The sequence below is a fragment of the Saccopteryx leptura genome, chromosome 6 (assembly GCF_036850995.1).
Source record: "Saccopteryx leptura isolate mSacLep1 chromosome 6, mSacLep1_pri_phased_curated, whole genome shotgun sequence".
NCBI classification, from domain to species: domain Eukaryota; kingdom Metazoa; phylum Chordata; class Mammalia; order Chiroptera; family Emballonuridae; genus Saccopteryx; species Saccopteryx leptura.
Window position 1 is genome coordinate 10,829,871 of NC_089508.1, and position 60,948 is coordinate 10,890,818.

The 60,948-nt window shown below is 55.6% G+C and overlaps 1 protein-coding gene across 3 annotated transcripts; it reads left to right on the forward strand.

Moving 5' to 3' along the window:
* Positions 1 to 3,851: 3,851 nt before the first annotated feature.
* On the forward strand, positions 3,852 to 60,506 carry PRIMA1 (proline rich membrane anchor 1). Of its 3 annotated transcripts, none has more exons than XM_066343311.1 (5): positions 3,852 to 4,296; positions 5,143 to 5,266; positions 12,072 to 12,207; positions 49,104 to 49,233; positions 57,645 to 60,506. In XM_066343311.1, exons 2-5 carry the CDS (start codon positions 5,174 to 5,176, stop codon positions 57,745 to 57,747), a joined length of 462 nt encoding a protein of 153 aa, XP_066199408.1. In that variant the 5' UTR covers positions 3,852 to 4,296; positions 5,143 to 5,173; the 3' UTR covers positions 57,748 to 60,506. The 3 variants fall into 3 exon arrangements, with proteins under 3 accessions (XP_066199408.1, XP_066199409.1, XP_066199410.1); XM_066343312.1 differs by lacking the exon at positions 3,852 to 4,296 and adding an exon at positions 4,394 to 4,459; XM_066343313.1 differs by lacking the exon at positions 3,852 to 4,296 and adding an exon at positions 4,396 to 4,480.
* Positions 60,507 to 60,948: the final 442 nt, after the last annotated feature.

Here is a 60,948-nt window from a genome sequence, read left to right on the forward strand (position 1 = left end):
CCTCCCCCCACTTCCCTCCTCCCAACGCTGCCTGCGTGATCTTTACAAACCACAAATATGCAATGCCATAAGCAATCTTGCTTAAAGCCATTCAGTGTTTGCTCTCTGTCCCCAGAATGCATCCCAAATGTCTCAGCACGACTCCCAAGGCCCACCACGGCCGAGTGGGGTCTTGCCCACCACACCCTGCTCTCTCCTCTCCCACACTCTCCTCCAGCCACACCCAGGGACGCAGAGCCAGTGAAGAGCAGTGCTGAGATTCAAACCCAGCTTGGTTTGAGTGCAGTTGATACATTATTCCCTTAAATCACAAGCTCCACCTCCATTACTCTTTACCCACACAAGAGGGTAAAAAGGACAGCTGTACAAGTCCCTATAATTCAGAGAGTACAAACGAAGACAGGATGAGCTTGGTGGGGTGTTGGAATAGGGGAGAGGGTGTTTACTGGGAAAAGTGATGTGTGCTGGGATTTGAAGGTTGACTAGGACTCAGCCAGAAAGACAAAGGGAAAACACTCCAGGTAGAGGAAACCGCATGTGCAAAGGCAGGGAGGTGTGAACAGCAAACTGGTGCTGAAGACCACAGCTTGGTCAAGCTAGGGCAGAAAGTACAATTGTGCCAAGATAATGAAAACACTGGGTTCTTCGTGCAAGTTTGCAGCTGGTGCTCACTCTGTCACTGCGCCCCCAGCGTACCTATAATCACCTCTTCCTCTCTGTCTCCCCCACCAGCCCCAGAGCTCCTGGAGGGAGGCAGGCGGCTCTGGTCCCCAGTGGTCACGTTTGGTACACAGTCTGCATTCTGTACGTGTTTGTCGAGTGCCTAATGTGCGTGGATTGTCTCCACCACATTTCAGGTGCTATCAGACCAAACTAATCCTTCTATATTACACTCTGAGATAGGCGTGCTCTTTAAAAAGTTATAACAAACAGCTGAGTGCTGGAATGGCCAACACGGGCGTTAGCAAGAGAGTCCCAAGCTCCTGGATGCTTCTGACATTTCTGACAAAAGTAAATGGCAAAATCCTCATTCCCTGAAAAATCTACAAAGCTCAAAGACAGACACGTTTCCAGGCAGAAGTCATACCATGAAAATCCCAGTGTAAACAAGAAAAAAAAACCATAGTTCAGCAAGTTCTCACGATGATAAAAAGTCACCCAAACATCTCATCATAAGGCAAGATGCAAAATGTAAAACTTCGTAAATTGTCTTCCTTTCTGTTCATTCATTCAACGATGTACCAGGCCAGCATAGGCCAAGCGCCTTTCGAGGCTCTGAAATATGGTGGTCTCTTAGCTAGGATTCTCCCAAAAGCAGAGCATAAGACAAGGACTCATGCAGGTGATCTGTTTGCGAGGTGAGCCCAGAGGAGCAGGGAAGAGCCAGTTGAGGCTGAGTTAAGGTGCCAGTTCCTGCTGTGGACCAGTGGGTCTCAGTCCCCTGGGGGCCCCCAGGGAGCTGTAAGGAATTAGTCTCAGACCTGTCCTCGAAGGAAGAGAGTCTGAGGTATGTGTCCACAACCCTGCCCTCGTGTTCAGGTTGCTCTGGAGGCCTCAACCCCCTGCACTTCTGGTTTCTGCTTGCTAGGTGGGCTTTCTGAGCTCTCAGGCAGAAAAGCAGAGAGATGCTATCGCTTGGTAGGGAGGCAACAGGAGGAGGAGGAGGGTCCCAGTGCACAGAGGGACTGTCCATCACAGCTGTGCTGAAACCAGAGCTGGGCGGGAGGGGATGAGGGGCAGGACATGCAAAGTGCCTGCTCCCCACCATGTACAAAGGAGCCCAAGTCCCATCCTTATGGACCTTACATTCTAGTGAGAGGAGACACATAGCAACCAAAGGAAACACGTGAAATAAAATGGGCTTACAGACAGTGGCCGTGGCTTCACAGAACCTTTCCTCTGAGGAGGGGGCTGGGCAACTCTGATCTCTCTCTTCTTAGAAGGACACCAATACTATTGGATTAGGGCCCCACCCTTATGCATTTATTTAACCTTAATTTCCTCCTACAAAGCTTATCCAAAAATACAGTCATATTAGGGGTTAAAGCTTTAACATAGGAATTGGAGCAAGAGAAACACAATTCGGTCCATTGCTCCAGCCATCCTCTTCCCTGTGGCACTGTGTGACAGCAAGCCTCAATCATGCGAGGTGAGCTCAGTCACCTCGCTTCAAGGACGATCATCACACCAGGAGAGCATCTCTTCTCTCCGACTGCTGGTCTATGGCACGCAGAGCCCACGGTGCCCAGGTAGTAGCTGCAGCTTACAGTTTAATGGAATCCTACTATATTCACTGAGAGAAGCTTCACCCTACAGTAGTCAGAGCCTCTAGCCCTTGAGAGTCTAACTTTGCAGAACCGAGAAGCACAGTCTTCAGGTATCTCACTGGTAAGTGGGCTCAGAGGATCCAATCCTACTTCCACGCCCTGGTCCCCAGATTTGTGTATTCTATTGACTGGAGACACACCTATTGACTCACACATCCAGGAGGACAAGGCCTCAACCCCACAAGCTGTTGTCTCCAAGATGATCCACAGCTGAGATGTGGCAGACCAAGCCATGGATCGGGAAGCACTAAGGTGGCCGGAGAGAGGCTGGTTGTCGTCTGCCGAGGGCTTATCCTGCCCAACTATTTACTGAGAAAAAGCATTGCCAGTTGCTAATTCATGCCCATTGGATATCTCCTGACAGGCCAAACGGAACCAATGCAATCCATATGCCCGGCCACTCCCTTCTCTTGTTTTTCACTGGTTACAACTTGCCCTGAGGTTTAACTCCCTACATTTCTGAGTTGAGTTTCTTGGTCCCTGTAGATTCCAAGTTTCCTGGTGTGAGCTGCCAAATGAGAAGGGGTGCGAGAAGCCAGAGCCTTCCGAGGTCCTGCTGTGGCATGAGGGGGCCTCAATCATGCTTGTCCCCAACAACTTGCTGGTTCAGATGTGTCTCTGCAGGGCTTGTTTGGAGAAGAGCCTTAGGAAAATGGTCTGAGAGCTGATTAGCAGATCAAACAGTTTACACTTAGATTATGCATTTATAGGGGTGATTTAAAGGTGCCCACAGAGACTGGGGAAAGGAAGGAAGACCATGTTTACTCAGTGACTGAGCTATGGTGTCAGACACTCCACTCTCTGTCCTGAGCCCCTGGGACCTTCCCCAGACCTCAAAATGGGGCAGTCCATGCCTCAGGGACCCTTCTGGAAGGTGACTCCATCAGTCAAAGAGCTTGCCACGCGCTTCCACGGATAAGCATACAGGCTTCACAAACCTGTGTGGCTGGGGCAACTTGTTTGAAAGAAACGTGCTGGGCTAGCTTGTGACGACTTGTTGATAATGTTGCCTCAAACAAAGAAGTTTGAGATGGTTGAGGAATAGCAGCGGTGGTGAGATCTGCCCCAGCCCTTCCAACTCCTTCCAAGATGTAGCCTTGTGTTTGGAGAGGTCACTGTACCAGGACTACGGAAGGGGAAACACGCGCTGGACCCCTGCACCTGGAGCTCCTGCACCCGGGGCAGCTTCTGCCCCCTCTGAACCGGGCGGGGAGGGGAACGCGTTCTGAAGGGCAGAGCGCAAAAGGGGGTCCCCGCGTATCAGCCCTTCCCACCACCTCGGAGAAACTCGGGGAGGGGTGAGCAAGGAGAAAGTCCCCCAGAAACTGGGAATCCTTTTCCTCGCGGGTGAATTAATAAATGATTAAGCGCCCAATACACAATAGCCTCGCTAGATGGAGACGAGGAATCACTGCAGCGGCACTGGCCGCCGCGGCGGGGAGCGCGGGCGGGCGCACAGCCCGGGCGGGAGGCGGGCGAGGCTCTGGCGAGGCTCACGTCTGTTTTCCTCTTTCGTGCATTATTTATTTCGCCTCCGCCCGCGGCCCTGCTGCCGGAGCAGGAGCTCCCAGCCAGCGCCTCTCGCCGCTGCCTCTCGCGGACCGGCGTGACGGACGAGGAGAGCTCCGGCACCCCCGCGCTCCGGGAAGCCGCGCGGCGCCACCGGGAAGGGGGCGACCCGGGGAGGGCACTCGCTGCCTGCTCCAGGCGGCTTGGAGGAGACTTTCTCCGCCCTCTCCTCCGCCTCGGCAGCCCGCCCCGGCCCTGGGCGCGGGGTGCCGCCCCTCCCGCCCCGCGCGCGACCAGGCTCAACCGGGAGCCACCGCGCCCTGCGCCCGGTGCAAGCGCGCGGCGCCCGGGACCCGAGCTCAGCGGCCCGGGAGGCCCAAGCCGCGCGCAAACTTTTGCTCCAGTGCCCGGCGCTCCTCCCCGGCACTTGAAGCCCCCAGGCGCCCGCTCAGTAGCCAGGGTGAGGACCGAGGCCCCGCCTAGAGGGCGGGGGACTGGGGAGGCGGCCGGCTTTAAATGGGGGCCATCCCGCGGCTCGGGAACAGTCTGCCGCGGGGGCGGGGGGGAGTGCGACCTCCCTTCGCTGCTGCGCCGAAGATCGGCTGGGGCAGCCCCCAGGCAAGGTGGCGTGAGGCAGTGGAGAGGTGCGGGCGGAGGTGGAGACCTGGGGGAAGCTCACGCTCAGGGACGGGAGGCTGGGGCTTGGGAGAGTGCGCCAGGGTGAATGGGGTGCGCACGGAGGTGCATTTGTTGCAGTGTGCGCAGTGAGGGCCGGCGGGCCAAGGAAGGTGCACGCGGCGTGTGTTTTCATGGTGTTGTGCAGGCAGGGTCAGCGAGTGTGCCGGCATGAGTCGGTGGGTGTGCACGGCTGTTTCTGTGGGTGTGTACACAGGGTGAGCGGTGCCCGCCGGGTTTTGAAGTATGCTAACTGTGGGAGTGAGTTGAGCGTGGCTGTTTCTGGGGTGAGGCACGGGGCTTTGTATGTGTGCTTGGCCGTTGCTGGGAGTGTGCATGGGGCCAAGGTGTGCACGCAGGATTGTGGAGATGGGCACGGGGGGCAAGGTTTTCACGCAGGGTTGTGGGGGAATGCATCAGGATAGAATGAGAGTCCTGGGATGCCGGCTTCTGCGAGTGTGCACCAAGGGTCATCAAATGTGTAAGCCGGAATGAAGGGGCAAGCTGATTTACGAGGGTGCCTCGGGGCGCGGGCCGTGCCTGCCCAGCCGGGATTGCTACGTGTTCGGGTGCACGGCCGCGATGGTGTCCGCGAGGCACCCGTCTGACCCAGGTTTTGCTCCCCCGACAGCTCGCCCCGAGAGCGGGTGCCACGGGCCGAGATGCTGCTCCGGGACTTGGTGCTGCGCCGTGGCTGCTGCTGGCCTTCGCTGTTGCTGCACTGCGCGCTCCACCCGCTCTGGGGCTTCGTGCAGGTGAGCAGTGGCGCCCCTTGCGCGGGCTGCACGGGCTTGGAGACCTCCTGAACAGGAATGGGTGCCAGTGGGATATCACTTCTCCCTGCGACCCCCTACTTCCTGCAGCCGCTCCTCTGTTTGGTCCTGGGGAGAGTTGAAGTAAAGCAAAGATGCTGGGGCCTTCCCATACTCTGGCCCCGAAGAGATAAGAAACTCCAGAGGGAGGCTTCTGTTTTTGCCGGGCCTGCAGGGCAGGGCCTCGGAACAGAAAGGGCTTAGGTTAGGGAATGCCTTCTTGATGGTGACATTTTATTGCAGAAATGCCAGAAAAGAAACCTTAGATCTTTTCCAAACTTAAAAGGAAAAATGATCCCAAGAATATACATCTTTTATTTCCCACTATTAAACTTCAAATTAGTGTTCTTAAGCCGGACATCAACATGGGAGAAGCTGCATTTCTTGTAGGGATTGGAATTGGGAATATGGACAGATTGTCGGTGGTGGCCACTCGTGGGAATGTAAGAAATAACTGTCCATCTGTAAGAATTGCCTAAGAATGGAATTTTCACCCTAGGTCCCCTGCCCCCAGGGCAGAGGCCAGGTGGCCACCAATTGGAGTTATCTCTGTTAGAGTCAGAGAGAATCAGATGGGATGGTCCTTAGTACCTCCAGGAATGTACATGGTGAGCGGTACCAGGTACCACTGGTGAAGAAGTGGATTTTGCAGTTAGCTCTGTATTTTGAGCCCCAGCTCTGCTCTCACCAGCTGGGTAACTTTAGGCAATGCACTGAACCTCTCTGGTCTTTGGGTTTTTTTTTCTTGACTGTGCTCTTACAAGAACTTGATGACATAAAAAAAGTAAAAGTTACTTCGAACAGGTCCCAGACCATCATCAACACTAAACTGTAGCTGCTGCTGCCATTATTGGTATTAGTGAGAGTGATGCCGCTCTTCTATCTGCTGGCCAGGCGCTCTGTGGATCACTGCATAGTCTGGTCTACCTTCTTTGAACTGTTCATGGTTCAGCAGGTGCTGGAGGACATTTTAACTGTTTGGGCATTGAAATACCACACTCTGGGTATCTGCAACTTCATGTTCTCCTGATGGCATTTGGGGGCTGGGGGTTACTCAGATGGCTATTTGAATAGGGGGTGAGTAGGAGGGAGTTCAAAGAAAAAGGGATGGGTGGGACTGCTTCCAGTCTGCCATGGTCCACAAGCTGTCCTGGGTTACTGGGTCCTGCTTGGAACCAGCTCAGTCAGTCCTGCTTGGATGGTGGCTGAGTGACCACTGGGAGAGACCAGGGGCTCTAAAGCAGGATCCGGCATGGTGGCTGAGTGGGTGGGTTGACCGGGGTGTGTCCCCCACCCCCCGGCTTGCCTCTGCCTCGCTCACAATTGTTTTCCTTTCTGAGTTGACAGCTTTGTTTACTGTGTGGAACAGCCGCTATTAAACTCAGCTGTGAATAATCAGGCTACAGGATTTTGTCACTTTTAAACACTTGGGTAGTTGGGGGCCAGCTTCGCTTGTTCAACTTTTAGTTGAACCTCAGATATTAAGTTCACTTCATTTTTATTTTCATTTGCCTTCAGTTTTCTATAAGACATTTTAGCTAGTGTAGAGAGCAACACAATGGTGGTGTCTGTTTCCAAGACGAGCATTCTGATGGATAGAAACAGGAGACCCACCACCTCCCCACCAAAAGAAATCATTTTGTGAAAGCTACCCGGTTTTTAAACAGTGCCCGCACGTGTGTGTGTGTGTGTGTGTGTGTGTGTGTGTGTGTGTGTGTGTGTTTAGGATGTTGTTACTCAATACAAATCAATTTTTGTGCAAATCAATTAGAAAAGGAATCCTCTAGACAAGTAGAATGGATAACATCTTGGATGGAGGCTCTGGAAAAATTCATCTCTAAATGATAAGGACTGGGAAGCCAGAGGAAAAGGGCCTTGGAATGGGTGGATGTGATTTTTTAGTAAAAGAGCGGCATCTGGGGAACAGAGGGGAGAAGAGGAAACACTGGAGGTGCATGAGGCTGTGTGTTTCCCTTTAAATGGAGAGGTTAAAATCCATCAAATCATAGGAGTTTCTCGAACATAGAGAAAGAACTAAGAGCTATCTGGGCTTTCACGAGCTTCTTGCTAGAAGAGTCCCCGAAGTGGGAAGCAGTTGGAAGGGTGAGACCAACATAATAAAGTCTTCTAATTAATCGGATAATTGGTGAAGTGAGAGACCGCGGTGCCCAAGCACCAGGTTCCTACCCTGAAATCAGCCCGAAGCTTCTGGGTGCTGCCGAGAGGATGAGAAACGTAATCATTAAAATCAGATGACATTTAAATTGCCACAAGGTTGGTGTGGGGGCATCTGTGAGCCGCCCCCCTTTTCTCGCTCCTGTGTCTGGAATTGAGCTTTTGAGCTTTTGTGATTTAGGGTTCGTCTGAGTTCCAGATGATTCCTTTTCTTTCCTTTCTTTTTTTTTTTACAAGCGAAGAGGATGACAGGCTGGCAAATTTATTAGGTGTGACAGAAGTGTGTCTCATCAAGTTACTGTGGTGCTGGCCTGTCTCCATAAAAGATGCCAGAAGCCATCATCTTTGTGGGTGTCCTCCTAAAGCCATCGTCAGGGAGACAGGCTCTGATCTGAGCCTATGGGTCTCTGTGTGCTGACAAGGTGCCACCCCCAGACCCGAGCCATGCGACCTCCCCCTATGGTCAGTCACTACAGCTCTGCTTATGTATTCGGCAGCATTGACTGGGCACCTACTGTTGGCCAGGCCTTGTGTTAAGTGCAAAGGACCAGAGGTCCTTATGGCATCAACAGTCTGACACTGGAGAAATAATTAAACAAGCAATTACAGGCAAGATAGCTCAACAAGAGCACACAGCTTAGAGATGGAATGTGGTGGAAGAGACTGAAGTCTCACAGATGTGGCTTCAGCTGAGACAGGAACAAGGAGAAGTCAGGAGTCGGGGTGCAAGCATGAGTGAAGTGTGTGGACAGAGGGAACAGCCCCCGAGCCAGAGGAAAGAAGGGGAGGCCACTTGGACAGGCACCAAGTCCAGCTGTGAGCCACTACCATCGTATCTTACAGTCTGGACTTCATCCTGGGGGCTTCGGGGACTGTGCAAGCTTTTAAGTAAGAGATGACGCAGTCTCAGGTTTGCATTTTAGAAATCTCAGTCCAACTCCAGCAGGAAGGATGGATTTGGGGATAGAGCAAGGCAAGGGTCTCTAAAACATTGGTTTTTGTTTATCTAAAATGTAAGAGGGCGTCCTGTATTTCCCCTAGCCACCCTACATGAGAGTAGGGCTGCCCGGCAGAGATGGGGTGCTGTCCTGGTGTAGGGTGGTGGTGGGGAGATGTGGATGGGCCCGAGGACGGTTTAGGAGGCCACCTCCACGGGACCAGAGAGCTGCACTGAATGGCCCGGAGTGTGTCCCAGGGAGCACCCTGTCTCCTGGACCATAGTGACAGGTACCAAGGCCAGGCGACTGCAGGAGCTGCCTGTGCTCAGGATTCTGGCCCCAGGGGAACACTGCAGAGCAGGGGAGGAGAGGCAGGTCTTGGCAAAACTGGAACAAACCCTCGTCCCAGGACGTAATGATAACAGCTTTTGCGATGTAGGCTTTAGGCAAGCCACTGACCTCTCTGGGCCTCTGCTCCTTGGTCAGGTCCCGCTAAGGGTCGGCGACCTCAACAGCAAGTTTCTTCTCCTTGCTGGAGTCCTTAAGACGCAAGCCAACCAGGCCAGGTATTGAGACAAGCACCCGGTCCTGAGGTTCCCTCTCTACTTGTCCAAGTGCAATGCCACCAATCCACAGAACCCAAAGCGGACCCAGATTGGGGGACAGGATAGATCCCGTGTTTCTGCGCTGGTGGGCAGATCATCCCCCAACATGCCTTTCCACCAAGCCAACTGAATGCCGGGCCCTGTGGACCCTGGTAGATTACTTACCCTCCCTGAGCCTGCCGCCCCACCGCTAAGTGTGGACGATAAAGCTACGTCTCCCGGTTATCCCTGTGGTGAATTGACAGCCTGCTTCCCATAGCCGACACACAGTAGGGCTCAGGAAGGCACCCTTGGTCAGGATTCATAAAGCACCAGCCTCATCTACCTGCCAGCCTTCGGCGGCGGGAGCAAACATGAAAAAACAGTGGGAAAGATGCCTCAAATAGAAGAGCTTAGAAGGTGAAGAAGCTGCCCTGGGCATGTGGGTCTGATCTGGGGGTTCGTGGGGCTCGGGGTGGCTTGGCTGAGAAGGCTGTGCAGGAGCGGGCTTTGAAGGATGAATAGAAGTTGGTACATGGATAAAGGGTCTGAGTAACAAGCCGTCAGTGGCGAGAGGCTCAGCAGCTACAGGTTCGCGCTGGACCACATTCCAGTGAGGGGTCCTCATGGAGAAGGACAGCCAGCCCAGGCTGGATTCTTCCATGATGACCGTTGGTTAAGCAGTTGTGCCAACTCCCTTTCCAGTGGGGCCATTGTCCCAGACACCACTCCTTTCTAGAATGCTTCCTCCCCCATCAGCCTTCAGACTTGGCCCTGGTCTCCCTGCCTATCAATGCATCACATTAAACTCTCTTCGCCCTTAAGGCTCACACAGAAATAGTTTGCTGTGCTGGGCCAGGTTAGACCAACGCGCTGCTCTTGAACCTGCTTGTGTGTTGATTGCCCTTTGGAGAGCTGGGGAAGTACTTGCTTTGGCAGAGGCGTTCACTGCTAGAAGTTCACGCACTTGGTAGGGTTCAGCAGAGAAGCAACCCCAGGGGCCAGCCGCTGGGGGGATGGAGCTCTCGAAAAACTCCCGCTGTCCTAGAAGGTCGGAGTCCAGAGGACGGGTTCAGTGGGGATGGGAGAACCAACGGCCAGCCCCACTGGTGGGGAAGCCCTGGGACTGGCCACTGAGAGTTAATCATCTCCGCGAAATAGTAAATGCGAAAGGCTCCTCCTCTGAGGATAGACTCTCCCCAGCGCGGGATAGGATGGCCTTCCAGAGTTTGAACCACAGTCAGTGGTCCTTTAAAAACACCAAAAGGTGGTGAGCAGGAGCCGCTTGGCCTCGTGGGTGTTGCCAGGGCTGTAAATCAGCTCACCACCAGCTGTCATCCCAGTGCCTGTCCTCCTCTGCCGAATGCCGAGAGCGTCTGAGCCCTGCGGGCTCTGTCTGCCGGGCCTGCCACACAGGCAGCAGAGGGTCTGCATTGGCCCTAAAGGCAGCCATACGTGGCTGGTTGCAGGGAAACTGGGGTTCTAGGTTTCTACTCACTCATGACAGCCAGAGAAATGAGCCATGGGCATTTTTGAGGTGGGCGGGGTGACCACCAACTTTTTCCTTCACGTCTTTAAATCAGCTTGTCCCCTGAGTCAGGCACAAAGCGCCAGCCCTGTGGATTGATGGCACTGCCTCCAGGAAGGACGCCGGCAGCCAGTGTGTAGCATCCACTAGACGTTTAACCTGGGAGTGCAGACGAAATGCTGGTGCCTGGCGGCACCTGCAGGAACCCTGGTTCGGCTGATTGTGGGTCAGGCTCAGATGAAAGTGTTTGAAAGCTGCCCGGAGCTCCGATGTGCGGGCGGGGCTGGGAACCGGGGGTGAGCACAGCCCACTCTGCCCGTCTTCCCTGTTCACAGGCGAGGAAACGGACACCGCCGTCAAAAAGCGCCAGGCCAGGAGTCAAGTGGCGTGGATTCTTGTCCAGTTTTTAATATTGATTCATTGGTTCATTGGTTCATTTATTCATTCACCAAATGTTTACTGAAGGCCAGGCGTTCCCTCGGGTGCCAGGTTATGATATTGAGAGAAATGACAAAAGGCCAGGCTCCAGCCCCCATAGATCTATAGCCCAATGGTGTGGATGGATAGGAACCAGGTAATCACCCAATGTAGATTTCTGCCCCACAGAATGGAACCTGGGCCGGAAGAGCCTATAAAAAGGAGATCTGACCAGGTCAGGGAGGTCAGAGCTGCTTCCCTGTGGAGGTTGCAGCCAAGCTGGGTAACGGGCCAGCGGGAGAAGGCGTGGGAGACTGTTCTTGGCCACGGGAGCAGCATGTGAACAGGGAGGGAGTGTGGCCAGGGCCCAGAGAGTGGAGGAAGGGCGTGGAGGGCAAGCTGAGGGCGAGAGCACAGGGTGAGGTGGAGGCTGGAGACACTGGCAGGGGCCTCCCTCTGCAGGACCCTGGGTCACGGGGTCCCCTGAGCGGTGGGCAGGCGTGCAGGGGTGTTCTGAGGGATGCAGGTAGTCTGGTCAGGTGTGTTTCACACGAGACTACGTGGGATCCCCTGCATCATGTGGGTCACCAGAGCGGACACCTGGCTGAGTAAGGTCCCTCCCCTGAGACGGAGGGCCGTGGCCATCCCCAGCAGGCTGTCGGGAGCTGGGGCCAGAGAGAAGAGGAGGCTCAGCCTTGGACCGTAGTGAGAAAGACTGGAGAAGTGACTGTGTCTGCTTACTGAGGAGGGAAAACCAGTATTCTGATCCCACTTCTCCTGGGCCTCAGTTTCCTCATCTGTATGATGGGGAGATGCTAAGAGTTAACCCTCAAGTTCTTGTCTACCTCTAAATAATATTGGAGTCATTTGTGACAGTCCCATAGCTGGTCCCCGGCAGAGCTGGAGAGAAAACCTTCGTCTCCCTAAGCCAGCCTCCCACAACATTGTTTTCTCTGAGCCAGCCCAACTTCTGTCTGCTCTTCCTGCTGTGGCCCCGGGGGGGAGAACCTCAAGTTCCAGCCTGGCAGGGAGTGTGGGCGGTGGGCCCATTTCGGCTCCCATTTGCCTCATTGTCTTCTCTCGGGTCCATGTGCCCATTTCTGCAGGTGACACACGCTGAGCCCCAGAAGTCCTGCTCCAAGGTGACGGACAGCTGTCAGCACATCTGCCAGTGCCGGCCCCCGCCCCCGCTGCCGCCGCCGCCCCCGCCCCCGCCGCCGCCCAGACTCCTCTCGGCCCCAGGTGAGTGCAGCCTTGCTGTGTTTTCCGGGCCCAGGGAGAACCTGTGAGCAGAGCAGAGGGCAGCCTTGCCTCCTTTGTAATTTTCCACTGGCCGAGCAGGAGGGAAGCCAAGGCCCAACTTTTCTCTGCAGTCTGCAAAACGCCTTTCCCACAGAACGCTCCTGCGAGATGGAGAAGGACGCTGCTCCAGCGGTTAATCAGATAAAAGTCAATCTCCATTTGATGAGTGTCTCGGCCTGGACTGCTCTGAAGGCCAGGCCGTTAAGTGGGGGCAGGCCCTGGGCACTGGTCTTGTGTACCCCACCCACGCACATGATTTCAGTTTGCGACTTTAATTCAGGTTAAGGAGGCAATTAGTAGAGAACCAGAGTGGAGGCTCGGGAGCAGAGAGGCCTGGGTGCCTTTCAGCATTCGTCCTGACCTCTGCTGCCCCCGCCCCGCCCCCTCACTTGTTTGGCTTGGTTTCCTCTATGAACAATTTGACTTCCTGGTCATTCAAACAAAGGAGGGTTTCTTTAGCCAGAAATGGCCTCAGTCCTGACCTCCACGGGTTAAGTTCCCTGCCGACGATCCGCCGGTTGGTCGATAAGGTCTCTAACCAGAGAGTCTGTATTTTGGATTGATGGATCTCTCGCCTTACAGCCCGTGGATTGCCCGTGATCGTGTGTGGATCTCCCTCATTGAACGTGTCTCTGTGGAGTCGTTTGGGGTGTATTTTACATAACCTTGCCGATGCTTGCTTGCTCTCCCGTCAGCGGTGTGTCAGACTGGCGGTGTCCAGGCAGTGATGCAATGTCTGGGGCATCTTTGCAGTTCGTGTGCGTTTCTGCGTTCTGTCTGCTGAGCCCCAACCTGTCTCCGTTCTTACCCGGTACCCGTGGCCTGTGCTTCTCAAGAGTGGGGTCCTCGACATCGCCTGAAGCATTTTCTTAAATGTGCTGCTTCAGGGGTTCACTCCACACCCACCCGCCCAGAGTCACTGGGGTGGGGCTTAGGAGTGGCCTTAATACACATGCGGAGGTGGTTCCAATGCAGGTGAAAGTAGAGAACCTTGGCCTACCAAACCCTGTGCCCAGAGCCTCTGCAGGGTCCTTCCCCTCGGGATGCTCACTCCTCCTCTCTCCCACACGCATCCCCGGATCCCCGAGCTGTCCTGTGGGGCCCGGCCTCGGGCACCTGCCCCTGGAGACCACTCACCGCCCTTCCTGTAGAACTTCTGCTCCCACTGTCTGGGCTCCAGGCCTGTGCTGTCTCCAGGTGTGCTTGTTTGTGATAGATCTCCATCCCCGTTAAAGTGTCTTCAATTCATCTCGGCTAACTGCGCCTCTGTGCTGGACACAGAGGCGAGAGACCATCTGGCCTAGGGGATCTCTCAGCCTCAAGGGAAGGCCCTTCTGTCAGCAACCTACAAGAGGTGGCTGAGAAAGCACAGAAGTGGTTCCCCGGGGTCACTGGAAATCCTTGAGTCGCTGGGTCACAGTAAACGGTAACACTGACCAGGGTCTTAAAGAATAAATGGGATTGTTTTAGGTTGATAAGGAGGTTGTGGGAAAAGAGCATCAGGGCCGAAGGAACAGCATGGGCAAAGGCTTGGAGGATGACCGTGTGAGACTCGTCTTGGGAGTCACAGCCCTTCAGAGGTTTAAAGGAGTGGTCAAGGGGTGGACTGGGAGGGGCTCAGTGTGCGTGGCTGATTAGATCACATTTCATTCTGTGAACTGTTGTGTGCCAAGTGTCATTCACCACATCCAAGTACCTCCTGCTATTTGCCCTTTTTTAAAAAGATAAACTCACTCTTGTGTTTATGCAAACTCCTATCAATGAAAAACCAGTTAACACTTGCATAAATAGACGATGACCATAAAAATAAACTGCTCACAAAAATGAGGGGATATTTTATCACCTCATATTCATTTTGAGATATCCCCTCATCGTTGCGAATAATGGAAACAACGCATGAGGCAGCGAGACCTCAGAGCCACAGTAGCCCCGTGTGGACACTCTTCTAAATAAAGAAGTCAGGTTTGCAGGAGAATCGATGGGGCCTAATATCTTGCTCTATGTTTCACTGTGTTGGAGCACTGGGTCCCTGTACCATGAAAGCTGAGGGGACATGCACACCCCCCCCCCCATCCTTTAGGAAACAGCTGAGACACCGTGATCAGCTCCCGAAGGTGTCAAGCAGGAAAATAACGTGATTCTGTATATCTGTTTCAGACAATGTGGAGGCGGGGTTAGGGATGAGCTACCAGACGGGAGTTAAATGGGGGACTCCTGAGATAATTCAGTCCCCAGACCACCCACAAGGGCCCTCAGCCAGGCTGGGGCTGCAGAGAAGAGGAGGTGGACAGGGAGTGTCGTGAGAGGGGGCCGCAGCCTGAGGTTGAGCCTTGGGCCTGAGGGTGCTCTGGATGAGAAAGGGGAGAGCAGGCGATGTGTGGTCCTACGGCGGGACTTTCCTAGTTATGCACAGCAGGACCCATCTTGAAGCGGCTGAAGCAATTCATCAACAAGGGAGGGAGATACTCGTTTTTTTGGCTCATGTATCAGAATATTCCAGCAACAAGTCTTATTGGATGAGAGTATTGCATTTCTGTCTCTGTCCCTTTCTCTTCTGTTTTCTCCTGGATTGCCCTTGGTTCTCAGGCTGGCCTAGTTCCTGTGACTCCTGGCTCCGGGATCCCATCAACCTTAAATTGAGTAATTTCCCTACAAAGAGCGCTTCTTTTTCCCAAAAGGTCCATTAAACTTCTGAGACTGATTTTCATTGGACCAGCTTGGATCACATGTCCATCCTTGGACCAATCTTAGTGGCCTACAGGATGGAATACACTGATTGCTCAGGCCTAGGCCATGTGACTCCCCATGGAGTTGGGGTATAGGGACACAGACTAAGGGACTGGTGGCCTGCCAAGGTCATGGACATGAACCCTGGGCAGAAAGGACAGCGGATGCACCCATAGCCGTGAGGCAGCTGGCAGATTAGGCCAGTGGCAGAGAATGTGGTTTGTATGTTCTCTTAGTCCTCTTTGAGCTCGGCCCAGACCCTGCACACAAGCAGAGCCCAATAAAACGGCAGACAAAGCTATGGCCACGTCCGCCACTTCTGTCTGTTCTACGATTGCCAGGAATTAGCCTCTCTCCCAGAGGGCACAGCGCCTCCGTGCTGTGGAAACTCTGTTGTCGTTTAATAGGGTGCATGGAGCTCACCAGGTGCTGGGTTAGGAAGGCAGCAGTGAGCAGGAGAGGGGCAGCTCCTGCCCTCACGGGGCTCTCGGTCCAGTGGGCCGTCATTTGCAAAGTGTCCTTTCCTGCCATCTTCCTGGATTCCTTGGCTCCAGGCTCGTGTCAGCCTTTGCTCGTGTGTTCATCGGGTGTGCCTTGAATCTCTGCCACTCACAAGGGCCTCTCTTTCGCCAGGGGAACGTTAGCCGAGTGCCTGCTGTGTCCAGCCCCATTCTGGGGACACTGGAGGCACACTGAGACACTCAGGACTTGTCACCACTGGCAGGGGCCGGATAGTATAAAGACTGAGAACGCAACCTAGAACCTTTTTTTTTTTTCTTTTTTTTTTTTTTTGTATTTTTCTGAAGTTAGAAACGGGGAGAGACAGTCAGACAGACTCCCGCATGTGCCCGACCGGGATCCACCTGGCACGCCCACCAGGGGCGACACTCTGCCCACCAGGGGGCGATGCTCTGCCCCTCCGGGGCGTTGATCTGCCGCGACCAGAGCCACTCTAGCGCCTGGGGCAGAGGCCAAGGAGCCATCCCCAGCACCCGGGCCATCTTTGCTCCAATGGAGCCTCGGCTGCGGGAGGAGAAGAGAGACAGAGAGGAAGGAGAGGGGGAGGGGTGGAGAAGCAGATGGGCGCTTCTCTTGTGTGCCCTGGCCGGGAATCGAACCCGGGACTTCTGCACGCCAGGCCGACACTCCACCACTGAGCCAACCAGCCAGGGCCGCAACCTAGAGTCTTGATCCGTGAGCCTGGGTTGGCGCGCTAGCCCAGCCGCTGCCATGTGTTTAAGGGGTCCAGTAAGGCAGGCCTCAGCTTCGTCTTCTGTAAGCCACATTAGGGGATCGCCCCCACCCGAGGGGCTGACTTGAGGGTTCCTGTAAGAGAAAAGAACTTGAGAAAACTGGATAGTATCCGTCCACTGCTACCAGCCATCCTGTGAAAATCCTTCTGATGCACAGCAGCCTGTGAGCACAAGACCTGGGGACTGCAGGTGCTTTTGGGGACAGGATAATTCCAGGAGAGGCGGGCAGGGAGGGACTGGGAAGGCATAAACGAGTCTCCTGGTAGATCTGGGAGCAGAGGGAGGCCGTGGAGGGGGGGGACTGGCTACAGCAAAGGCCCCGAGTTAGGGGCTCAGGGAGCCGGCGGGGGACTCCTGCTGACAGAATTGGACCTGCAGAAGCCTGTGTTTCCGTGCTCGCGTCTGGGACAGAGGGGGACAGAGGGGGACAGAGGGGGACAGAGGGGGACAGAGGAACGGGGAGCTCTACATGTATTCAAGCAGACCTGTAAAGTCTCCCAGGGGAATAACTGCCAGAAACGTTTGCCCAGATTGTTGAGTGTCCTCCACATGGCCAGGCAGGCCTCCTGTGCCCCATACAGCACCCCGCTGCTCAGGGTGACCAGCTGGCGCCCCGAAAGTCCTGCCTCCCAAACACCCTTCAGTCCCAGGCAGACCGGGACAGTTGGTCACCCTCCCCCCGGGCCGCCCTTCTGACAAAGCAGTGTCGGGCTTTGTTTTTCGCTGTTCATTTCTGGCCTGTTCGTTTTGTTTTACCGTGAAACTTTCTAGAGCACTGGCCCCCAGCTCCACCTGGAACTCACTGCTCTTGGGTCAGCTCAACCCTGCATTCCCCCGTCACGGTTCGGCTCTGTGCCCGACTCCCGGCGGCCCAGGCAAGTCTGCTGAGACAGTCCCGCCCCGAGCCCTGCCTGCCACCAGGCAGGGGAATGGAGAAGGTGCTGGCGAGCTGCCACAGTCTTGAGCAGTGTCCCTACCTTCTGCCTTTGTTTCCCAAACTCGGCCCGTGACGCTTCGCACCGCAGCCGAGGGATTTCTGTAAGACTGGAGATTATATGGGCTGTTCTTGGCAGAAACCACGTTTGAAAGGCAGTGCTACAGTACGGAGCTCCCAGCTTGGCTCTCCTGCCCTCTATACCTGGGCTCAACCCTTGTTCATTAACTCAGTGATTAGGGCAAGGTATCCTTCCCTGCTCGGGGACCTCAGTTTCCACATCTGTAAAATGGGGCTAATTAATGACAATACCTGCCGCGCATGGGTGGTTGTGAGGACTCAGTGCCGCAACGTTTACACAACACCAGGTCTGGAACCTAGGTAACACTCATTAAGTGGCAGCTAATAAGTTAGCAGAATAACAGCTCAGGGACCTTCAGGTTTGGAGTTGCTTAATCGCGGCTCTGGCCCCTCTGCTGAGAAAGAAGGCTCTGGGTAGAAACTCAGAGATGAAGTGGGTCCTTTAAGGACAGGCAGGCTCCCCTAGGAATTCAACAGGAAAGAAAAAGTTTCCAGAGAGTTTCTCCCAGGGCCGTCCTCGCCAGGCTTGTGATTGTCCAAGTCAGCCAGAGCCCCCAGGTGGAGGGATTTCTGGAAGGTGCAGGCAGCAGTGAGCCCTGGCCCCAGGGCCCGACCAAGAGGCCCACGGCAGCCGCCAGTGCTCGGGGCCCACTGGGGCTCGCTTTGTAAACGTCAGCGATGGCCCGTGCTTCCTGCCTGTGACTCAGACGGCCCTCAAGGAAGGCACGTCCACCCGGCTCTGTGAGACCTGCTTCTGAGGCTGACAGGGCCAAAAATAGCCGGTTCAGAGCAGAGGGGTGAGCCTGCATTTCCACAGCGCCTATCTTGAAGTTCAAAGTACTGATAGAGATTTTATTTTTTGCGTTTATTGTATCCTTAGAAAAAACAAAAAAAGAAGTTAAGTGACTTCTCAAAGGTCACACAGCCATGGTGGAGCTAGGAATGGGTCGCCTGATTCATCTCTATGCGCCAAAGGCCAAGTTTTAACAGAGGAAAAAAAACTGGAAGCGTGGACATTCTAGAAGGCTTTTTTTTTTTTTTTTGCTCACCCAGAATGCTAGAAGGAAACTGGTATCTAGTTCCCAATACTGAGGTGGAAGCCCCTCTCTTCTCATGTCACTTACCCCTCAAACACTCCTTCGGAGCAGCTGGTCTTAGCTCCAATTTCTACGAGGAATTTAGGGCTCCGAGATGGTGCATTACTTGACCAGCTAAGGAGGGGAGGTAACGTGAGGCCAGCTGATTACTTCCTGTCGCATCCTCTGCCGAACTCCCGCTCCCTCGCTGGAGCCAGTTGCCGGGTCCCCTTCCCTGCCCCTCTTGGGCCTTGCTCCCCCCTCTCTCGGAGCCTTTGTGCATGATAGTTCTGTGTCTGCGAGGCTTCCCCCTAACGCGGTCGACCTTAACTCACGCCGCTCTGCACTCAAACCTCCGGGAAGCACCTGCCCTGACTTCCACGGAGGTCACGCCGTTCCCTGTTCTGACTTTCTACAGCTTTGGAATAAATCACTCCAAAACTCTTTGGTTATAAGACAACACAAATGTATTATTACCCTTTCCTCTCACGGTTATGGGGGTTCATGGAGCTTCCCCAGGAGGTCCTCGCTTGGGGTCTTTAATGTGATTATCGTCATTTGACCAGGGCTGGAGCCATCTTGAAGGCGTCCCCGTTCGTGTCTGCTGGGTGGTGCTGGCTGTGGGTTGGGTCCCCAGCTGGGCCTGTCTGCCAGAACTCCCACATGCGATGCCTCTGTGCAGCCAAGGCTTCCTCACAGCGTGGTGGCTGCGTTCTAAGCTTGAGAAGTAGGTGGCAGCCGTGCCCCTCTTGACGATGGAGCTGAGAAGTCACTCTGCTGCATCCCAGTTCTTGGAATCAGGTGACCAAGGCTGCTCACACTGGAGGAGCAGGGAATTCGCCCCCACCCCTTGTTAGAGGAGCATCAGGGAACCTGCATGCATTTACAGCACGCCACCCTCCATCAACACGCGCACACACACGCGCACGCGCACACACGCACGCACGCACGCACATGCACACATACAGGCATACGTTCTTTGAACTTTGCTTTGCCTTTATAGCAGTCACCCCACCTGTTAAGTATCTAATTAATTACTTGACTTATGCCTGGATCCTTTGCTAGATACAGGCCATTGTCATGTGTCCACTGAGAGCCGCAGCCCCTTAGCATGTGCCTGGCATATCTTGGGTCCTCAGTACGTACTAATTCATTTCTTTTGCAAAGATTTTTTTTACTGTCTGTCATTGCCAGACACTGTGCTAGGCCCCAGGAAGGCGGTAGTGATCAGGACCAAAGGGTCCCTGTGGTTGTGGAGGACATAGCTTACTATACATGTCCGTGTTCCCAGGCAGGGCAGAAGATGACACACCCCGAATATCCCGGGAGAATAGAGGACAACATGGGCTACAAGGAGAATGAGCACAACCTGATCTGATGGGGGTCACTGGGCGCTCACCCAGGTTGCATGGTCTGAGCCCGGGAGATGACATTTCAGCTGAGAGCCGACTGAAGCGATGTCGGCTGGGGGAAGGTCGTGCTCAGCCGAGGGAACAGCCAGTGCGAGTTCCTCGTGCGGGAAACCCTGGGGTGCGTGGAGGGCTGGCCGCTGGGTGAAGGAGACAGGGGGCATGAGCCCCAGAGGGAGCCGGTGCCCAGTGCATGCAGGGCAGGCCGTGGAGGCTGGGGCAGGGGCTGGGGCTTTCTCTTAAGTGCAGCTAGAAGCCTCTACAGGGTTTTGAGTGGGGGGGTGGGGGGGGAGCTCATACTGTATAGAGCCTGACCTCTGAGGAGGTCGTGGCTTGGGTCCAGGCGAGAGACAGTCACGGAGGAGCCTTCATGTGGCCCGGCTGGGAGGTGAGGGAGAGGCAGCCATGTCCTGCCCTGGTCCAGTACAAGAGGGTTTGTGTGTGTGTGTGTGGGGGTGATAGGACCCTGTGACGGCTGTGGTTGTGGAGTGGGTGGCAGGGATGTCCCTAGGTTCTGTGCAATGAACAAGCAGACGTCACTCGCAGTGCTCCCCCCTTGGCCCTCTCGGGATGTGGGTGAGCTCGCAGGGGACTAATGCAGACCCCGTGGTGCTGGGAAGGGGCTAGCAGCAGCTTATACATCCCCAACGTAGTTTAGTGGCTGCCATTTTGTGAGGACACAATCTGGGACTTCCTGAAGGCTCTGATCACTGGTGCTAACCAGTTTTGTTTTGGGTGGTGGTGGGGGGATTGCAGCAAGTTTGGGGCATGCAGCAGAGGAAGCCCTTGGGGGCCTCTAAAGCCGAGGATGGGTGCAGCAGGCAAGGCCAACCCTGGGGACCTACGTGCCTTCTGTGCAGGGCACCAGGCTCCTTAGAAAGAATGTGGCCGTCACAGCCATCCTTGCCCAGAGTGAGCCTCATCACAGGTCCCTGCCACCGTCCCTCATGGACTGTCACTCTGAGCATCTCTTGCTTCATGGGCTGCGTGTGTTGGTGCCGAGCTGGTCCTCACTGTCACTGATTTGAATCTCGGGGTATCGGGTGTTCATCACTTGCGGGAGGCGGGGCTTCTGTCCCGTCACATTTGAGCCACTTGTCTGGTCTGTGAGTAGGAGAACCTGGAGGCCGGGCCTGGGCCTGGCTCTCACTGCTGTATGCTTGTCACTCAACCTCTCAGCTTCCGTGTCCCGTCTGCAAGTGAGGGATGAGATCCCATCCACTGAAGGTGCTTGTGAATGCAGATGATACGTTTGAGGGCCTAGGAACATCCGCACCCTCTTGTCAACATAATCCTGGCTTGAATAAATCTCTCACCCACGCTGGTCTCAGCTCCCCTTCCGTGCAGCGGCGGGCTCTGCCTTGAGTCCCATGATCCTTGCTTCTGAACTTGAGTGTCTGACATCATAAGAATTTTAATAGTTGCTGGCTCTCTTTTTTTTTTTTTTTTAAGATTTTATTTATTCATTTTAGAGAGGAGAGAGAGAGAGAAAGGGGGGAGGAGCAGGAAGCATTAACTCTCATATGCACCTTGACCAGGCAAACCCAGGGTTTCGAACCGGCAACCTCAGCGTTCCAGGTCGACGCTTTATTCACTGCGCCACCACAGGCCAGGTCTTGACTGGCTTCCTTTTAAAAAGTGATTTTACTTTTTAAGTATTGGCTTTCCCTTTTCCAATTCAATAAATGAAATGGTTTGTCTTCTATTAATTTGCTTGTATCCAGCTAATAAAAGATTGTGGATTAATGTGGACTTTAATTTTCTCAACAAACCTGTATCCGTTGATTTATGGAACAAACCTTTGCCAGCAGCCTGTGCTGTGGCAGGTCCCGGGCTGCAGGGATGAACCGTTCACGGCCCTGCTGTCGGGGAACCAGAGCCCTGGACACACGCTGGCATCACGTGAGAGCTTCACAGAGGACAGACGCCTGGGCCCACCCTAGGGGGAGGTGGTTCTCGTATGACTCAAGGTGGAGGCTCTTGGCTATAACCCGAGGCATGGGCAGGAAGGAATCGGTGCCAGAAACGAGGAAGAGGCAGGTGCAGTGCAGCTTGGGTCCAGAGGGACCTGCACAGGAGAGAGTGACCTCCGGTATCACCATGGGCGCGGGGTGTTCCCAGGCTTGGATCCTGCCCTCCAGGACCTGGAGTCTCGCGAGGAGTCTGGACTTAGCACTGATCTCACCGCTGTGCACATCCATGCCCAACATGTACTTCCTGGGTGCTCACTTCCTATAGTTTTGTTTTTTTTTTAATCGAGACAGAATTCACCATTTTAAAGTATACATGTCACCAGTTTTTAATGTATTCACAATGTCGTGTAACTGTCACTACAATCTAACTCCAGGTCATTTCCATCCCCTCCCCCCAGAAGAAACCCTGTACCTCCCAGTTCAGCCCCCTTGCCCCGTCCCTGGCAACCACTAATCTACTTCCTGTCTCTGTGGGTTTGCTATTCTGAACGTTTAGCCTAAACCTGGGTGTTCTCCAGCAGCCTGAGCCTCAGCCTCCTCATCTCCAAGTGGAGATGAAACCTCCTTCCTCAGGGTTGAGAGGCGGAATCCAGGCGGCGTGTGTAGGGGAGGCCCGTGGCCTAGCATGGACGAGGCAGGTGCTCAGGGGTGTGGCCCCCATCACGGAAGGGGATCCTGCAGGGTCGGGGTGAGATCCTGGCTGAAAGCCCTCACCTGCTGCATTGGGATTGAGTTGGTTCTGGTGCCATGTAACTCGGGCCTCACGTGGACCTCATTCCACTCAGAGGGCTGGGCTGCTGAGAGGGTTCGACTGGCTCACAGGCAACGAGTTTAGAGCCGGCCGGCTCAGGGGCTCACCTTGTCCATGTCAGCCACTTCGTATTATTGCAGAATTGACCTAGGACGTCCCACTGGTGTCCAGGACAAAGCAGTCCGTCTGACCGATTACGTTTCTGATCCGATCTCTGAGGACCAGGACTCGATTCATCTTTGTCCCCAGAGACAGCTCACAGCTTGACGTGTGGAGAGAGCACCCCGAGCATGTGAATGAATGAATGCACGTGATCAGAGGAGGAAGACAGAGATGAGCTTTCCAGCGTAAACGGGCCAGGGAGGGGACCGGCCAGGGAGGGGACCGGCTGGGGAGGGGACCGGCCGGGGAGGGGACCGGCCGGGGAGGGGACCGGTCAGGGAGGGGACCAGCCAGGGAGGGGACCGACGCTGTTCACGAGCCTGCCATTTGCCAGGTCTTCCCTGGGACTGCATCTTAGTTTGAGCTGCTCCAGATAGAGACACTGAGACACAATTCAAGTGCAGGTGGTTATGTGGGAGACGGGGAAGGGCGGTGGGCAGCAGAGGGGGTGCTGTCAAGCCAGTCACCACTGTGGGCAGCAGGAGGGAGCCCAGGCCCAAGGGGAGCTCTGGGAAACGGTGGGGTCACTCAGAGCACCTGAGAGTGATTCGCTCACACGAGGACCGAGGGAGCTGGGGGGGGGGGGTGCAGTTGACGCCCCCAGGCAGAGATGCAACATTGACCTCAGGAAGCCGAGCCAGCAAACCCGGACAGAACACCAGCAGCGTCTGCTGGAGGTTGCCACCTTCTTCCACTGTGATTGCCACGGGTGCCCGCGCCCCTGGTCAGACCCAGATGGGACTGTGCTAGGCCTTCTAGCTTGGAGTCCACACCTCTCTCCCCGCAGTCCAGTGCATGGTCTCCTATTAGAGGGATACCTCACTTATTTCTGTAAGGAGCAGAAAATCACTCAGAGTCATTTACTCATTCAACTAATACGTGCAGAGCTCTCCACTGTGGCCAGTGGGTAGGACAGGGCAGACCCACTGGGAAGGGTCACGGGGGAGGTCGGGGTCTGTTTGTTCTTATGTGGAGTTTGGAATGCCTGTGGACAGCGTGGGGAGGCAGAGCATACAGGAATCACACCAAGAGGCTCCCGACAGCGGCTGAGAGGACAGTGTGGGACCAGGAGCAGGTGTGCACAGGGGTGTGGCCGGGCTGCGCTGAGGGGGATGCATCTCCGGGAAAGGCTGGGAGCAGGTGTGCGCAGGGGTGTGGCCGGGCTGCGCTGAGGGGGATGCATCTCCGGGAAAGGCTGGGAGCAGGTGTGCGCAGGGGTGTGGCCGGGCTGCACTGAGGGGGATGAATCTCCGGGAAAGGCTGGGAGCAGGTGTGCGCAGGGGTGTGGCTGGGCTGCGCTGAGGGGGATGCATCTCCGGGAAAGGCTGGGAGCAGGTGTGCGCAGGGGTGTGGCTGGGCTGTGCTGAGGGGGATGCATGTTCGGGAAAGGCTGGGAGCAGGTGTGCGCAGGGGTGTGGCTGGGCTGCACTGAGGGAAAGGCTGGGAGCAGGTGTGCGCAGGGGTGTGGCTGGGCTGCGCTGAGGGGGATGCATCTCCGGGAAAGGCTGGGAGCAGGTGTGTGCAGGGGTGTGGCTGGGCTGCGCTGAGGGGGATGCATCTCCGGGAAAGGCTGGGAGCAGGTGTGCAGGGGTGTGGCTGGGCTGCGCTGAGGGGGATGCATCTCTGGGAAAGGCTGGGAGCAGGTGTGCAGGGGTGTGGCTGGGCTGCACTGAGGGGGATGCATCTCCGGGAAAGGCTGGGAGCAGGTGTGCAGGGGTGTGGCTGGGCTGCGCTGAGGGGGATGCATCTCCGGGAAAGGCTGGGAGCAGGTGTGCAGGGGTGTGGCTGGGCTGCAATGAGGGGGATGCATCTCTGGGAAAGGCTGGGAGCAGGTGTGCAGGGGTGTGGCTGGGCTGCACTGAGGGGGATGCGTCTCTGGGAAAGGCTGGGAGCAGGTGTGCGCAGGGGTGTGGCTGGGCTGCGCTGAGGGGGATGCATGTTCGGAAAGGCTGGGAGCAGGTGTGTGCAGGGGTGTGGCTGGGCTGCGCTGAGGGGGATGCATGTTCGGAAAGGCTGGGAGCAGGTGTGTGCAGGGGTGTGGCTGGGCTGCGCTGAGGGGGATGCATCTCCGGGAAAGGCTGGGAGCAGGTGTGTGCAGGGGTGTGGCTGGGCTGCACTGAGGGAAAGGCTGGGAGCAGGTGTGCGCAGGGGTGTGGCTGGGCTGCACTGAGGGGGATGCATGTTCGGAAAGGCTGGGAGCAGGTGTGTGCAGGGGTGTGGCTGGGCTGCGCTGAGGGGGATGCATGTTCGGAAAGGCTGGGAGCAGGTGTGTGCAGGGGTGTGGCTGGGCTGCACTGAGGGGGATGCATCTCTGGGAAAGGCTGGGAGCATGTGTTTAGGGGTGTGGCTGGGCTGCGCAGAGGGGGATGCATCTCTGGGAAAGGCTGGGAGCAGGTGTGGGACCAGGAGCAGGTGTGTGCAGGGGTGTGGCTGGGCTGTGCTGAAGGGGATGCATCTCTGGGAAAGGCTGGGAGCAGGTGTGCGCAGGGGTGTGGCTGGGCTGTGCTGAAGGGGATGCATCTCTGGGAAAGGCTGGGAGCAGCGGTGTGGAAGGAGCTGCATTCTGGCAGGGGGAACATTTGGGGCAAAGGTTCAGAAGCCACGGACAGTCTGTCCAGCCCAGGATTGAAGGGGGCGTGGGGAGCTGGCCCTCGAGGAGTGTGGGTGCGGCCCGGCCTGACGGTGCTCGGGGCATCTTGGGTGCTTTCCCCGGGCAGGGCAGCAGGATCTGAGGGGGAGCTCCCGTCTCAGCTGCCTTTGGACAGACCTGTAGGGGGTGGGGGGTGGGGAGCAGTGCCAGGAGACCAGCGTCAGTAAGGAGAAGGTGGTGTTCCACGGGAGACCAGTGGCCGGGTCTGTGGGCAAGGGGAATGGGGCTTTGGAACCTCCAGGACTCGGAGACCACCCCCGTCGGGGCGAGGGAGCAGGAAGAGGCCGAGTGACAGGGCCTGATCAGTTGCCCTGTGTGGAGGCAGCTCATGGAGGGAGGGTGATGGGTTCAGGCGTTCCAGCCTTTGTCACGTGGCGTGGGAGGTACCACGGGCCAGCGGGGAAGGCATCAGCTTGTTGGTGAGAAGTTGAGGGCAGAGGCCTGAGCTGTCTCTGAGGATGCGAGGCGGGGGCTCCGGACATCACCCAGGGAGAGTGTGGGAGGACAGACCCGGGCTCGGGAGGAGGAGGAGCCTGGGGAAGGTGGCCAGGGGGGAAGGAGGAGAAACAGAGAGGTGAGCTGGGAGACCAGGGAGGCAGCAGAGGGCGGGGCGAGCTCCCAGGATCAGTACCCAGGAGGGGACCCACTCCCTGCATCCACTTCCCCGCTCCTCCCACGGTGGTAGAGAAGGAAGGAGGAAGAAGCTTTAAGTACTAAAACAAGCGTGTGCTTCTCCCTCGGGGACCATTGGAAGGCAGGTGGTGATGTAAACGAGTCTAACGCAGGGAGGCTCCCGGGAGCTCAGCGAGCATCTGGACAGTGCGGAGAGACGCACTGGCCTTAGGACAGTGACCCGGCCTCCCAGAGCGGGGAGGGGTGTGAGCGGGGAGGGGTGTGAGCAGGGAAGGCAGCTAGTGTGTGTGTGACTGGGAGCCACCGGCGGCCCCCAGTGGGCAGTCTGGTCACTGCTGTCACAGGCAGGGAGGTTCAAAGACAGAGTCCCCAGGACACTGGGGGCAGAGGCCCGGGAGGTGACAGCAGGGCGGGTTGGCCCTTATTCATTCAAACATTTCCTGAGTATGTCCACCTTTTAGCAGCTTGGGATACGTTATGAAACAAAGCCTATGCAGAGCTGACATTGTAGTGGGGAAGGGAGACCAGAAAACAGTAAGGCTGATAAGCCTGGGAGCTGTATAGTGTGCCAGACGTGGTAGGGGCCGTGGGAAGAGACGGTGGCCTCAGCAAGCTGGGGCCGGGCCGGGCCGGGGGGCGCTCTGCAGGGAAGGCGGCCCTGGGGCGAGGGTGGCAGGAGGCAGCACACTGGTCCCTGGGGAGAGGACAGCCAGCCAGGCCCAGGACTGAGTCACCTGGGGAGGCTGAGGGGCAGCCAGGGGCCAGGGTGGCTGGAGCAGAGGGGGCTGGGGCTAAGAGATGAGAACGGGGAGATGCACACAGGCCAGAGTGTCCTCGGTACGTGAAATCAAGTGGGGAGCCGTGCGGGGCGGCGAGTCCAGGCAGGGACAGGATCTGACTTGCACTTGATAGGAGGGCTCTGGCCGCTGTGCAGACCAGACCGCGGAGGTCACGGCAGCAGCAGGCAGGCCGGTTAGGAGCCTGCTACAGTAATAATCCAGGTAAGAGGTGATGTCCTCTGGGACCAGTTGCAGCAGCCAGGTGGTGAAATGGTTAGATTCCAGATGGGAGCCCACTGCACCTCTGAATAAGCTGGGTTCCGACAGGCGGCCTTCTGGGGACCAGGAGAGCACACACAGAGAGAGAGATGGACCCTGTAGTTGCTCCAGAGCAAACACTAACAGTCAGGACATTGATTTACTCAGTTACTGTGTGCTGAGCACCTCCTGGGTACCGGGCACTGGGTCATGCAAACCAGAGATGAGTAAGAACTGCTTCCTGCCTTGGAGGGGCTCACTGGCCAGGGCAGGGATGATCGGAAGCTGTCATCCTGCAGAGAGAGTGATGGGTGCAAAGCCCTGCAGGAGCCCAGAGGCAGCGAGCCCCAAGCAATCAGGGGTGACTGCTGGGAGGAGGTGGCATTGAACAACATTTCAGATGGCAGTTAGAATTTTGAAGAGCAGTTGCAGGGCCAGATATAAGGGTTGATGGAGCAGGTACTCTGGGTAGAAGAAATGGTGTGAACAAAGGTGGGGAGTCAGGAGTCCCAAGGCCTCTGAGGCCCTGAGGGTGAGCTCACTTGTCAGGTGCGTAGGAGAACGGGGAGACTGATGGGAGTGAGAGTGTCCCGAGGCGTTTGGGTGTGAGTCTGGAAGAGCTAAAGGTTTCTTGGCAGCTGAGTCAAGTGAACCATACAGTGTCTGAAGACTATTAATCTCACAGGGAGGAGGAGGGGGCCAAGGCCACTACACGCTTGTGTGTCTGTCTTCTGTTCCTGGCTGTGGCAACCATCTCTTTCTAAGGTGGTACCCAGAGGTGGGCCTTGTTTGTTCCCCTTCGCAGCCCGGCTTACGGGCACATGACTGATGCTTCCTCAGCCCATTGCTCTCATAAATATGGCTAGGTTGTAAATGGGGACGGTGTCCGTTAGTCCTGCAGCGCCGGCCTTCCTTCAGTTCAACAAGACTGACAGACCTATACGCCTCATCCATGTTGCCCTTTGCCCCTCGGCCCCCAGAGAAGAAACACAATAAAGGTTCACTGTCTTGGACCAGCCAGTGTGGGAAGCTTCCAATCCGCGACGTTCATACTAGGGCCCCTGTTGACATCCAGAGCAGCCTGGTGACACCAAGTCCTCCTTCTGGGGCACCCCTCTTCCAGGAAGGCCTCCCCACGTGAGGTCTGGAGGTTGGGATCGTGAGTGGGCTGCCCCAGCTGGCTTGCTGGGCTGCGGGCGGCAGAGCGGCTGCCTTCTCGGTCCACTCCACCAGGAGAATTGCCCGGTGAGGATTTTTAAATACTGACCGCACCGGAAATGAAAAGTTACCTTGAATACGTGGAGAGGGTGTTATTCCTTCGAACTGGCACACTCTCCCCACCCACTCCCCTTTCAAACCCTGTCCCTCGTACTCTAAGTTCACACTTTTCTAAATTCAGACGAGTCTCTCTCTTACACACACACACACACACACACACACATGCACGCACACACACACAGTGTCCCACCTTTCCCCACTCCTTCACTCTCTCCCCTGGAGCTGACTTTTGTCCTACCTGTGGTTCAAAATCCGGAGTAAAAACACCCCCTAGTGTACATTTGGATGTGTGGGGGGATGGTTGGGGGTAGGGGGGAGTGCTACTGGTCTTCAGTGGACAGGGGCCAGGGGTGATAACTGTCATGCCAGGGACAGTTCCCAAAGAAACCCTTCCCCATAATACAACGGAGATCCTGCTGAGAAACTGCTCCGCCACCAAAGCCTTGTCTCAAAGAAGCCGGATTTCAAGTCCTAACCTGGTGTCCCCAGGAATATTGATTGTTTCCATTTTTAGAAACCTCGGTGACCCATGCTGCTCCTGTGGGCGACAGTTCCTGTCTATTTCAATAATTCCGCTTCACCCCTGATAGCTTGGGGCTAGTCCACTTTATTTATTTATTTAATCAACCATTTACAAAATACCTGGAAATAACAGAAACAAAACACGCATGACCTGGTCAAGGTCCTCAGGGAGTTTGTGGCATCGCTGAATGACTCCAGTGGTCTCTGATGGCCACACCAACCGGCAGGCCCCCGGAAGGCAGAGAATGGGTCCATTTCACCCTGTGTGCAGCCGCAGAGCCTCCCCTGCTCAGTCAATACGCATGTGCGGATGGGGCCCCAGGACTCTTGCCGTGTGGACATTCCAGTTGGCTAGAGGACAGGGCTCCCTGCGTCCATCACCAGGGCTCTTGTTCTACTCCACACTCTGAATGCTGATACATGAACTTGAACTTTAACACAGTCTCAGGTGTTCAGACGTTTGTATTAGCCTGTGTCTTTATAGACTTTAGGGTTTTTATAATTTTTCATTATGCATGCGGTCTTCGATCAGTGCCCTAGAGGCAGAGCCTGAGGCAGGGTTTCGGGAGTGTGTATTATTGAAGAAGCCTCTCAGGAGGAAGTAGTGGGGAAGGGAGAGGAGGAGAGGGGAGGAGAGGGGAGGGGAGGGGAGGAGAAGAGAGGGGAGGGGAGGGGAGGGGAGGGGAGGGGAGGGGTGGAGAGGAGAGGAGAGGGGAGGAGAGGAGAGGGGAGGAGAGGAGAGGGGAGGGGAGGAGAGGGGAGGGGAGGAGAGGGGAGGGGAGGAGAGGGGAGGGGAGGAGAGGGGAGGAGAGAGGAGAGGAGAAGAGGAGAGAGGAGGGGAGGAGAGGAGAGGGGAGGGGAGAAGAGGGGAGGAGAGAGGAGGGGAGGAGAGAGGAGAGGAGGAGAGGGAAAGAAAGGGGAGGGGAGGGGAGGAGAAGAGAGAGGAGGGGAATAGAGGAGAGGGGGCAGGAAAGGGGAAGGAGCCAATCAGGTGCGGTTTCAGCAGGAATCTCGCCCCCAGAGCCCACAGGGAGACCCTGGCGGGTGAGCAGCTCTGCGAGGAAGCCTGAAACAGGGGGCAGCCTTCTGTGGCCATATCAGTGAGTCATCAAGCATCAGCTGGCCCAGTGACCTGGGGGACACAAGCTCATCTACTACACACTACACTCTTCTTAGAAACGAGGACAGTCTCCATCAAGCTGGATACTGCACAATATGCTCTAAATATCTTGGCCCAAATATAGCAGAATCCATTGCTATAAAGACCTACCAAATATATCTCACAACTTTTAAGATTTTCAAATGTTTTTCTCAGTTTCTCTCCCTTTTGTTCCTTTCATTCCCTTTTCCACCTCTCCTCCCATTTCTACTGCTCTTGTGCTCCCACCGAGACAGAGCCCAGGGCCTTGGCATGCCCAGCTCCCTCGGAGAGCGAGGGCTCCGAGCAGGGAAGGGTTGGTCTCTGGAGCCCTAAACGCCCCCTGAGAGCAAAGCCCAGCTCCCCCGCTCCCCGGCCCCACCCCCAGGCCGGAGCCCTGCGTGCCTTCAGGGGCCGGAATACACGGTGGATTTTCATTTCTGAGAACATCCAGACCCTGTAACCAGCAAAGCAGTTTATCTCCCCGTTCAGCTCGGAGACGCTTTCCACAGGCCCCCGAAAGCCCGGTGGGATTACCCGGCTCCGACGTTTCCACCAAATTCCGGGGCCGACTGTGGGAGTGGGAGCTGAGCCGGAGACGCTGGCGGTGACATTTATTAAGTGCTGCTGTCTCTGAGTGCAGCCAGGAAGGACAACTAATTCCTTTCCTGCTTGCTTTTTATTTATTCTTTTTTTTTTTTTTTTTTTTTTTTTTTTTTGCATTTTTCTGAAGCTGGAAACAGGGAAAGACAGTCAGACAGACTCCCGCATGCGCCCGACCGGGATCCACCCGGCACGCCCACCAGGGGGTGATGCTTTGCCCACCAGGGGGCGATGCTCTGCCCATCCTGGGCGTCGCCATGTTGCGACCAGAGCCACTCTAGCGCCTGGGGCAGAGGCCAAGGAGCCATCCCCAGCGCCCGGGCCATCTTTGCTCCAATGGAGCCTTGGCTGCGGGAGGGGAAGAGAGAGACAGAGAGGAAGGAGGGGGGGTGGAGAAGCAAATGGGCGCTTCTCCTGTGTGCCCTTGCCGGGAATCGAACCCAAGTTCTCCGCACGCTAGGCCGACGCTCTACCGCTGAGCCAACCGGCCAGGGCTATTTATTCATTTTTAAACACACATCTTGCAACGTATCCACCCTCCCTCCCCCTTGGACACTATCCCACTGGCTCTAGCAGTTCGGTCGCTGCCCAGAAAGTTTCTAGATTCTTCCCTACAAGGGTTTGAACCTGTGCGACAAAAGTGTGGAGCAAACACCATGGTATAAAAAAAGGGAGAGAGGGCTTTAGTCTGCATTTGGTAGTAAGTCTTTGGAGGGTATTGAACAGGAGTGGAACGTGATTTGATTTTCGTTTTCTAAGGAACCTCGGTGGCAGTGTGGACAGTGGATGGGGTGGGGGAAGGGACAGACCGGGTAGGAGGATGTTGTAAATGGCAAGGGTGAGGGCAGAAAGGACCCGGACAGCCAAATTGAAGGAAGGTTGCTGTTGGATTTGATGGAGACAGGGGTGAGGAGGGGGGGCTTCTCAGGAAAGACCCCCCCCCCAGGTTTCTGAAGTGAGCAGCTGGGGGAGCGGGAGACAGGAGGAGAGGAGGCCGAGGGGTGAAGAGGAAGAGTCTGAATGGGGCTGCAGACCAGCCACGTGGAGATACTGAGTCACAACTGAGTGTGAAGGTCTGGAGCTTCGGGAGGTGCTGGAGCTAACACTCTCGGCAGAGGCACTGGTGGCATCTGGCTGGGATTTGAAGCCGTGGGACTGGGTAGATCTTTGGGGGAAACAGTATGGTTAGAGAGGGGCCCAGGATGAGAGGCTGCAAGACTTCCCACCCGCCCCCCACCCCCCAGAGTAAGATGTGAGGAGCGGGGGAGAGGCCGCCTGCCGCTCCGGGACCAAAGGACTCTGCACTTTTCCTTCGACTTTTCAGCACGACCGTTTTCTTTCCCTCCTTTTATCCCGAAGAGATAGATTAAAGCTGATCCATTCCTCAGGCCATTGCCCGAGTCACTGCCCCTTCAGACGTTCAGGAATGGCCCCCATATTAGATGTCACCTGAGTGGGCTGTGGCCTCCCAGGTCACAGCCAGTGTTTAAAACGACAAAGAAACGGGGCTTAAGAAAAACACTTCACATTTTTTAAATCCTGATCTTTTTATTCTCTCTTAGGAATCAGCATCTCGCTATATTGTTGAGCAGGAAGTGTTCTCAGAATGGAGTTTCTCAGGGTGACAAGGGGACTCTGAAGCATTGTGGCGTGGGGGTGGGGGGAGAGGGGAAGAGAGAGAAGGCGGCTGCAGGTGTCTAGAAGGACTGTGGGTGGGGAAAGGGCAGGGTGGCCTGGAGGGCGTGGAGGGAACTCCTCATCCCCGTGGGCTCACCTCTCCAGGAAATCCAGTAGATGCCCACTCTCTTCCCTGCTCTGGGCTGGCTGGGATGTGGGGGGCGGGGATGGAGAGAAGATACTGAGTTGGCATCAAGGTGGGTTTGGGACAGAAGCCACAGCCCAGAAGCTCATCTTGTCTGGTTTTCCACATCTCCATCTGACAGAAATACTGAAAGAGCTAGATGTGTTCAGAACTGGAATGCTGCGGGTTTTAGGGGAAAAAAAAGCCGTCATGGGCACACGTGGGTTACGTCACGCTGCCAGGCACTTCCGCACCTGGTAGCATTTCTGCGGTGAGAAATGTGCCTATTGCACCGAATGGGTGAACCAAGACCATAACGACCCCACTTTCCTGAGGCTCGGGCTTTGCTGCCACATTAGTTTTGGCACCAAATTACCTTTCGGATTTGGAAATGACAAATAAAGAGTTGAGATCCTGCATTTGACAAACAACTTCTCCTGGACTGGTTAGATAAATTGTAGTACTTCCACATAGAGGCACTCCATTCAACTCTGAGGGAGAGAGAGAGAGAGAGAGAAGGAAAGAAATGCAGCTCTGTTCACGCTGGTGCCGAAATATACTGCTCACAAAAATTAAGGGATATTTCAAAATGAATATGAAGCGATAAACTACCCCCTAATTTTTTGTGAGCAGCGTATGTGTGACGTGGAATGACGTGGAATATATATATTATAATGACAGCATCTCTGGTGTGTGTGTGTATATAGGGGTGCTGTCTTGGTCTGTTTGCGCTGCTGTAATGGGGGGCTGGCTTATACACAACAGAAATTTATTTCTCATGGTTTTGGAGGCTGGGATCTAGGCTCCGACAAGTCCAAGATCAAGGCACCAGCGGACTTGTGTGTAATAAGGTTCCCTTTCCTGGTTCATAGACGGTGCCTTCTTACTGTGTCCTCACATGGAGGAGGGGCTGAGAGACCACTCTGAGGCCGCTTTTATAAGGGCACTAATCCCTTTCATGAGGACTTCACCCTTATGACCTAATGATTCCCAAAGACACCACCTCCTAAAAACCGCCACATTGTGGTTTACTTATTCAACATAGGAATTTGGGGAGTACACAGACATTCGATCCATAACGGTGCCCTCCCTTGGAGTAGATTGGTTACAGTAGCGGTGGCCTCTAGGAAGAGAAATTAAGTACCAGGCCTAACCGTTCAGCCTCCATTTTCTTTTCCTGACCAGCTTCCGGATGTGCCCAGGACCTTTAGGTTGTGGATCATACTTGATGGTTCAGGAGATTCTGTAGAACTGGGAAGGCCCGTGTCGGAGCAGCTTTTGGGAGGCTACCCCCCTCCCGGGTGAGGGGCTGCGGCAGAGCACACAGGGCCTGGCCCAGCGCCTCGGCTACGTGGTGTTTGTTTCTGGTAACTTCAGTTTTCTTTTCTTTTCCTTTTTTAGATTTTATGTATTCATTATTAGAGAGAGAGGAGAGAGAGAGAGAGAGAGAGAGAGAGAGAGAAGGGGGAAGGAGCAGGAAGCATCAACTCCCATATGTGCCTTGACCAGGCCAGCCCAGGCTTTCGAACCAGCGACCTCAGTGTCCCAGGTAGACGCTTTATCCACTGCGCCCCACAGGTCAGGCCAACCTCAGTTTTCAAAGCAGGTGGACGCGGCTGGCTCCTGAAGGATTGTCCTTTCTGTCTCAGGCAGTCCTCACCTCAGAGGCTCCATTAATGTCCCTGTCAGAGGGAGATAATGAGACAGTTCATTACAGTGACCCGTGTGGCTGGCTGTCATGAACAATAAAGAGTAAGCGGCGGTGGCTGGGTCCCTGATGTGCTCACTGTCCCCTGGATTTTGGAACAATGTGTCCAGGGAGCTCGTGACTATAGGAATGAAAAAGGGGAAATTTCTCCGGAATGTGATATAAAGTTATACCCCGGGTTCTCCCTTGCTGAGAATTTTTTTTCCCTTTTCCATCCCTCCTGGCACCCAGGGTGGGCATGAAGCACACTTTGCCCTCACTCCTCACCAGCTCTCCCACTGAGGAAGCCCTGCCCTCTGCCCTCTAGAGGAATAAATAAAAGGCTGGCGAAGGCGGAGCCTATTGCTAGGATACCCCTCATAGACACTACCAGTCAAGGTCAATGGCATCCTGAGGCAAGGTTAAAAATCTGTTCTTCCAGCGGGACCAAGGCACCCTGCTGCTAAAATCCACCGACTGGGGTCTTTGCCTGATTTACAATAGATTGTGGTGGAAATAAGGTAGACTTTGGCATCAGATTGTCCTGGAACCCTGATTCTGTCATTGACTGCTCCTCCCGGAGCTTGTTCTCACGTCTGTAAACAGGGACAGTGAGACCCACGTCTCCTGATGGATCAGGAGACTTATAATAAATCAGAAGATTTCAATGAGCACACACTCAACGGCGCTTAACAAATCCTTAGCAAAGGCAGCTACTCTTATTATCATTATATTTTTATTAAAGCTTATTAAAATTTTTAAAAAATATAAAGCTACTTCTCCATAAAATTTTCTGAAACCTTCTGCCTTTGCTCGTCTGCCAGCAGAGGAGACATAAGAAACACGAGCGAGGGCTCCGAGACAGCCCGGTGTGCCCGGGCCGACGTCCGGTGTCTTGCGTGACGGCATTAGTGGAGATGACTTTGTGTAGGTGGTGACCATAAAATCTTTTTATGGCGGGAAAGATGCTCCTGGTTCACATTACAGGACTGAATGAGTCCTGGGGTTTGCGTCCAGTACGGCAACTTGGAGCCGCTCTATGCGGAACAGGTCAGAGAAGCCCCGCGCCCCTGAGCTTCCGTTTATCAAGGGAGCCCTGCTGGGACAGAGGGTGGGATCATTGCTCCAGTGAAGCAAGAGTCGGTCTCCAGGGGTCTTGAGAAGAATCTCTATTGCTGGGCTTTCCTCCTGGGAAAGACGACGAAGTCCTGCCAGGCGGGTCAGGGAGGAACATCCCTTGTTTATGGTTTATGTCCCTTCTTCCACGAGACAAAAACATGGCAATATGAACAGTGCCTGTTCCTAGCTGCCAAGTTTCTGTGTCACTCTTGCCAGCAATCAGAGAAGGCCAAAGGCCACCGTTTCCTGGAAGAGACGCTGGCCTCTCCTCTGCCCCTGTGGGGAGTGAATGGGCTCCTCGTTGTCCAAATTAGAATGAACTGGACTGTGAGTGGCAAAGGTGCATTGTCTCCTGCGTTGGCGGAGAGTTATGGGTGCCTTGGAAAATGACACGTTCTCTTCTTGTTGGACACTGTGACAACCAGTTCCGCTGCGCAGCCTCTGGGCCGCCGGGGGTCATGGTGGAAATAATTGGCTTGGAATCGGAGGTTCTAGCTGGAAGGCCATCAAGCTTAACTCCTTCCATTGGCTGGGATCCGTGTGGTGCACTCTGGGAGGCCAAGCCAGGTCTGCGCTGCTGGCTGCACCCGTGTTGGAGGCCTCTGCTCTGCACCAAGAGGAGGAGCCAGGGGAGGGCCCTGGAGACCTGCCAGCCCCTGGTTTTCAACCAGGAGATTTTGTTCCCCAGGGAACATTTGGTCATCACAGTTAGGAGCAGGGTGCTACTGGCATCTAGTGGGTCCATGGAGTCTGGGGATGCTAGGACAGCCCCCACAGCAAAGAATCATCCGGCCCAGGAGGTCAGCAGCGCCAGGGCTGAGGACCTTGCTCCAGGCCAAGGCCACCACTCCCATCTGGCAGGTGGGCGCTTGACATCCAGATCCATGAAGTGCTTGCAGAAGTTCAGAGGGTTTCCAGTGCAATGCCAGAAGCCAGGTTGTGGGGCCTGGATCTTCAGACCGAGCTGCTGGTCCAGAAAGAGAATGAAGTTCTCAGGCGAGAGCTGGTTGCCAAGTCCGTGCCTTCGGCGTGGTCCCAGCATGCCGTCCTTTGGACGGAAGCTGTCCGTGGGGAGTAGAAGCAGGGTTCTCGTGGGCTGCGGGCTGGCCTGTTTCACGGCCCTGGCCCAACTGCCCCTCACGGAGGACGGAGCCACAGAGCAGCCTTCTGCTCTGTTATTGTCTCGAAGGCAAAGTGACCACTTTTTAGGTCACAAGTATCCACTCAGAAAGCCATGTGGCTATTAAAAAAGTGAGTATGCATACCAAGGGTAGGCATTAGAAATGCCCGGCGCATCTGACATCCAGACGGTTGGGTCCCCCGCTGCTGTCCTTGCTGCCATCCTCACCGTCCCCGGCGGCGGCGGCAGAAGTGCCACAGCTCGGAAGCCTTAGCTTTCACCCCTCTAGCAGCTCTGTGACTTTGCCTCTTTGGCCCCTAGGAACCCTCAGGTTCCTTACCTATAAAATGGAACTAATAATTTCTGCCTTGCCTATCTCGGGATATGAGAATAAAAATTTTAATGTAAAGGAAAAAGGTGCTTTGAAAACAGCGCTGTCAACGTATAGGTGGCTCTTCTTTGGCTGCCTGAGGGCTGTGAAAACCACCCTCGGCTGCCTTTTGGGAAAGGAGAGCGGAACGTGTCACCTCTCATGAGCTGGGACCAGGGCCGTCCAGTGAACTTGCTGCGGTGATATCACGGGTCTGTATCCCTGCTGTCCGACATGGTGGCCGTTAGCTGCATGTGCTGCTGCGCACTTAAAATATGGCCAGTGCAACTGCAGAACAGAATTCTTCATTTTATTTTAAATTTCACTAGTCACATGTGGCTAGTGGCTATGGTGTCAGAGTGCAATCAGGGACCATCAGGGTGGTGTTGGCTGGGTTTTTTCCTCCTCAATGCTGTGGTTTTGTTCCAAAGCCACAGACGTTTTAGATTTCTGACCCCCCCCCTTTTTTTTTTAACAAACTGAGCATTCGTGAATTTTCTCAGCAGTGTCCCCATCCCATTGTGGTCGCAACCAGGGCAGCAATCACTCTTAGCTTAACCTAGCAGGGACCTGTCAACATGGGACTTAGGCTCTGTCCAGAGAACCAGCCCAGGGTGGCCTGGACAGACTCATCAGAACGTAGAGAACTCACATGGATCTGGCTGGGGTGTATTTCATCTCCTTAGATGGCAGGCCAGTGTCCTCCAGCACCTCAGTGACCTCATGTCTGAGGTTCCTGACACAGAACCTGTCCTCAGAGCTTGAGACAGGATTTTTAAAGGATATGTTCCCAGGGGGGTGATGAAAGGAGAGGAGGCAAGTGAAAGCATAGCCTCAGGCCCTGTCCTGCAAAGGCCTGAGCTTGGTGGCACTCTGGTGGGGACTCTGGCGGTTAGTTAGGCTGCACATTGTCCCCAGCCGGTGGTAGGGGCTAGACTGTCTCACCTGGCACCTGTTGGTCACTGGCTGAGGATTCTCTGGGCTGGGGAGGAGTATATTCTCTCTGCTTAGGGCTTGGGCGCCCCAGCAGCCCTTGGACAGTCTTTTGAAGAAGGGGACGAGTGCTCAGGAATGTCACATGTGGCTGTATGTCCCCTGCACCCCAGCGCAGGTGGGAAGCAGCTTCCACCTTGTCACATGCACTTCCACAGCCACCACTAGGCAGGTGGCTGAGCAGCTGATGTCTGAATGCCCAACAAGCAGAAAGAGCCCAAGATGTACCCAGAGGGGGCAGGGGGAAGGAGGAGGGGCCAGCGGCTCTCCGTGTGCTGGAAACCACCAGGTGAGGAATGGAACGGTGCTGCCACCATTGAGGAGAAGACTTTCATCGGCTTAGGAGCCAGAGTCTTCGAACCTGGCATCAACGCGGCGGCTGTGCCTGCCTCAGGAATCAGCCTGCTGCATTGCAGGACAGTTAGAGAGTGTGGGCAGTGCCTGAGGATGTCAGTCTTAAACCTGCTCTGCTCGAGGGCCCTAGACCTGTCTTTAGAAGATGGTTATAGTGGCAACCCCATCCTTTATCAACTGCCCCTGCAACAGGGCCCCAGGACAAGAGCTGACACGTGACCGTGGTAGATGCTACCCACCAACCTTCCCGAGAATGTCATCACCCCATCGACTGACAAGGAGTCTGTCATTCTAGTGCTTTGTCCGGGGTCACTTAGCAGGTGTGGAGTGGCTGAGTTAGGGTCCACACTTCAGTCTGCCTGTTCTCTGTGCTTTTGCTGTCTCAGTATATTGTCACTGATTTTTGGGGGGTGGGGTTAAAATTTTTTTTATTGATTGATTCTAGAGTGAGAGAGGAAGGGAGAAACAGAGAGAGAAACATTGATCTGTTGTTCTACTTACTTATGCACTCATTGGCTGACTCCTGTATGTGCCCTGACTGGGGGTTGAACCCACAACCTTGGTGTATCAGGACAACGCTCTAACCAACTGAGCTACCTGACCAGGACTCACATTGTCACTATTGAAACTCCCAGAGGACAGCTCCCTGTGCCACCTCCATAGAGACCTCCCACCAGGACATTGGTGTTACTTTTGGAGTAAAGAGCTATTCTAAAAATAAAATGGAAAGAGTGGAATGTTTACTTGCAAAGTAAAAATTTGGGGTATAGTTTCAGAGTACCCTCTGACTACTCCCTTAAGCTTATCTAAGAATCTCAGGTGAAGACCACACTCATTAGGTAGAGGTAGACAAACTTCTGTAAAAGGCAAGAAAGTAAATATTTTACTGCATCGGCCAGGTAGCTCAATTGGTTACAGCGTTGTTCCAATACATCAAAGTTGCAGGTTGGATCCCTGGGCAGGGCACATAGAAGAATCAATCAATGAGTGCATAAATAAGTGAAACAACAAACTGATCTCTCTCTCTCTCTCTCTCTTTCTCCCCCCCCCCCCCCCCACACACACACACTTCCTCTAGTCAGAATGCATCCATGGCAATATTGAAACACATGGTTGTGTCTCTGTTCCATGTGTTCCAATAAAACTTTATTTACAAAAAGAGGTGGTGGGCCAGATCTGGCCCGTGGGTCAGAGTTTGTCAACCACTGGTCTGAGTTGATCCTGAACCCCTCCTCAAAATGATGACAGATGTTTAAACGGAGTAGCTTCTGCCTGACTGGGCATTCATGAGGCCCTGTCATCTGTGAAGTGTCCACCGGAAGGGGAGATCCAACATCTACCAAATGTCAGCTAAGTGCTGGGGCTCTGCTGGGCACTTACCATCAAGAGCCTTTTCCCGTCCATGAGCCTCTCGCAAACAAAGATAAGCTCACTGTTCTCAGTCACCTCATGTTGGCTCCCCGCCCTCAGGACATTGTTGCTCTTTGTTTTACAGTGTCCCGTCTTGTACCTAAAGCACGTGTAGTTTAGTGTCTCGATGAGGCAGGAATCCTAGCATGCGTTACTGAACTAGTCCATTCCCAGCAGATTGTAAGCATCCTGAGGGCAGGGTCCTTGTCTGTTTTGTCAATTGTCATATCCCTGGAACCTGGCACAGCACATGGCACATAGTGGGCTCTTAACAGATACACGTTGAGTGAGAGGAGGGATTAGGACTGGAATGATGAGCAGTCAGGGCAGCGGGGGTGTCCCGAAGTGGCGTCCTCTCGTCACTTCTCGACAGCGGTGCTGTTCTAAAGCTGGCGAGCTTGGACCTTTTGCCCAGCAGTGCATCCTGGGGGGAACAGAAGACTGGCAGACCTGGGGCACGTCCCCCAGGGCAGGGAACAGAGACTGGGCCACTGTAGCCGCTAGGAGAGAGCCATGTTGCGGAGTAACAAGTCCTGGCCTTCAGGAGCCTCACAAAGAGGGCTGTTTGGGCGGCGAACAAGGGGGACGTGTCCTGCAGTCGCCACCAGAAGCAGAATTCATGACGCCAGGCAGCGGCCTGCTGGTCTTGCCTTCTGCCCCGGCCTCTACCCAGAGCTCTCCCGCACCGGGAAAAGCCGTGGCTGCCCCTGCCCTAGAGTCTTAAACCCAATTCATGAATTTCCTTTCCTAATTAGGCACAGAAATGATGGAGACAATTATTAATAATGTATTGGGGTGTTTTTCTTTAAATACCCCTCTTAGGAGCCAAGCCTGAGAACAGTGTCCTTGGCGATAGATAAGCAGCCACACTACCACCGCGCTGGGCTCTGTGCCCGGGACGCCGGACAGAAATAAATAAATCAGAGGAGTGAGTGTCCCGTGGAGCTCGGGCATCAGGCTGGGAGTCACAGATGGAAGGACCCCGAGGCCTTCAGCAGGGAGGTCCCAGGCAGCAGCCAGGGGAACGGAGAAGCTTGCGACAACAGCTGCCCATGCCCCTGGTCCCTGTCAGGCCAGATGGGACCTTCCCACAGGGTGCCCCCCTGCCCCGTAGGGCTCAGCCTAAAAATCCCTGCCTCCACAAGGCTTCCCCGATGCTCAGGGCGACTGGTACACAGCAAGGGGGCCGGGGTGGCTGCTGCGTGCAAGCTCCCTGATTGGGCATCCCATTCAGTCCTGCACCAACTGTGGGGGAGGTCCCATTGCTTTTCCCCAGTTTACAGTGGAAGGAACTGAGATTAAATCTAAAAGAGTAAATGATTTTCCCAGGGCCAGAATCTGGAATTTAACTCCGGGTCCTTCTGATTCAAAGCCGCTGTGCTGAACTCGGGGAGGTACCCCAGGGAGGAGGGGCGGGTGGCAGTGATGACGGGGTAGGAGCCCGTGCAGGCCTGCCGTGGGGGAGGGGGGCAGAGAGGAAGGGCAGGTGGAGAGGGGTCAGAGGGCACAGCCACAGGATTTGGCCTCTGGTGGCCTAGCTGGGGAGCGGAGGACATGCCGATGGGTGCCTCCAGCACAGGGCTGGGTGTCTGCGGAACGCCACACAGGGGATAGTTGCTGAGAGGAGGTGGAGGCCAGAGGGGATGGTGGGTCCCGCTGGCACAGCGGGAGGGCAGGACCAGGGGCCCGGGCAGCTCTCCCTGTCAGGCCAGCGAGCTGTGCATCCTGGTTGGCCTTGCAGTGTGGGCCCCCTGGAGCGCTGAGACAGTCTCGCTGGCACACTTAGGTCTGTCTTCTCGCAGAACCCTTTACCAGAGACTGGCCAAGGCTTACGCACCTCCATGGACCAACAGTTTTCATCCACAGCAGACGAGATGCTCAGCCACAGCCCTGCAGCCTTGCTGACAAGCAGGAAGGGCCTCTTGGGCCGCATCTGGGAGGCAGTCAGACTTCCAGGAGGACTGTGGACAGGTAGCGGGCAAGACAGAAATGACCCCGAAAGCCGGCCAAGCACACAGCCCTGCCTCCCGGTTATGCTGCTCATCCACCAGTCCCGGCTGAAAGCCAGGGATCCCCATTTAGGCTGCAGGGTCCTCAACCTGCTTCCCTCCTGCAGAGTGGAGAGGTGGTGCCCCTTGCTTCTAGAAAAGGCAGGCACCTCTCCCCACACCCCCAGAGCTCTGGTGTTCTGTTCAGTGTGGGCAGGGAATTCGTGCCCTACTACCCTTATTGGGCACTGTGGGTCAAATAAGTTTGTAAATATGATATAGAGGTTTGCTCGCTTGTTGTTGGCATTGGGTGTGGGGGACAGGCTGTAAATTGGCCAGGTCGTTATAGCCTAAGGCTTAGTTTTAAGACTAAGCCTTTCCCACCCTAAGTGACTTTGTATCAGAGACTTCCTTGTTTGTATATTGGATTAAAGGTTTTGATTTCTACACTATAAAGTGGGGCAGACAGGGAGCTTGCTCTCTCTCTCTCGGTTCCTGAGATTAGCATTAGAGAGGAGAGCAGAGAAAGGCCACATGGAGGAGAGGAGAAGCAGCCAAGATGGCGGAGTGCTGAAGGAGAGGCCAGTTTGTGCAGAGTTTGTGCAGAGAGAAGGAGATGGGGAACAGAGGTGAATAAGGCTGGTGAGGTAGAAACCTTTGATTCTAGGAAACTCGGATAAGTCAGTGGCTTTGGGAGCCCTGAATGGAAAGGGAAGTGTTTTCCCACTGTGTGTATTACTTGCCCGCCAGGTGCAAGCTAGGATGAGAGATGATGGCCCATCAGTTCTTGGCTCCATTGTTTCATTACCATCTGTCCGAATCCAATGCGAACCTGCATGGTCCAGGCGGCTGTGAAGATGGCCGAGGCTACTGTCTTTACAGGCAGCCAGGGGGTTCCTGCTGGGGGAACTCTGGTCGGAGGAAGCATCAGGAAGACTTATGAAAGAGGGAGGTCTCTGTGGCACCCAAAGCATGAGCCAGATTCCCCGGGCAGAGAGGGGTGGAGCCCCTCCCCCTAAGCTGTGCCACAGAGCTCACTGTTTTCACCGGAGCACTTCCAAAGGAAAAGACTTCTTTCTGTCCAGAAAGTAGGGGCTCATTCCAGAGGTCTGCGTAAAATGTCATTCTGGTCCTGTGTTTGTGATTTTTAAATCCCAGCCACCCCGGCACCTTTGGGCCAGGAAGCAGTGAGCAGTCCCACACGCGAGCTGGTACACACGGGAGGGTGGACACCCTGGCACGGGCCTCCTCGAGGGTGCCCTGTGCCCATGAATGGACAGCAGTGGACCTGACTGGGCCCTTGTGTTGGGAGACAATGGGCCCTGTGTGGGAGTGGGACGAGAGGGAGGAGGCTGTGGACTCCAGGGCTGGGGACACCGAGGCAATGAGAGGGGGCACTCAGCCCCATGAAGGAGCCTCTGAGACCCCACGTCCCCCTGGTCCTTGGAGGCAGTGCGTAAAGCAGAGCTGAGAGAGATGAGGCCCAGGGTCTCCCCTCCCTCCCCTTCTCTGAGCCCCTGAGTCCTCTTTTGTCCAAAGGGCCTGTGAAAGAGCTTCTGCCCCCCACAGGTGATTTAGCAAAGCTCCCGGGTCCCTCGCTGCCCTCGTGAGCCGGATAAAACCACAGGTGTTCTGGGTGAGCTGGCCGAGACGTGGCAAGAGCAGACATGCTCGGAAATGCCCTCCCTACCCTCTGGCACCTGGTCAGCTCACAGCCCGTGCTCAGTCCCCTGTGCTCGAGTTCCCAGACGTACTGGACAGTGTCCTCAAGACCCGTCAAGTGGGCTGGAGGGAGTGGAACTGAAAAGGACCCCATACACTGTAAGGGTTTGCTGTGCCGTAAGACTGTCCCCTGGAGAGGGGCTGTGTGAGCCCCTCACGTCTGGCCCCGGTGCCCAGCCCAGTGACTGAGACACAGTCAGGGTGAGGACGGGACTTCAGATTCCCGCAGTAAAGTTCAGGTGTGTGCTCTGTGGTTTGGGAAATGTGGTGACATACATCATCCCCTTGAAGAAGACTGGTCTCTACAGCTCAGGGGCCCTCGACAAGCCCACGCTGGCTGACTTGGCAGGGGCCGTGATCTGTCTGATGGACAGGGAGCTGGGCCCGAGGAGCAGGAAGCAGAGTGGACAACTGGGTGGCACCTCCTCACCCGACGGACTGAGTGTGCCGTCCGTTCGGCCCCTGGAGACCAATCAGGGAATCCCGTCAGGCATCCTGGGCCAGCGTCACTCAAGACTGTGAAAGTGAGAGAGAGGGGTAGCAATGTCCCAGCGACCCGCAGCACACCCGCGGGGTCACCAGCAGGGCCTGGCGCTCGGGCTGTGCTCAAGGGACAGGAAGCCACCCGTGCACGCACTGGCCTCTGAAGGTGGCCACGCACACGGCCGGGGTCAAGCCACGCACAAACCTACAGCTTCCATCTCACAACGGACAAGTGATGTGAAAACAAAGAATGCGGCCATCACTCCCTTCTTCTAAGAACAGTGGAAAGCTCTCTAGCAAAACTGAGGTTGTTTCCACCCTATTTGTTGTTCCTTCGATTCAGGCGTTCCTGACTCTGTCCCTTCCTGTCAGTCAGGCCCCCCCTGTGCGCAGCGGGCCCTGATGAGGAGACAGGAGCCGCAGGTCCCCGGGTCCTCCGGGAATATGTGTTGAGTTGGCTGTGAGTACTGTCACAAGGCACACGTGGGTTCAGATCCTGACGGGCGCCGGGCTGCGGGGCCCCCATCTCCCCACTTACAGGAGTGTGACTGGGCTCTCTGCACCATCAGGACCAGGCTGGTGCCTCGGAGTCAGTGCCCAGCACGTGGGGTTGCTGCCCCCACTACCCTCCACCTTCTTATTGGATAGTCACAATAAGCCCACGAGCATTGCAGGGAAGGTGTTTGTCACCGAGTGTGTCTGGGGACCTGCCTGACCTCACATGGTTCCTCTATGACACTAGAAGGCTGGCGAATCCACAGGCACACCCCCCCCCACACACACACACACACACTAAATCTCCTTGGTTTGCTCAGCCTCCCTGACACCTGTTCACACAGATGGCCACATCTGCTGCTGTGCGCACACACACACACTCACACACACACACACACACTCACAGTCACCCCCCCACACACACACACACACACTAAATCTCCTTGGTTTGCTCAGCCTCCCTGACACCTGTTCACACAGATGGCCATATCTGCAGCTGCGTGCGCGCGCACACACACACTCACAGTCACACTCACAGTCACACTCATGCTTATTTCTAGAGACTTGTCCACAAGATGTAGGGGCCTTTGACCTCTCTTCCATCTCTTGACCTCTTGTCTCCCACCACCTACTGGGATGAGTGTTCATAGCGTCGCTGGTGGACTTACTTGTGTGCGGTTGGCTTCCTCCACCTTCTGGGAGTTCCCTTAGGGAGAGACCTCATCTGTTTCGGTCGTTCCCGGACGGTCCGCTCCACCTCCCAGACTTCCGACGTGGCGGCCCTGCTGCTTCTCCAGCGGTAACCGGGCGGCCCGAGAACTCGCCCCTGCTTCTCCTCTCTGAGGGGTCATGGCCTTGTGCTGCCTTGATGTCCACTGTTCTGAAAACCATTCATTTGTATATTTGGTATATTTTTTGGATATTTCAGGTGGGGAGTGTCTGTTATTTCATCTCTGCTGGAAGCAGAAGTCCCAAATAGAAGCTTTTGATGATGCTTTTTTTTTGGGGGGGGGAGTGTTGAAAAGAAAGCAACTCTCCTGATAAAGCAAAACTGCACCCGGTAGTTCTAAATCGCTCTGTGTGCCAGTCTCACCTCTGCACAGGCGTCAGAGGGTTTAATGCATACAGCAGACGAAGCCTCACTGAGTCCCAGGAGACAGAGCGTGGTGACCCCGGAGATGTCATGACAGCTCCTGCCTTTCTGTCATGTTGGCAGAATCTTGGCCGGGAGCAAGGGAAAGGGAGGGAGGAGGCCGAGCTTGGGCAGCCTCGAGTCTCGGACCTCACACTGGGCTGCCCAGCTGTCCCTGTTGACTGACCCCCTGCTCCTCACAGGCACCGCCCTCCACTTTGGACCTTAGCATCTTAGGCTCCCTCCCCTCAGCCGCAGGTGGCCTTCACCTTGCACGTGAGCACGTCTCCTCTCCCCTTGGAGACTGCTGGCTCCTCGAGCAAAGCAACGGTTAGGTCTCGGCCAGCCTTGTAATGGGCCCCGGGCAGCCGGCAGCAGACCTGGTAAGAGCAGTTTACATCGAATTCATCTCTGCACCCCAGCTCCCGGCACGGTGCCGGGCACAGAGGATGCTTGGTACATTTTTGGTGGATGGCTGAGCGAATGAGTGAATGAGCACCTTCATGATGCTGTCTTCTACAATATGACCCATCAGTCTGTCCCCGTGGGGTAAGCTGTCTTAGCACATCTAGAAAGAAGCGCTGGCCGTGCCCAGCGGGAAGTAAGTGCAGGCAGAGGCAGACCTGGCCTGCAGCCCAGAGATCAGACCCCGTGGAAGCAACTTGATCCTAAACGCCGGTACCTACTCCCTCCTCCGATATGACCCAGCCGGCCGAGGCTTCTTTCAGCTCCCGCATCCCCTGATCCTTGCTGAAAAGGGACTCAAGCAAGTTCAAGCAAGGGTACGTAAGGAGGCCATCTTTGAACGTGACAGCTGTTTTCTGGGCAAAATCCAAGACTTATGCCTAGGACTAAGTTTCACGGAGTTCCTCCCTCTTTTCATATCCGTTAGCCCTGTGCCTTGCGTAAGTTCTCTCTCACACACAGGCGGCGAGCTGTACACCGCTGAATATTCGAGGACGACCCTATGCAGAAGGACCCTCTCAGATAAGTCCCCTGCTTTTAGTATCAATTGTGGGGAAAAGTAAGCAAAAAAGAAATCCCACCTCACTGAGAGCGAATGTAGAGAAAAGAGGCGGGCTGAAATTTAGTGTCGAATTCCAGGTGAGGTTTAGCATGGACCCGTCTGTGTTGAGTGGATGGAATTTCTCAACAGGGACCCTGATGGCACTTTTCAAGGGGACAGTTCTACCTTGTGTGGGACTATCCAGGTCATGGCAGTTGTCACTATCCATCGCTTTGTTGGACTCATTGTGGCCGCCAAGAACAGCCACCCCACCCCACCCCGGTTTCCCAGTGCCCGCTGGAGGGGGTGCGGCCCCGCCTGAGACCACATGGCGGGTGTTTTCCCAGGCGTGGGCGTGTTGGCTGACGTGGGCGTTGGCAGCTCTGAGGGTCCCTGGGGCTGCGGCCCGGAGGGGTTACAGTGTCGGGTGGAATGACAAACCCAAGTTGTTTTCCTTTGCAGTGAAAATAAGGAGGCAGACTCTTCGGGGTTCAGCCTGTGCATGTGGTCGTACCTCTGAGTCTCCAGCAGTGACTGCCATGCAGGGGTCTGCCCTGAGTCACCCTGGGATGGCTCGGCCAAGACAGGGACACCTCAAAATGGGGAACTGGGGAACGGGTTTTGTGGTTCTGACCCAAAAGGCGCCAAAGAGGTTCATCGTAGGGAAAATGAGAATCTGTTTTTGGATCCCTTTCCCTTATTTTAGAGCTTATTCCTATTTTGAATTCTATATGCTACATCTTTTTACTGTTGGGGTTTCTAACGGGTCTCGCCCCAGCTGAGAGCAGCCATGTGATCTGGTGCCAGCCTTGTGCCAGCCATTGCTCAGGAAGCATTTCTGAATCTGCTCGGTCTGAGGAGCCGAGGTCCATCCCTGGGCACCTTGTATTTGTTAATGGGGTTTTAACACCTGTTCCTGGGAAGCTTCCTGGATCTCCGAATCTCGCTGCCACGATGCCAATTTGACAACAAATTTGGGAACATGTGACTACCTCCTTCTTTCCGCCTTCCCTTGTTCCGAACGGGAGGGCGAGAGTCCGAGCCCTTGGGAACAGCAGTGTGGCGGCTCCTTAGAGAGTTAAGCATGCACACACCACGGACCCAGGGAGCCCACCAGGAAAAACATGAAACCATGTCTGTGCCAAGACTTGTATGTGAATGTTTATAGCAGCTTCATTCAGAAAAGTCAGAACTGGAAACCGCTGAGGTGTCCACCAGCAAGTAAAGGGATAAACAGATTGTGCTGTATTCAAATAACAAATGACTCCTCAGAAAGAAGCTCCCCCAAAATGCAACAACGTGGATGAATCTCAAAACCATCTTCCCAAATAAAGACACAAACACATCACATCATTCCATTTGTGCCGCAAGCGGAGGAACCGGTGCCTCCAGGGCGGGTCGGTGAGGAGGAAGCCCCGGAGGAGGCCCAGGGGAACTTTCTGGGCGACGGGCTACCCTCTGGCGGGAGGGAAATGCGGCTTACACTGGGGGGCCCCTTTATCGAAGCTGATCAGACCGCACACATAAGGTGGGTGCCACTCACTATATGTAAACTGCCTTGATTATAACAACAGCACTAATGAAACCATCCCTGGCGACCTTTGGGAAATCAGTCACTCACTCCCCACTTACTGCTGTCCCCCTCAAGGTGCCTATTAGTAAGCGGACGCAGAGCCTAAGGCATGGTTTTGCACACATTCATGTTTTGAAGACCTGCCCAAAGCTGCTAGGTAGTGTCTGTATGTCTGTCCATCCATCCATCCTCTTCTCTCCTCAACACTCCCTCTCTTTCTCCTTCAGACTCACCCTCCCTTCCCTCTCTCCCTCCCTTCCCTCTCTCCCTCCCTTCCCTCTCTCCCTCCCTTCCCTCTCTCCCTCCCTTCCCTCTCTCCCTCCCTTCCCTCCCTTCCCTCTCTCCCTCCCTTCCCTCTCTCCCTCCCTTCCCTCTCTCCCTCCCTGCCCTCTCTTCCTCCCTTCCCTCTTTCCCTCCCTTCCCTCTCTCCTTCCCTTCCCTCTCTCCCTTCCTTCCCTCTCTCCCTTCCTTCCCTCTCTCCCTCCCTTCCCTCTCTCCCTCTGGTCTCTGTCTCTCTCCCTCTAGTCTCTCTCTCTCTCTCTCTCTCTCTCTCTCTCTCTCTCACACACACACACACACACACACACACACACACACACACACACACTTCCTTTGCAGTTCCTGGCGCTTCTTCCCAGGTGTCAGGGCTTCCAGGGCCTTTTTGGTTCAATGCTGCTTTGCTCAGGGAAGAGTGAACCAGCTTGTTTCAAGCCTTGTCTATACCTCTGCTGGTGTAGACACACAGCCTGTGCCAAGGGGGAGGACAGGTTCACCCCAAGGACCTCATGGATTGAATGACGAGGAGGCCTTGTAGCACCTGGTGGCAGACGCTTTGCCAATGACAGGCTTTCCTAAACTTTGGGCACCCTGCGCAAGCTGAGACGCTGCAGGTACCCACCCACACACGGGTCGTATCCAAGGAGGGAAATGAGTTTAAGAACCGAGGTTGATGAACCCCCCTTGTTCTCCTCCCTCCCCCGGAGGCCCCCGTGAGCCCTGCTCCCCTCCCCCCACCTTCAGAGGAAGCGGATTTAATGCCTCAACTGAGAGAATGAGATGTTCTGTTATTTTTCATGGGAAATTAGACCTGACCCCGCTGTCAGTTAGCTCATGCCCAGGGAGGATGGATGGCCGGGGTGTGGTGCTCAACCCCTGCTGGGAGCACGCGGCTGGCTGGGGGCCAGCCATGACGTCATCTGCTGCCAGAGTGGGGGTGGGGCGGCAGGACAGGTCAGAGCCTCCATGGGAGATGGATGGCGGTGAGGCCACCCTCCCTGTCACCTGTGGCTGTCCACCTCGGGCGCAGCTGGGGCCAGCTCGTCCAGGGGAGACTCAGGCTGCTTCTGTCTCTTCCAGCCCCCAACTCTACCTCGTGCCCCGCTGAGGAGACCTGGTGGTCAGGGCTGGTGATTGTCATCGCGGTATGCTGCGCCTCCCTGGTGTTCCTCACCGTGCTCGTCATCATTTGTTACAAAGCCATAAAAAGGTGAGTGTCCACTGCCTTTGAGCCCTGTGGGGACCCCAGCTGAGCTCGGGGCCAGCTCCTCCACCCACCCTCCCACCCCCATTGTGGGTGTTTTTCTTTTCTTTATAAAATTTTGCTCTGTCCTCTGTCATCCATCCTCCTCTACCTGCGACTGTGGAAACACTAGGAGCTGGCGTGGCACTGGGTAAGCACTCACCATCTGCCGGGCTCCGCGGTGTACACAGGTTGTGCCTACTGTTTACAGCGGGCGTCTCAGCGCTCCTCATAACAGCGTGAGCTTGGTCCGCAATGGGAGAGGAGAGGCGTGGAGATGCCCCCTGAGTTGGGTTTTTAAAGGATGAATAGAGGTATTCCAGTGGGGTCGTGAATGGTCCAAACAGCAAACTACCTTCCAGCAGCCCTCGGTGTCATTTCCATAACTACCATCTCGTTTCGCCTTTCAAAACGGATTACATACAGGACACTGTCCCCTAGCTGAGCTGGGGTTCGCTGCTCAGGGTGGCTACTGTCGGGGTCTGAGAAGGTTTGGGCCGTGGCTGGCCCTAAGTGTGACTGAGTGGGCCGTGGTGTGAGTGGCGCCCCCGGAGTTACAGCACAGCAGCCCTGCCAGTCCCCGACCGCCAATCTAATCCAGCCTCCAAAGCATGGCTCTCCCAGCACCAGGATCTCGGGGGGAAGCCAGAGTCTAAAGACAAAGAGAAACGTTGCAAAACACTGAAGGGTAAAAGAGATGGTTGGTATATTTCTAAGAAAGTTTTTTTAAACATTCCCGAGGCCCAACATTAGAGGAGCTACATTAAGAGCAATCATAACACCTAAAATGTTTAACCTTGCCCTTTGAATCTGCTGTTTTATGGGATTTCACTTTAGTAATTCAACGCAGAAAGATTAAACTATCTAGTTAAAGTCTTGAACAAATGCAGAATAAGGCCCACAGAGTGAAGGAATACGTCCAGCCAACAGCCCGGCAGTTTCCTGGGGACTGGGCCCAGGTCACTCAGCTCCACTAGGGACAGGCCAGGCCCTGGGGACCTACCTCCTGGCCAGACCCCCTTCTGTCCTCACACTCACCTACAAGCCACCCTCCCAAAAACAATACACAGATAAATAACAAGGGAAGGACCTCAGCAACATTCTCTCAGTTTGTCTCATGGCGTCTTTTCCCATGGGTTCCATTGTACAGAGGAGGAAACTGAGATTCGAAGGTGTTAAGGGAACCGCCCAGGGCGGCACAACCAGGGAGCAGCAATGCCAAAGCCAGCCCTGACCACAGCTCCGTGTCACTGTTACTGATAAGTTCCCCTCTGGGCTGACAACAGACCTCGCTCTCCCTCTGTGCCCTTCCTCGGGGGTACCCAGAAAAGGGGTGTGGTGGTGTGTGTCTGTGCCTTTTGAAGCCAGGGAAACAGATGGACAGGAAAGCCCCAGAACCCTGTAATTCAGGGACAGACCAAGCTGGGAAGTCAAGGTGGATGTGCTGGAATCTCCCCGGGGACGGGCAGCCCAATTGCTCGTGTGTTGTGGGTGCTACTGTGTGTGTTGTGGGTGCTGCTGTGTGTGTTGTGGGTGCTGCTGTGTGTGTTGTGGGTGCTGCTGTGTGTGCAGACTCTGTCGGTGCAGAGACAGGTAAGACCCAGGCTGTGCTCCCAGCTGCTCACCTGAGTGCAGGGAGGTGGGGGTGGGTATGTGAAGGACTGTTAGGAGGCAGGTGGCCGTGAGGCTGCAGGCAGGTGGCCGTGAGGTTGCAGGAGGTCCCTGCAGCCTGGTGTGGGTGCCCGGAGTAGTCAGTTAACCCTGACCCGGATGAGACCACGTTTGAGCTGAGGGTCTGCTGCCAAGGGATGAGAATTTTAAGAAGCAGAGTAGGGGAGGCACTCTTGGCCAAGACACACATGTGAGCAAAAGGCCAGGGCAGCAGAAAGCCGCCATGACATGGGATACAAGGCAGGAGGGAGCCATAAGTGGACAGAGATGGTGGTCCCGTAGGCTGAGCAGCCTGCCTGGACTTGGGGGCTACTGGGAGCTACTGGAGGGTTTTGAGGAAGAGTGTGCAAGATCCCCCCCACCGGGGCGCTGCCAGGGAGTGGGGCACTGGTGCCCACAAGGAGCCCTCCCACGCCCTTCCCCTCAGAGATGGGCAGCACCGTTATAATAAAGCTCGGGCTCTTTCAGAAGACACACAGGGTCACTTCTGCCTCCCTCTCTGCCCCAAACTTCTGAAGAAACAAGCTGCTTCAATGGGCGGAGGGTAAGGGCAACATCCATATCTGACTGGCAGTGCCAGCCAGCTGTGGCACGCTGGGCTGGGCTTCAGCAGGGCTGGGGGTCTCCCAGGAAGGCATTTGGGAATGCCACCTTGGCCTCTGCTCAGAACAGCTGGAGGGGCTTCCTATCTGCCCTTCCACAGGCTCCAGGGTCTTGGTTTCAGGGACGGTCAGTGGCCTGGAAAGACAGAACTCACCCCAGGTGGCTCAGCGGATCCTTCCCAGGGGCGTGGGCGGGGCTCCCTCCAGGGTGTGGGCGGGGCTCCCTCCAGGGTGTGGGCGGGGCTCCCTCCAGGGTGTGGGCGGGGCTTGCGTATCCAGGGAGCAGTCCTGGACCAGCAGCAGTGGAAGCTGTTAACAGGCAGAACTGAGAGGCTCCCAAGAGAGGCCGCCTGGGCACAAGCTGTGGTTGGAACTGCCAGAGATGCAGCCCCAAAACAGGAAAGGTGGGGCGGAAGTGCCCGCCCCTCTCAGTCTCCTGAGGGTGACTCCCATTGGCAGACCCGCCACACAGGGGATCCCAGGAGGTGCAGCTGTAGACGTCAGCATCCAGGGGCACAGGTTGGATGGCATGGTAAATGGAGACTGCATCACAGTCCCTTTTCTGCCCCAACATCGTGATCTGTGTCCCCCACTGGGCAAGACCTGAGGACCGGGGAATAAGACCCAGCCCCCTGCCCAAGGTCCTCATAATCCATAATTCAATGACATGGGGCTCTGCTTGCCCTCAAATGGAGGCAGAAGTGGAGGCTGGCACTCCCAGAACCTGTCTGGAGGGAGGCAGGATCCCCTGGGAGAGGCAGAGGAGGGGGCAGAAGTTACGTTACACCTGGAGGAGGCGAGCAGTGACCCCCTGCTCCCCGGCTGACCGCTGCTGGGGGCTGTCTGTCTGCATTTCTCCCCCGGGCAAATAGAGGATTTCTTGCTCACGGACAATTCTTTTTGGTTAATAATTTATCAAAACTTGCCTTTTCTCTCAGGAAACAAAAACACTTCATGTCACTATAAAAACTGTTAGAGGGAAAATTCTGTGATAACCCTGCTTAAAAAAAAAAGCTCACAGCCTGGAGTTCAGCTCCAGAGAGGCACTGAGAGATCTCTGTGAATGGCCCCGACAGCCTGCGGGAGCCAGGTTTCTGAGAGGATGGGTCTGGACTCGGCTGGGCTAGGGAAGTGATTCTGGAGATGACAGCTTGGCTTGGCATCTGGGGTGGGACCAGGGAGCCACAGGCCTCTGCAAGAACTGGAGGAGATGGAGGAGCAGATGGAGAAGGAGCACCTAGTGCCCTCACTGGGCACTGACCTTGGCAGAGGGGGCTCTGAGCAGCGCTTCCTGCACACACGCAAACTTACCTTGTTATTCAACAACCGTTCCCAAAGTCCCAGCTCTGTGCTGGGTGACAGGGTGCTCAGGGGCCTCCCAGAAGAGGGCACTCACCTGGACCTGGGCCCCGAGAGGTTTCTTGGAAGGAGGTGGTTGTTGACCAGGCCAGGGGCAGAGAAAGGGCATTGCTCACAGGGGGTCTAGCGCATGCAATGCCCCCAAGTTCCCTGCCAACTACCCCAAACTCCACAGTGGGCATTTCAATGGCCTTGTTGCTAGGAGCTGTGAATGACTTCTTTATCCACAGCTGCAGGAGGGTCAGTCCTCAGAGCCCTTGGGCGTCTGTGCCCTCGGTCCCCTAGCCAGGCCTCCTCCGCACCCCTAGGTCTGACATGCACATGTCATCAGACAGCCCGGACGTGTTGAAAGAACCCAGGCCTGGGAGTCCAGGTCCTCGAGTTCCGTCCCTGTCCCAGCCCTGCTCAGTGCTGCCCTCCTGGGGCCTACTTCCCTTCTCTTTAAAATGAGGGTCCTCCCTGACTCTGTCCAGCTCCCCGAGTCTTTGTTTCCCGGCCTGAGATGGCAGGATGACCACTGCCACCTGCCACTAGGTCGGTCTACTGCTCAGCCCCGTAAATGCCAACCGAAATGCGTGGCCGGGTCTAGTGCCAGGGCTCTGCTTGGCACAGAGACTTCGGTGCAGGCCTTGAGGTACAGACCCTACCCTGAAGCCATATATCCCCTGAGGGTGACAGAGATGGTGGTGTTAATCAGACACCCCACTCCTGTCCGTGTATTTCAACTACAATGGGGGGGAGGGGAGTAGCTGAAGGGAAAACCCAGGCTTGTGAGCAGAGACCATGGAAGAACCTCTGGTCCGGGGCAGATGTGAACCCCAAACAATCAATAACAGCGAGAGTCGGAGCTCCAAGGTACAGGGTGCCCCCTGCCCGGGTAGGAGGGCCAGACCTCGGACTCCGACCACGAGCACCTAGGACACTAGAGGGCAAGGCCACAGCCACACCCTTCACGCAGAGAAGAGCCCTGTGTTGTGGAGAGATGACACCCACCCCTTCCGGCCCCCTCCCTTGACCCACCCGCACACCCCAGGAACCGACCCTTCACCTTGTGCCATTGATCTAGGCCCATTCAGCCGCTTGACAGTCATTTCCTTCTAATTCACAAGGTATTGACTGCAAGGCCGATAAAGGCTGCACAATAGTCTGGCCGATCCTGCAGACAGTTAATTGCAGACAACAGACAAGCGAGCTCGGGTGCACGTGCCCGGGATGCCTGAGCACGCGCATTATCGCAGGGCGCTGGTGCTCATTGGGTTTCCGTGGTTGAGCCGCTTCTGGTGGAACGGGCACTCTGGAATGCCCAAGTCTGTTTGGTGTTACCTTGGAACCCTTGACTGGCCCAGGGCTGCGCAGTGAGCCAGTGCTGGTCCACAGATACTGACTGGGCGCCTACTGTGTGCTGGGGACTAGTCCAGGTGCCGGAGGTAGAGATAAATGAAACTGAGTCCCTGCCCAGCCCCCAGCACACCCCGCCCCCACCCATAGAGGACGTAGATCTCACACACACACACACACACACACACACACACACACACACCACACATACACCCCAGCAATTAATAAATGAGTGCTATGAAGGGGATGAGGGACCCAGAGTAATGGGAGAGAGCAAACGGGGGGTGGGGGTAAGAGGGGTTGCTCGGCCCACCCACGAGTCAGGAGTGCTATGCGTGACTCTTGAGGAGGCTTTATGGCTAGGGAGTGAGGTGACGGCTTTGTCCACCCATTAACACCCTTTAATGTAACATAGCCTCCGTGGGGTGGGGTGGGGTGGGTGCAGGAGACAAGACCGAGCCAGGCAGGCAGGCCTCCCTTCTAACCCTCAGAGCTGGTTTTTGCCTCCAGCTTCCCCAGCAGAGCTGCAGGCTGAGGGAGGGACCGGTCACATTGATGTCAGCAGGTCCCAAGAGAGGCGCCGGGGTCCTGGCCCCGCTGTCTGTGCTGGCGGAGGCCGCTTCTGCAGAGGCGTGTGCGGCCGCTGTGCGATCAGCACTCAAAGCCACCACGGGGAGTGCCTGCTGCTTGTCAGGCCCTGGGCCACGGGAAAGGGGGAGAACCCCAGGTGGCCAAGGAAAACCTCACCGCCCTTTCTCTTGGTTTCAGGAACCATGCCGTGTAGGGAGCCGGTAGGGGCCATCCCGGCCTGCACCAGCAGAAATGCCTTTCTTTGGTTTATTGGGACCAGCCACAGGCTGGCTCCTGGTAGCACAGAGCCAGGCTGGGTCTCGCAAGTCTCTGTAGCATTTCCGGAGCCCCACAGGGGGCACATTAGGTAGGAAGTCTGTGCCAACAGGCGCAACCACCCACTGACCTTTCCAGCCCTGAGAGCTAACAGATACTTACAGAGCACTTCCTATAGGCCAGGAACTCTATGTGCTTAACATACACTAACATGTTTAATCCTCCCAACAAGCCTATGAAATGGACACCATCACTGTGTCCATTTTATGGACCAGGAAACGGAGGCATGAAGAGGTCAGATGGCTTGCCCATGGAAGGACACTGGGGGTTTTGAGGTAGAGCCTTCCGCTGTAGGGATAAGTCCAGCATCCGCTGAGCTCCAGAGTCCCAGAAAGACTCCAGGAGTGGGTCAGGCAGCAGCTCAGGGAGCAGAGTGGTGGAGGCTGAGCTCCGGTGGAGGTGGGCAGCAGGCCAAGTCCACTCTCAGGAGGGCCCTGGGCAGCCCCCTGTCTCCTCGTCAAGCTCAGGCACCGGAATGCCCCCATGGGGGGCTGGGTGGAGCCCCCGTCCAGACCCGGGTCATCCTTTCCAGGCTGGGACCTGGCTGAGCCATTGAGGAGGGTGCCTCCAAGCGCTGTCCCCGGTGTCCCTCCAGACGGGCTGGCCTCCCGCCAGGCCCTCGGAGCCACCATTCTCCCCAAGGCCCCCAGAATGCAAAAGGGTGTCCAGCCTGCAGCTGACTTCAGAAGCTCCCCTCTTCTCCCGGCAGAAATAATCCTGCTGGTTCTCCACCCTCGTCTATAAATGGCGGGGACCCTGCGCCCCAGGCTTTGCCTGTTTGTAAGGGAGTTGCAGACCCCGTTCCTTACCCACCCTCCCAGGCCCTTAGGCCTCACCTCCCCCCACCAGGACCTGAGGCCGACTTCTCAGACCCAGCTCACGACTGAATAGTTATTGGGGAGAAAAGCGTGTGGGTTTGGGCCCAGAGATGTTTGCCAGTCAGTGTGGCCTGGAATCCTGATTTTGATGCCCATTACCCCCTCGTATACTGATGATAAATTTAGGAATCTCACTTAAGTGGCCTCATGGTGGTGGCAGCATGGGATCTTACTGTAGGAAAACGTACCTGTCCATTTTTCCAGACCATGCAAACTGACTGAGTCACAAGTCCAGCCCACCTGTCCAAGACAGCTGCTTGAGGCCCCTCAAAGGGGTGGTAGGATGGGAGGAAGGGTGAAGGGGACAGAGGGGGACAGGCCTAGGGGCAGAGATTGGCTCAGACTGTCATTTCCGTGAGCCCGTCACCAACAAGGCAACTCTTCTGAGCCCTGCCAACCTGCGGAAACATCCAGAGAACGTCTGTGAGCATCTAGCTACATGAATGGGGTCCTCGGACCCCAGCGCGTGGGAGGTGCTAGGTTAAAGCAAAATGAGACGGGCTTCTTGGAGGCCTCTGAGAGTTTCTGGGAGCCTCCGGGCGGAGGGGAAAGAGCCCTCCCCAAGCTGATTGGGCCGCAGAGACCTTCGGGATGGAGGGAGGGCGTGCCCGCCGGGAAAACTGATTCAACAGGATTTCTAGACCAGGACTTGGTAATAGTGGGTGGTGGTACAAGCCCAACCAGAAACCAGCTAGGGGACCTTGGGCAAGTCCCAGCTCTCCTGAAGCCTCAGTTTCCCCATGAAATGAAACTCAACTCCAGGCCTTGCTTCTTCAGGGGACCACTGTGAAGGGGGACGAGGCTGAAAGTGCTTTGAACAAAGCATTACGTGCCATGTGCATCTCACGCTTCCAGAAGAAGCTGCCGTGGCCGGCCAGGTGCCTAGGCTGAGTGCACTGAGTTCCTTTGTGTGCTCTATGAGCTGATTCTGCTGCCAGAGAAAAGGACGCGTGGATAGATTTGATCTTGGGGTGCTATCTGAGCAGGCCTGAGAACCCTGCCCCTTGGTAACACCTCCCACACCCTCTCCCTGACCTGATTCACGTAGGGCTTTATCCTATAGCATCAAACTGTCACCAAGTATTAGTCCTCCTCACGCCGGGTTTGGGGAGACACTGGGGACCTTTGAGAAGGCAGAAACAATCATTCCCTGGGTTTTCAACAAGGACCATGAGCATTTAATTTAGACAACTCACAACATAGCCTAGTTCAGGCTCAGCCCCAACATTACTGGGGACACAGGTGTCTGAGCTACAGCCCTGTGGGCCTCAGAACCACTCCAGAGACAGCAGTGTGGTGGCATGGGATTGGCTAAATAGCGTCTGTGGCCTAGGTCGGGAAGTTGTAGCCACTCAGACCTGGGGCTGGGGCCAGCACCCTCCTGAGCCACTCAAGAGAAGAGATGAGAACCAAACCAGAACTGAACTGTGAATCCAGAACTTCAGTGAGGGAGCAAGAGCCTTCTCAAAGCCTCCCCCCTCCTCCCCCAAAGCCCAGCGGTCCAAAGATACTAAGCCAGAGCCCGGTGGGCTCACTGGGCGGGCATGATACAACCCCAGGCACTGCTAACTAACAGATGTTCCTCCGCCTCCTTCGCCTCCCCTGCCCCTCCACCCCCTCCCAGGAAACCCCTGAGGAAGGAGGAGAATGGCACCAGCGTCGCTGAGTATCCCATGACGTCCTCGCAGAGCAACAAAGGTGTGGACGTGAACAGCGCCGTGGTGTGAGTCTGAGGCCCTGGATCCGCTGGCCAGGGGGCGCCTTGGTGGCACTAGTGGACACGGGCTGACACTGGGTTTGTCCAGGACTTCATTGCCTTGCTGGCCTCCAGCCTCTTGCAGGAGAAACCATTCTCTTCCCAGCATGCCCCTGGGCAGGGGCCACGCAGACCCCAGGCTGAGCCGGGCTCACCTGCATGCGGCCCCCGGGGCAATAGCACCACCCGAGGCTCTCTGCATCTCTCGTCTTGTGTTCAATCCGTGTCTCCCAGCTACTGTAAAAGCACGCGCTCTGTCGAAGGCAGAGGGTCTGTCTGCCGATGGGGGCAGGGGCCGCCTTTAGCCAAAAGAAAGGCAACCCAGGGCCACAGCCCTGCCAGGAAACCTCTCCTCCCCACCCAGGAAGCCCGCCTGCTGCTCCCTTGACCACGCCCTTCCCAACAGAAGCCATCGACACAGCCATGATGTCCCCTTTCTAAGGTGCTTCCCACACATCTGTCTGTCGCCCCATCTGCGGTAGTCTTCAGTCTTCAGGGACGGTCTTCTCTTTCCTGTCCCCACCGACACCCTGGGCCCCTGGGTCCTGCCTGACTCCTGACCCCCTGCCGAGGAGCCTGCGAGGTCCCCTCCGGACTGAGCACACTAAGGGGCTCGTTTACACTCCGGGGTAGCAGCTGCCCTTCCAGGGGCAGAACGACTCCCTGTCCCTGAGGCCATAGGGCCAGGAAGGACAGAGGCCATGGCGCCTGCTCTCAGAAGCATCCCCTCACCCGACCTTCATAGAAACTGACACATCCGAGTGAGCCAGGCCCTGTCTTCATCCGGCAGAGGCTGCCGCTGTGCCACACCCACCGCGGGCACTCCGGGCTGACGCGCCCCTGCAGCCTGACGGGGCTCGGGCCCCCCCTGTGAGCCCCGAGGCGCCCCCCCCCCCCCCCCGTCCAGAAGGAGGCGGCGCTCCCCCCCCCCCCCCCCGCACTCCCTTGAGCGCCGCTTTCCAAGGTCTTAGGTTCTAAAAGTGCTGAGCCCTCCAGAGCGGTCGGTGGAGGAAGGGCAGGGAAGGGGACAACAGGAGAGGGACCCTCCAGGCCTGTTGCCCAGTAGGCCACCCACCGACCTGTGGGCACATCACTAGGCCATGCCCTGTGACTTTGCATCCCCTGGTGGATTGGGGGAACGTCCCTGACCCCATGGTTCCTCACCACCCACGTGCTTTCTAGGAACGAACCACACCCGTGAGATGGTTCCACTCTCTGGCCAGGTAAGAACTTAGCTGGGTGGACCGGGTCTGCCTCTCAAACCACCAGTGTGGTTCTGTGGAGGGTTTGGGGCCGCAGGTGAGACTTGACATCCAGGCGAGACAGAGGCTGAAAGCCAGTCCCCATCTGAGCTGAACCCTGACAGCTCCATGGGCCCAGAGCCCTGTGCCCTGAGCTTTCCGTGCAGTCTTTCAGCGAGCAGAGGGGCGATGGGGCGTTTGCTGTGACCTGACCCTGGACCCTGTGAGCAGGCACTGACGGAGGACAGGCCCCGGCACGCCCTCCCAGAAAGGGCTTCTTCTTTTCAGTTTTCCTTCCATGTGAGGACTTGTTTGAGGTTTGGACCTGGGTTTTGCTTTTCCTGTACACCTCAGCATGGCCCAGTGCCCCTGTGGCCCCCATTCCTGCCCCAGCCTGATGAGTACACGTCACCCTGAGCTCAGAAGGGACAGACGGTCCTGGCTAAGGGGTCGTAGCATGCAGGGCAGCCAGCCTGGAGGGGGGTCGAGGGGGTAGGCACAGCCCACCTTTTCACAAGCCCACACCTGTCCCACTCTCCCCGACCTTGGCTTAAACCTAAGAGGCCCAGGTGTTGCAATTATCCTAATGCATCATTCCCTGGGGACTCAGCCGGGGCTCTGTAAAAAGCTGACCTTTGAGAGTAAATTCCCCCAAAGTGGGTTTGCTACGTTTCTTCTCACCCAGTCATTGGAAACCAAGAGAAAAGCTTTTTTTTTTTTTTATTCCAAAAAGATTTGCTTGAGACCCACCCTCCACCTCCCCACCCCCAACCCAAGAACCAGCCATTCAGAAGGTAGCTCTCATGGGTCTTCTAGCCTAGGCGACAGAAGCGTCCATAAAATGGAGCCAACCTGGTATTGGAGCTTAGAACTCCTACGTGAGGATCGTATCTGCAGCCAACGACCGACCGAGCCTCGGCCTAGTCTGAGCTCGGAGGCCGAGAACAAAATGCACATTCCCTCTCTACATTGTCTCAGATATTTTTCAACCGTGTCTCCTCATTGAGCCCAATTTTAGAATGGCCTAGAGGATCTCCCAGAGTTTTCAGATGTTCCTTAGAAGCTTCTAAAGCAAGTTTTGGAAGAAAGCCTAATAGCTGTAAAAATATAAACATATATATTAGATATAGTTATATATATATATATTTAAAGAGATATCGATATATATACACAAAATTACTGTACTCTCTGAACCTGTGCAAAGTGTGATTTAAACAGCCCAGGCAGTGCGTGATACCTAAGTGCATGAATGTAAATATTTGAGATCTGCCTTCCTAACCATGTGCCAGATGGACACCAGAAGCCGGCTCCTGTCCTAGGAGTTCTGCCTCAGTGGACGGGTCTGTGCCGATCTGGCCACCAAGGAGCCAATGACATCGATTCTGTGCTGACACTTTGCACACGAAGCGGGACCAGCAGCGGTGGGAAGTGGGCTGTATGCTACTTAACATGGAAGAAAGCACCATGCCTTTTTTATTTTCAATAAAAATACGCTGATAAAGATGGCTGCAGTTGTGTGTGGCAGGGGCTTGGCTCTGGGCGGGGATGGGAAGGGACAAACAGGCTGAGTGGGGTGCGGGGTGTGATCCTACCCAAGGACCTGCTGGGAACTCAGGGCCGGATTGGTACGTTGCTTGCCTCATTTCTGTAATGGTTTTATCTAATACCCCAAAGCCAGCATCTATGGGGAGCCTAAGGTTCCAATCCTGTCCTTTATGCCCCCACCCAGCCACCTTGATCCTTGACTTAACTGAGAAGAGGGTGACCAGTCATCCCAGTTTGTCTGGAACTGGGAGGTTTTCCCAAAATGTGGGACTTTCGGGATTAAAACTGGCAAAGGGCCAGGCATCCACTTTCTCCTCCCACGGCCGCGAGGGAAATGTTTGTAGGACCGTTGAATTAATTAGTTGTTACACATTCAATACTGTACA

Coding starts and splice junctions, on each gene's coding strand:
- PRIMA1 (XM_066343311.1), top strand. CDS start 5,174: ATGCTGCTCCGGGACTTGGTGCTGCGCCGTGGCTGCTGCTGGCCTTCG. Junction 12,208..49,103: donor CAGACTCCTCTCGGCCCCAG/GTGAGTGCAGCC, acceptor TGTCTCTTCCAG/CCCCCAACTCTACCTCGTGC. Junction 49,234..57,644: donor TGTTACAAAGCCATAAAAAG/GTGAGTGTCCAC, acceptor ACCCCCTCCCAG/GAAACCCCTGAGGAAGGAGG.